This window comes from Impatiens glandulifera, chromosome 1 (genome assembly GCF_907164915.1).
Source record: "Impatiens glandulifera chromosome 1, dImpGla2.1, whole genome shotgun sequence".
Classification (NCBI taxonomy): Eukaryota; Viridiplantae; Streptophyta; class Magnoliopsida; order Ericales; family Balsaminaceae; genus Impatiens; species Impatiens glandulifera.
Genome location: NC_061862.1, coordinates 116,013,174 through 116,085,262, shown reverse-complemented (window position 1 = coordinate 116,085,262; position 72,089 = coordinate 116,013,174). Strand labels below are relative to the sequence as shown.

The 72,089-nt window shown below is 32.9% G+C and overlaps 2 protein-coding genes across 3 annotated transcripts; one reads left to right on the top strand and one right to left on the bottom strand.

Annotated features, from left to right (window-relative positions):
- Positions 1-16,721: 16,721 nt before the first annotated feature.
- LOC124927686 (NADH dehydrogenase [ubiquinone] 1 beta subcomplex subunit 10-A-like) lies at positions 16,722-18,551 on the top strand. 2 transcript variants are annotated; one of them, XM_047468250.1, is made up of 4 exons: positions 16,722-17,055; positions 17,176-17,219; positions 18,159-18,173; positions 18,303-18,551. In XM_047468250.1, exons 1-2 carry the CDS (start codon positions 16,770-16,772, stop codon positions 17,205-17,207), a joined length of 318 nt encoding a protein of 105 aa, XP_047324206.1. In that variant the 5' UTR covers positions 16,722-16,769; the 3' UTR covers positions 17,208-17,219; positions 18,159-18,173; positions 18,303-18,551. The 2 variants fall into 2 exon arrangements, with proteins under 2 accessions (XP_047324206.1, XP_047324132.1); XM_047468176.1 differs by lacking the exon at positions 18,303-18,551 and having other exon boundaries at positions 18,159-18,275.
- A 7,359-nt stretch (positions 18,552-25,910) lies between these two features.
- LOC124941151 lies at positions 25,911-70,947 on the bottom strand. Its single transcript, XM_047481428.1, has 6 exons — positions 70,742-70,947; positions 69,573-70,053; positions 58,696-59,151; positions 58,546-58,609; positions 26,714-27,690; positions 25,911-26,317 (listed from the first exon to the last, which is right to left on the bottom strand). Exons 1-6 carry the CDS (start codon positions 70,945-70,947, stop codon positions 26,045-26,047), a joined length of 2,457 nt encoding a protein of 818 aa, XP_047337384.1. The 3' UTR covers positions 25,911-26,044.
- Between the last annotated feature and the right edge of the window lie 1,142 nt (positions 70,948-72,089).

Sequence of the window (72,089 nt, the reverse complement as noted above, 5' to 3'; positions counted from 1 at the left end):
GTCTCAATGTTATTTGATATTTGGAAATATTTATCAGATTTTATCTTATATAATAAATATTATATCTCCAAATAATTTGAAAACAATGACAGTTTTTACTGTTTGAGCGGGAAATAAAAGTGACAGTGCATAGAACACTAACAGTTGTCCTCAACTCGTCTGAAGATGAGACGCCTAAGGACGCACGTAATTAGACGTATGTGCTATCTGCATGCCTTGCGGTTAAGTTGGATAGACGTATGTTCGGACGGCGTCTAAACACGCACATCTACAAATGTCTAGCATGCATTTGTCCGGACAGCGTGTAACTACGCATGTCTATAGACGCTTCAGACGTTTGTCTTACATATAGACGTCTAACCACGCTTAATTTGCAAGTTTCTTAAGAAACGCCTCGTCTAAGTACATGTTTCTTTAGATGACGGATCTAATCAGTCCGATTGAGACCACCGTCTACACACGTCTGTTCAACCTCTTAATCAACAAATTTCCCCCTCAATTTGTGCATGTTTAATTCAAAATAAATTAATTGAGGTCTACAAGACCCAAAATATTTTTAAAGTAAGAAAGCTTAGTCTCGGAGAGTGGCTTCGTGAACACGTCTACCACATGCTGATTTGTTGGAACATATTCTAGATGAATATGCTTATGACTGACATGCTCCCATTTTCTTTCATGCAGTTGACATGTTGTACCTATAAAAATACATATTTACAGCTTTTTGGTACCCACATTCACTTGGGTCCTCTATCAATCAGTCCCTTAGGAATCCATATTTGAGTTATTTTGTTGGATTTCCCATGTTGCGTTGTGATTCATGCGTATAATTTAGGCTTAACAGACATCTTCCTGCTAGCAGCTGTTCCATTAACCTTATACGATGGTTTTTATCTAAAACTCATTGGCTTCTTGTCAGGTTTTGGTTTTCCAGATTTACTGGCTACTCCCTTTTTGGGCTTCAAACAGCTTTTAGCTGGATTAACATAGACAATCTCATATTTTAAGGTTAGATCTTCATAACTTGGATCAATTCCTTTATTAGTTAAACTACCTCTGACAAATCTAATTGGCTTAAGCTTGTCTTTAACCGAATTTAACTTTTCACAAGACTTGTCTAAGCTGGCATTATCAAATCCTAAACTGGATTTGCATCCAGGCCTCAGCATAGATATTTGTTGTTTGACTGCATCTTCAGACCTAGTCTAGGAACTGACCACATAAGTCAAACGTTGGTTTTCAGAAAACAGTGTTTGAACCTTTTCTTTGAGCTTCTCATTCTCAGATGAGATCTCAGTTATTTTGTTTTCAAAATCTTTTGGTTTAGGAGTTTGAGATGAAGAGACGTTAATACTTTCATTTTTCAATCTCATCTCATTGAAAGAGTTTGACAACTTCTTGTACTAATTGACCATGTCATTAGGTGCAACAGTTAAGTCATCTCTTGTAAACTCTTCAGAGAAGAAGTCAAATACCTCTAATTCTTCCTCTACCATGAAGCATGTAACGTTTTCATCATCTCTGTCGTTGGATGATGAGTCATCTTAGTCACTTTGGGTCCACTTAACCTTGCTATCAGCCGCCATGAGAGCCTTAAGCTCTTTGTTGTTCTTCTTCTCATCTCGCTTTGGCTTCCTGCATTTCACTTTGAAGTGTCCTAGTTTATCACAGTTAAAACATTTCAAGTTATCCTTATAGTTATTCTTATCATCATTGTTATTATATTAAGAGCTTGAGTTAGGAATGCTCTTCTTCATGAATTTTCCTAATTTGTTCACGAAAAGATTCATGGCGTCGCCGCTGATTTGCTCGGCAGTAGTCTTCACACCATTTGTATCATGTGGCTCCTCAGCAGTCACCAGCGCCTTAGTAGAGATGACGGATGTGGAATGCTCCTCTTCATTCCTAGAGTTTATCTCAAACTTGTATGCCTTTAGATCGGCTAGCAGATCATAGAACTCTATCTTGTTGAGATCTTTAGATTCCCTCATCGTCATCTTCATAGTATCCCACTCTCTGGGCAGAGCACGCGTGACTTTGATCGCAACCTCTCTGATGTTGTAAGTCTTGCCCAAAGTGTAGAGAGTAGTGATAATTTTACTGAATCTCTCATCGAACATAGTCATCGTCTCCCTAAGACGCATCTTGATGTTATCAAACTGTTGTGTGGAAACCATGAGTTTGTTTTCTTTGGTTTGCTCATTTCACTCACACAGTTGAGTCAACTTCTCCCAAATTTCTTTGGTAGTGGGTCATGTGATGATCTTGTTGAACATAGTATCATCCAATGTCTTGTAGAGATTATCTTTTGCCATGTTGTCAAGGTTGTTCTTCCTCTTCTCTTTACTGGTCCATTCAGATCTTGGCTTCTCAATCTTTATCGGACCATCGATGATGATAAACCACATGTCATCATCTGTGGCAGATAAATGAGTTTGCACTCTCACTTTCCATTCGTTGTAGTTTTCCTTACAAACCATATGAACCTTGTTGGTAGTAGCCATAGACATGATTTTGGATCTGATGATACTTGATAATAGAAAGCAAGGCTCTGATACCACTTGTTAGGATCGGTGTTGACAATAGAGACGGAGGTCTGACTATTGTAAACAGCTTATACACTTCAATTTGATTTTAACTCTGTTAAAATTTAAAACGTATTTCTATTCTTCACAAATCTTCACAAACTCTTGAACAAATTCAAGTGTGGAAACATTTTGGATTTGAAGCTTTAGATTAATAAATGTCAATGACAGAAAGTAAAGAACACAGGGAGTTTTTTGGATGTTCAGATGTAAAACACCTATGTCACCCCTTCTTCCTCAACGGGAAGGATATTCACTAGAAGACTTTGGTCAGTATATAACACACTACACAATCTCAGTCAAAAACCACAGGACATACCAACTGTCTGCTTCTGAACTTCTAGCTAACTCCATGTTGAACAAAACACCCTATGTTCAACTTACAACACTAAGATTTCTCACAGAAAGAACAGTACATTAATTACAGAGTAATCACACAATGAGTAATTTTGTTCTTGAGCTTTAGAGATTGGATAATCAAAGAGAGAGAGCTTAAACAACAGTATATGTAAAGCAAAGCTTGTGTGTGTTAAGTAGTTAGTGTGAAGCTTATGTTTTATGTCCAGCATGTGAAGTTATTCGTCCGTTGTCCTTGGGCTTCTATTTATAGTTGAAGTGCACCAATGGTCGAAACTTCTTTAAAGAAGCGTGTCCACTTTTTGTTGGACGACCGCTAATAGTACGAGAGTACAACAGACTCTGAACATTGGGATCGTGGCCGTACCAGACAGGTAGTGCACTGAATATCCTCTAATGTATTGTTATACTAAATCGTGGGCAATTTGAATATTGGAGTATGTGGCAGTTGTTCATTCATTATTGGAGTTAGGTTGTTAGATTGTTGAAAACAGTAACTGCAGATGAGTTGAGTGAGTACGTAGTTAGACGCTTCTTTGGACGTCTAAAGGAGTTAGATCACGTCTAACTTCACTTCCCTTTAGACCACCTCTAAAGGAGTTAGACGATATCTAATTGTGCTTCCCTTTAGACCACGTCTAAAGGAGTTAGACCGCGACTAACTACGCTTCCCTTTAGACCATGTCTAAAGGAGTTAGACTGCGTCTAAATGCGCTTCCCTTTAGACCACGTCTAAGGGAGTTAGACTGCGTCTAACTGCACTTCACTTTATACCACGTCTAAAGGAGTTAGATCGCGTCTAACTGCGCTTCCCTTTAGACCATGTCTAAAGGAGTTAGATCGCGTCTAACTGTGCTTCCCTTTAGATCATGTCTAAAGGAGTTAGACCGCATCTAACTGCGCTTCCTTTTAGACCACGTCTAAAGGAGTTAGACCGCGTCTCAATGCGCTTCCCTTTAGACCATGTCTAAAGGAGTTAGACCACGTCTAACTACGCTTCCCTTTAGACCGCGTCTAAAGGAGTTAGACGCGGTCTAAATGAGTTAGACTACATCTAACTATGCTTCCCTTTATACCAAGTCTAAAGGAGTTAGACCGTGTCTAACTGCGCTTCCCTTTATACCACGTCTAAAGGAGTTAGACGATGTCTAATTGCGCACACTCCTTAGACCACGTCTAAAGGAGTTAGACAACGTCTAACTGTGATTTCTTTTAGACCACGTCTACATGAGTTAGATAGCGTCTAGCTGCGCCTCCCTTTAGACCACGTCTAAAGGTGTTAGACCGCGTCTAAAAGAGTTAGACCGCGTCTATCTGTGCTTCCCTTTAGACCACGTCTACAGGAGTTAGACCGCGTCTAATTGTGCTTCCCTTTAGACTACGTCTAAAAGAGTTAGACGACGTCTAACTGCGTTTTCCTTTAGACCACGTCTAAAGGACATAGACCGCGTTTTGCAACGTTTAAATCAAGGGGTCTATTATTTCTTTCAACATTTTGCAAAGATGATCTCGTTAATTTTTCTTCAAGACAAATTTCACACTTTTAATTCTTATTTATTTCGAATGTAGGTATACTATTTAGTTTTATTAACCGATGCATCGAATCATAATTAATATGACTTAGTCTACCATAGCATAAAATGGAAAACTCCAACAAGTAAATAAAATACTCATTCTTTTCATTCATACTTGGCTTAATTTCCATTACATTGGGCTTAAAGAGACCATCAGTAGCATATCATCTACCCACAAAAATTCCACATTTGAATACAAGAATATTACCGACTCAATCACAATTATCAAACCATTCTTAATTAAAAGAGAATCGAATATCAATTTTTTCCAAATCTCTAGAACATACAACACATTAGTCAAAGTTAGGTCTTTCCCTAAAGACAACCTTAACACCGCTTTTCCTTCATCTTGTGTGTTGGAAGTGGTAGAACTCCCTATGAACAGTTTTTCAATGTTCTTTACTCCTTCGAGGCTTATAAACACTTATTTAATGGAGAAAACATGTCTTGTAGCTATTGTGTCAACCCACCATTCTCGTGGATTAGACCACACCAAGTGAACCTCAGATATCACGGCACACAGATCCATGTTCAACAATACTTGTGTTAAGTTAGAATCTCGAACTCTTCTAAGCTTTTTGTAATTGGAAGATCTATGGCTCATGTCATTGCAGTTGTAACACTTTCTCGTGAACTTTTAAGAAATTTTGTCTTTAGGATTAAAGTTCCAGTTTTTCCAAAAGAATTGTGTTTCTTCTTATCTTTTCCATGTTCCAACACATTTGCTTTAGCCACATGTTAACTAAAGTACTTCTTTGAGGTTCCTTTATTTTCCTCTTCATTGCGTAGACGAATCACCAATTCTTCTACGTTCATCTCATTTCGCTTGTGCTTAAGGTAGTTCTTGAAATCGTTCCAAGATGGTGACAACTTTTCAATAATAGTTATCACTTGGATGTTTCTCCCAAATTCATGTCCTCAATATCAGTTTCGTAAAAAATAACTTGGATCTCTTGAACTTGTTTAATGACCGGTCTTGAATCTACCATTTTGTAGTCCAAAAATCGATCGATCATAAACTTTTGCACCCACATCATCGGTTTTGTATTTACGTTTAAGAGATTGTCATAGTTCTTTGGCTGTATCTTTTCATTGTACACATTGTACAATGAATCTGACAAACATTTAATACGTAATTTCTACACAAGAAATCTAAATGGTGCCAAGCATCAATGGAGGGAGACCCTTACACGTCAACTTTCGAATGCATGTTTGCATTCGATGATTAAGCCATATTTGAATCATCAATCTTAGGAATGGGAGGATTCTCCGTGAGAAATTGTGCGAGACTCAAGATCATGAGGTAGAAGAATATTTTCTACTGCCAACTCTTAAATTTTGAGCCATCAAACTTTTCTAGTTCATCCATATGGTTAGCGGGAACCAACATCCTCATGTTTAAAGTAAGCGTATCGATAGGCATTTCTAAAACAAAACCAAAAACGTGTAAAAATTCGAGATAAGTAATATTATAGTTGTTTTAAAATTGTTGGTAATTATATCTCGTAACAATTACACGTAAATATTATATGAATATAACAGAATGATAATAGAAAATATAATATATTATTTAATAAAATGAGAAAAGTCTTCTCGTTTGCTCCAAGGCCTTACAAATCACAATTCCCTTCAAATAGTTTCATCGTCTCCCGTTTGTGTTGGAGAGTTTCGTCGATGACTCATTCCCATGGTACAACGGAACCTACAATGATTTAACACAGAAAAATCACTATAATAGCAAATTAGACAAAATACCTAAATTACAGTAACTAGGTTTTACACAAAAATAGTCGAGTTAAGAAACTCGAAGAACACTCACAATGATAAGGAAATACTTTTGGATTTCTAGAGTGAAAAAATGATAAGATGATGTGTGTAAAGGAAGAATGAAGAGATATATTGATAGGATCGGCGTAATCAATACAGACGAGGGTCTGCCTATTGATGACGACTTCAGGAAAACGGTTTGATAGAAATCATGTTAAGGATTTAAATCACATTCTACTCTGCACAAACCCTTGCAAACTCTTGAACGATTCAAGTGAGTAAACGTTTGCTCAGGTTTGAAGCTAAGAACTAAGAATGAGAAGATGACAGAATGTAAATAACACAGCAGTTTTTTATAGATGTTCGGAGAAAACTCTCCTACGTCACCCCTTCTTCCGACCACCGGAAGGATTCACTATAAGTTTCTTAGAATCAAATACGGTCGCACGATTAGCTCACTGTTGAACAGAACAGACTCTATTCAACTTACAAAATGATGAAGTATATCATTCATCTAAAACAATGCTTTGATTCTAACTCTCTTGATAAATAGTAAAGCAAGAAAGCAGTTCTTTAGTATATCCGTTTGTATGCGTAGATTGATTAATCTGTAATTCCAGTAGTAGTTTTCGTTTCTAGTAGTTCTTCCATTGTCCTTGAAGATCTTTAAATAAGGAGCAGGTACCAACGGTCGAATCTTCCATAATAACACGTGGCAAGCTTCCATTGAAACGCCTCTATGGTACACAGCAGACTCTAAGCACCAGGATCGTGGACGTACCAATCTGGTAGTGTGCAAAAACAAGGATATTCCTGCAAAAACAAGTAGTGGGAAGAATATTTGCATACGCGGTATTAATCAATTAGTTGCAACTGGCTGTCGTACTAATCTTCATTAGAAAGTGAAGCAGGAGTAGCATACAGCTAGTTGATCGTGGGTAGAAGTGTGCTAGCTTCAAGCAACTGCTTAAGCATGGCATTATACATATTTCACTTAGACGACCTCGTCTAATGAAATTAGACGCCCACGTCTAATAGCAGGATCCATTAGACCACCTGGTCTAATGAGATTAGACGACACGTCTAATTACAGTTCCCTTCAGACTAATCTGAAGGAGTTAGATTGCACGTCTAACTCTCATACGTTAGACTGCACGTCTAACTCTCATGCGTTAGACTGCACGTTTAACTTCACATCCCTTTAAACTAATTTGAAGGAGTTAGATTGCACGTCTAACTCTCATACATTAGACGACACGTCTAATTACGGTTCTCTTTAGACTAATCTGAAGGAGTTAGACTGCACGTCTAACTCTCATACGTTAGACTGCACGTCTAACTATGTATCCGTTAGACTGCACATCTAACTACGTATCTGTTAGACTGCACGTCTAACTACGCCTGTTAGACTGCACGTCTAATTATGTATCTGTTAGAATGCACGCCTAACTGCGTCTGTTAGACTACACGTCTAACTACGTATCTGTTAGACTGCACGTCTAACTACGTATCCGTTAGACTACACGTCTAACTACGTATCTGTTAGACTTCACGTCTAACTACGTCTAACTACGTATCCGTTAGACTGCACGTCTAACTGCGCCTGACAGACTACACGTCTAACTACGTCTGTTAGACTGCACATATAACTATGTCTGTTAGACTGCACGTCTAACTACGTCTGATAGACAGTACGTCTAATTACGTCTTTTAGACTACACGTCTAACTATGTCTGTTAGACTGCACATCTAACTACGTATCCGTTAGACTATACGTCTAACTATGTCTGTTAGACTACACGTCTAACTATGTCTGTTAGACTACACGTCTAACTATGTCTGTTAGACTGTATGTCTAACTACGTATATGTTAGACTGCATGTCTAACTACGTCTATTAGACTGCACGTCTAAATGCGTCTGTTAGACTGCACGTCTAACTACGCCTGTTAGACTTCACGTCTAACTACGTCTGTTAGACTGCACGACTAACTACGTCTATTAGACTGCACGTCTAACTACGTATCCGTTAGACTGCACATCTAACTACGTCTGTTAGACTGCACGTCTAACTATATGCATCTAATGGCCAATCAGTCTAATGAACCTCATTTAGACTTAGTCTAATATAACCTGTTTTTGATACACCTGCACCAAAAATGATTAGACGACTTAAATTAAGTTTTATACACATTCATCATCAAAATTCCAATAGTCAAAATACTTTGACACTTAGTCAAAATAATTTGACCTAACAATTTCCTCATTTTTGATGATGATGTTAAAACTTTGAATAGGTAACAAAATAAGCATTCGTCATATAAGTAATGCAATAAATACTATAATCAGATAACAACAAAATCAAGAAAAGTCAAGAATGTTTTTCAAAAGAAAAAATACAAAAACATCTTTCAAAAATAGTAAAACGAAATAAATTTAAGACAACCAAAAAAAATAAAATTTATTTTCCTCTTTTCTCTCTTCTCCCTTTTTAACATCATCTAGGAAGAGACTATAGGGCTAAGGTTAGAGTCGAATTAAGCTTGTCCCTGTTTCTATTCTTCGATCTGAGTTTGTTCACCCTAAGAACATAAGCGAGAACCGTCTCACTATTCAAGATTTTGGAGGAGGAATGGAACCCGTGACCAGGTTCATCGAGAATACGGCAAAGGAAAGCGTAGAGAGGACCATCATACCCGAAGATCTTCTTCCGGGCGGAGATCATTCTGACAAGGTTGTTGAAGAGGAATTTTGACCAGTTGATGGCTACACCTCTTGTGATGGCCACCATTATTTCAAAGACCTTTGTACAATAGATGTAGGAGGAGTCTTTTGCGATGAGGGATTTTGAGATGATGTCGTTGAGTAGGGCAAACTCAACTTTTAAGCAGCTACTCTTCTCGTGATACTCAACAGGAAGGGTTTCTCCTTCGAAGATTTCATTTGAAAAGACATTCATCATTTCAGACAAAATCTTGTTGGAGGAAGAAGGAAACTCATGGATTCCTTCGGTTGGGAGTCTGAAGAACAAACCGAATGTTTATTCATCGAAGTAGATCATTCTTCCAAGAATAGTCGCACAGATGTATTTGTTGTTATAGAAGCTGGCGGTTTCGAAAAACTCACGAACAGCTTGTTCTTGATAAATGCAGTGAGGGCGAAGGAATCTCTTCAACCCAGTGGCTTTCAATGATTCAAACATTAGAACCATTCCAAGATTCGTCAGAGTAGATATCGATTTGAAATCTACTAGCAGGGATTTTGTGGGGAAGAAAGACATTTTGGCAAGATGAACAAACGAGCACAAGAATTTTGATGATTCGAGTTCTAAAGAGAGAGATAAGAGTTTAAGAGTACTTAGCCATTTAAGTGACGCCATTCATTAAATATTGGAAAGCTAAGGAATAGCAATAAATGATTAATAATCATTTCAACCGTCAAAAATCTCATAAACCTATTCCCAAGGGACACAACTATCAATTAATTTAATCATGAAACTACACAATTAATATTAGACGTATAGAAGAAAATATTCAGAAATTTCAGTCACTTTTGACAAATTGATAGACACATGTCTTTAATTTATTTGAGAAGTGACTGGTTTATTTTCGGCGGGAAAAGGTACATAGACAAATACATATGCAGATGACAGCTGTCCAGATAGCTAGAAGATGAAAAGTCTAACTACACAAGTAGTTAGTCGTTTATTCTACTTTTCACGTTCTTCACTTCTAATTGGGAAATTTGTCTATTAGACGTTGTCGTCTAATCAAGTTTGTCTTATAAACGTCTAACATCTATTGGACGTAGACGTCTAATTACGCATAAACATCATGTGATGCACGTGTGTTTGGTTAGACGTGAGCTTCCACTACTCTTGTCATAAAAACGTCTAACGTCTATTAGATTTATACGTCTAACCGTGCAGGTTAACTAACCAAGATATGAGTTCCCAAAAGAAGATAAAGCTTCTTGAGTAGACGTACGTCTAAGTAGTTATGTTTCTTAAACTTTTAGTCCATTAGTCGTATTAAGACCTCTGTCTTCTTGTCTGTCCAGTTAAGTTTGTATAACATGTTCCCCTCAATTTATGCACATACCAACATTAATCAAGATCAACAAGTCCTAAAATGTTTCTAAAATGAGAAAACTTAGCTTCAGGTAGAGGATTCGTGAATATGTTTGCAGTTTGTTGATCTGTTGGGATGTATTCAAGACAAATCTGCTTTTGATTGACATGCTCTCGGATAAAGTGATGCCTGATTTCGATGTGCTTTGTCCGAGAATGCAGAACTAGATTGTAGGTGATTGCGATAGCACTTGTGTTGTCGCAGAAAATTGGAGATTCTTCAGCCTCAATCTCATAGTCCCTAAGCTATTGTTGAACCCACGAGAGTAGAGAGCAAAAACTATCAGCATCAAGATACTCTGCTTCAGCTGTAGACGTGACAACCGACGTCTGATTCTTGCTAAACCATGAGATAAAACGATCTCCAAGGAACTAGCAAGTTCCACTTGTTCTCCTTCTATCGATTTTGCATCCTGCATAATCTGCATCTGAGAAACTTGTTAAATTGAAACTGGAAACCTTTAGATACCACAGTCCCACATTTTGAGTTCCCTTTAAATACTTCAGAATGTGTTTAGCAACAGTAAAGTGAGAGAGTTTAGGAGTAGCCTGAAATCTTCCATAAACACCAACAACAAATTGGATATCTAGTCTACTAGCAGTAACATACAGCAATGACCCGATTAAACCTCTATAGGCTGTGACATCTACACTTTGGTCACTTTCATCTTTGTCCAATTTACTAGAGGAGCTCATTGGAGTGGCTGCAGTAGAGCAGTTCTCCATCCCAAACTTCTTTAGTAACTCTTTGGTATACTTGGCCTGATTGATGAAGGTTCCTTTCTCCAGCTGACGAACTTGAAGACCGAGGAAGAAAATTAATTCTCCCATCATGCTCATTTCAAATCTGTCATGCATCAGCTTGGCAAATTTCTCACACAATTTAGGGTTAGTTGATCCAAATATAATATCATCAACATTTATTTGAACGAGCAAAATGTGAGTCTTTATTGAATCTAAACAATGTTTTATCCACAGTTCCAATAACAAAGTCATGATCAAATAGAAATTCAGTCAAAGTGTCATACTCTCTAGGAGCTTGTTTCAGACCATATAAAGCTTTGTCAAGTTTATAAACATGATTTGATCAACTATGATCTACAAAACCAGGGGGTTGCTCAACATAGACATCTTCATTTAATTTACCATTTAAAAATGCATTTTTCACATCCATTTGAAAGACTTTAAAATTCTTAAATGATGCATATGCCAGGAAGATTCTAATTGCCTCAAGTCTTGCTACAAGTGCAAAAGACTCATCAAAGTCGATACTTTCCTCCTGTTTGTATCCTTGAGCAACTAGACGGGCTTTGTTTCTAATAACTAAGCCATCTTCACTATGTTTGTTTCTAAAGGCCTATCTTGTTCCTATGACTAACTGATCAGTCGGTCTAAGGGTTAGATGCCACACTTTATTTCTTACAAATTGGTTTAACTCTTCCTGCATGGCATTGATCAAATTTGGATCAATCATTGTTTCACCAATTTTCTTAGGTTCAATCTAAGAAATAAAGGCAGAGTTGGCCATTTCATCCATCAATTGACGTCTTTTCCTTCGAGGAGAGAAAGGATTTCCGATGATCAATTTTGGTGGATGATTCTTGTTCCATCTGAAGTTGTATCCAAAGGGATTGGTCATCTGAACAAATGACTCCACGACGTTTGAACTCTCAACAGTTTGTTGAACATGAGTTTGTACTTCTGGTTGAATTTCAACCGGATCAGCCACAGGTCAGTCAACGAAATCCGTTTATCCAGAGCTTCTTCCTCACTTACAGACTCAAGACTCGTCGTTTCTAGTCTATTAGAAAGGTCAATGGGATCAATGGATTTGCTCTCAACAGGCTCATCAAAGACTACATGAAGGGATTCCTCAACAGTTTGTGTTCTGTTGTTATATACTCTGTAAGTCTTGCTTACTGAGGAATATCCCAGCATGAATCCAGCATCAACTTTAGCATCAAAAGCGGTCAAATAAACCTTTCCATTGTTATGAATAAAACATTTACACCCAAATACTTTGAAATATGAAATTATGGGAATTCTCCCGTACTATAGTTCATATAGAGTTTTATCAAAACGTTTGTTAATTATTGACCGATTTTGTGTGTAGCAAGTTGTGTTTATGGCTTCTTCCCAGAACCTCTGAGGTACGTCTAATTCAGCTAGCATGGATCTTGCTACTTCCTTCAGAGTCCTCACTATTCTCTCAGCAATGCCATTCTGCTGTGGAGTTCTGGCACTAGACAACTCGTGCCTAATCCCGGACTCCTCGAGATAAGATGAAAGGTATCTGTTTGTGAACTCAGTTCCCTGGTCACTTCTAATGCAAGAAATATTCAAAGATTTCTGATTCTGAATTCTTTTAAATATTATAATCAAGTTTTCAGCAGTTTTATCCTTTAATGTTAAAAATGATATCCATGTAAATCGCGAAAAATCATAAATAACAGTTAGGACAAATCTCATTCCTCCTAAGATCTTTACAGGATTTCCCTTTACTTTTGAACGATGATCTGCCCTGTTTGCCTAACGGGCAAGCAGAACACACCTTGTCCTTAGAAAACTAAAGTTTAGGTAAACCAATAACTAAATTGTTTGAACAAATGTTGTTGATGGTTTTAAAATTCAGATGGTTAAACCTTTTATGCCATAACCATTTCTGGTCATTCTTGGCAATCATGCACATAGGATCAGATGATTCTTTTTTCCAATTCATTTTATATGAGTTTCCTACTCTACTGTCGGTTAATAAAGTATTACCATGTTGATCCTTAACTAGACATGCATGAGTTTGAAAATCAACGGATAGACCATTATCACATAACTGACTAATACTAATCAGGTTATAGCACAGATTGTAAACAAGTAGCACATCATTAATGGTTAGATTACCATGGATAATCTTACCCTTACCCATGGTCTTACCCTTCTTGTTATCACCAAAAGTGATCTTAGGTCTAGAACAATATTCTATATCAGTGAGAAGTTGTAGGTTTCCTGTCATATGCCTGGAACAGTCGTTATCTAGATACCACATAGATTCCTCGAGGCCATCATTCACTTGTACCTTGGATTGGTCGTCTGCCATCAAGCATGTTACAGTTTCAGTCTCTTTTTTAGCATGAGAATCCTCTGAATCGTTGTCGGCCCATTTGGATTTATTTTCAACACACATAAAAACTTTCTGGTCCTTCTTGGCTTGAACATTTCGACCATAGATCTGAGTCAACTTCTCCCATATTTCTTTGGTAGAGGAACATGACTTGATCTCATAGAATATGTTCATGTTGATCGATTGCTACATAATATTTTTGTCCATATTGTCTAGGTTGTTGGTCATCTTATCTTCTGTAGTCCACTCACATCTTGGCTTCGAAATTTTTATGGGGCCAACGGTAATGACGCTCCACATATCACAGTCAAGAGCAGCCAAGTGAGCTTGCATTCTCATCATCCAATATTCGTAGTTGTACCTTGATAGAATGGGGATCTCGTTGATGATAAACATGATTCACGTTCTTGATGTTTGAGAATAGAAATAGGGTTCTGATACCAATTGATAGGATGAACGTAATCAATAGAGATGGGGGTCTGGCTATTGATGACGGCTTCGGGAAAATGGTTTGATAGAAATCCTGTTAAGGATTTAAATCACTTTCTACTCTGCACAAACCCTTGTAAACTCTTGAACGATTCAAGTGCGGAAACGTTTACTCAGGTTTGAAGCTAAGAACTAAGAATGAGAAGATGACAGAATGTAAATGACACAGCAGTTTGTTTATGGATGTTCGGAGCAAACTCTCATACGTCATCCCTTCTTCCAACCACCGGAAGGATTCACTATAAGTTTCTTAGAATCAAATATAGTCGCACGATTAGCTCACTGTTGAATAGAACAGATTCTGTTCAACTTACAATATGATGAAGTATATCACTCAGTTAAAACGATGCTTTGATTCTAACTATCTCTTGATAAACACACGGTAAAGCAAGAAAGCAACTCTTTAGAATATAGTTTGTATGCGTAGATTGATTAATCCGTAATTCCAGCAGTAGTTTTCGTTTCCAACAGTTCTTTTGTTGTCCTTGAAGATCTTTAAATAAGGAGCAGGTACTAACGGTCGAATCTTCCATAATGACACGTGGCGAGCTTCCATTAGAACGCCTCCATAGTACACAGCAGACTCTAAGCACCAGGATTGTGGTCGTACTAATCTGGTAGTGCGCCAAATATTCTTCTATGATATTCTTGCAAAAACAAGTAGTGGGAAGAATATTTGCTTATGTGGCATTAATCAATTGGTTGCAACTGGCTGTTGTACTGATCTTCACTGGAAAGTGGAGCAGGAGTAGCTTACAGTTAGTTGATCGTAGGTAAACGTGTGCTAGCTTCAAGCAACTGCTTAAGCATGACATTAGACGTATTTCACTTAGACGACCTCGTCTAATGAAATTAGAAGGATCCATTAGACCACCTGGTCTAATGGGATTAGACGACACGTCTAATTACGGTTCCCTTCAGACTAATCTGAAGGAGTTAGACTGCACGTCTAACTCTCATACATTAGAATGCACGTCTAACTTCGCATTTCTTCAGACTAATATGAAGGAGTTAGACTGCACGTCTAACTCTCATACATTAGACGACACGTCTAATTACGGTTCCCTTCAGACTAATCTGAAGGAGTTAGACTGCACGTCTAACTCTTATACACGTCTAACTCTTATACGTTAGACTGCACGACTAACTACGTATCTGTTAGACTACACGTCTAACTACGTATCAGTTAGACTGCACGTCTAACTACGCCTGTTAGACTACACGTCTAACTATGTATCTGTTAGACTGCACGTCTAACTGGGTCTGTTAGATTGCACGTCTAACTACGTATCTGTTAAACTGCACGTCTAACTACGTTTGTTAGACTGCACGTCTAACTACGTATCCGTTAGACTGCACGTCTAACTGCGTCTGTTAGACTGCACTTCTAACTGCGTCTGTTAGACTGCACGCCTAATTGCGTCTGTTAGACTACACGCCTAACTGCGTCTATTAGACTGTACGCCTAATTGCGTCTGTTAGACTGCACGTCTAACTGCGTCTGTTAAACTGCACGTCTAACTACGTATTCGTTAGACTACACGTCTAACTACGTCTGTTAGACTACACGTCTAACTATATGCATTTAATGGCCAATCAGTCTAATGAACCTCATTTAGACTTAGTCTAATATAACCTATTTTCGATACACCTGCACCAAAAACAATTAGACGACTTAAATTAAGTTTTATACACATTCATCATCAAAATTCCAATAGTCAAAATACTTTGACACTTAGTCAAAATAATTTGACCCAACATATATATAGTTGAAAATTAAACCCTAAAATCATTAATTAATTCTTTAATTAAATGGTCAATAATTCAACCATCAAATGGTTATCTTTGCTTGCATTTTCATTATCCTTGCAAATTACATACATTTTTGTAGTTACAATAGCAATTAATGACATCTTTGTTAATTGACTCATTCAAGGTATTAATTTTTTTTTTTAATTAAGGATAACTAGAATGAGACCCCACACTCAGTCTCCGCTTCAACTCAAAGCAGTTTTAGATAGAATTGATTGCTTAAGATCAAAACATTAATATTAATTATAACAATTAACATATTCATTTTTATTTGAATAAAATTTTATTTTAATGCAAATTTAAATTTATTGTGAATTTGATTTAAATTAAATTTCATCTTAATTCACATTTGAATTTATTGTGAATTTGATTTAAATTAAATTTCATCTTAATTCACATTTGAATTTAATGTGAATTTTATTTAAATTAAATTTCACCTTAATTCACATTTAATTTTTTGTTATGAATTTCATTTGGATTAAATTTTACCATTAATTCACATTTGTCAAAAGAAAATTATGGTACATCGAGTGGCTCGATAACAAAGTGGGAAAGTGGTTAGGAATCACACTATTGGAGGCGGTTATATTGTCTTTTAATTTGGAAATTCTCTAGGCTAATCTATTAGTTAGACTTCAAAATATTTTCAAAACAAAATATTGATAGTTTATCACCAATTAACCTTGTCTTGTTTGCAAGACTTTGACCGAAAGACTATTAGTAGACAACAACCATTAATCTATTTTAACTTCACAAAAAAAAGATGCAATAATGTTGCTAGCCTTAATAAACTCAGACATTTATGATATTTTGTTAAAGAGTATTGTTGATTCGAACTATTAATAAAATAAAATAAACCATTTTTCAAATCAGTATTCACTATTGCATTGCAATATCAACTATTGATAGCGAAGAGCAAAGAAAGAGGAAAAGGTGTTCTCTGACATGGGGAGGAAGAAGGAAGTGTATTTCGATGAGGGAGCGCCGGATGATTTCGATCCGAAGAATCCCTACAAGGATCCGGTGGCGATGCTGGAGATGAGAGAATACCTCGTTAGAGAAAAGTGGATCGATATCGAAAAGGCGAAGGTCCTTCGCGAGAAGCTAAGGTGGTGTTATCGCATTGAAGGCGTTAATCATTACCAGAAGTGCCGCCATCTCGTCCATCAATACCTTGATGCCACTCGCGGCATCGGGTGGGGCAAGGATCATCGTCCCCCGTCTCTTCACGGTGCGTTCAGTTATTCCTTCATTTTTATCACCCAAAGCATCATCTGAATTGACAACTATTAATTTCCCCCTCTTCTTCCACTCTGTCTCGCTCAGCTTTCATTATAATCTTCTACTTCAGGTCCCAAGGTTGTGGCTGAAAGAACTGGATGAGTACAATTCGAGGTATTTGTTCTCACTAACGCTTATCAATCCGGTTTATGATTGTGTATAATCTTGATATATGTGTCTTAATCTTTAATGAAGGGTGTTTGTAACTATGAAACACAATAGCTACAATTTTTCATAACATTGAGATCATATTACTTAAGGACTTATTGTTTTGGTTTCAATGTTTGAATATACATTGAGATCAAACCTGAGTATATATCCTAGATCAATGTTTGGATAGCTGCTGATATTGGAAGACTTTCTGATTTATGTCCAAAGTGTGTCATTACCAATATAAGGTTGCTTGTGTTCATGAAATTTGGAAATGATTTGATATTCTTATTTGAACTGGTGTAACCAAATAGGGTTCAAGACATGTTGAAGTTTACATTTAGATTACAATTTGTAAGATGCTTAGAAAAGACGAAAGGGTGTAACAATTGATTTAAATCAATGAATCTATTGAGATTGTTGCTTGTTTAAGCTATATTTCTAAACTCGAATTGTAAGCTCAATGACATTCCAATTCTTCTTATCAGTACTGAGCTCTTTCTTACCTGTTGATGTATTGGTATGATTGTTGCAAAATTTATTATGCCCTGCTTCTCTCTATAAACAGATAGTTGTTTCATTCTTTCCAGGTTAAACATGAAAGTTAAAGACTGGACCTACAGAAATTAGCCCGGTAGAAGTTCAAACATAGATGACCAATTAAAAATGCACAATTTTGGAATATGTTCTGAACTTTCCTAAATCTTGTGTAAACAGCCTATGATGTCTTGGAGCCTTAAAAATGGGCATTTTTCCAATTGGGATAAATTGAACATGGTAAAAAACCCAATTGTCTTCATTAAAATTATTTAGAATGTCAGTTCAATATCACTAAGATAGAAGCTGCAAATATAATGTATTAATAGAATAGAATGGCTAAGTAACGGTTTCATCTTCTTGCAGGTGATCTTCGAATCTGTAAGCTGTTTCTGTTTTCTATTTGTCCTGGCCATTCATGCCTCATGGAGCTTATACATTGCCATTCATATTTAGTAGTGTGTTGGAAACAGAAGCTGATCAATAACTTGGAATTTACATGATAAGCAGGTTACATGGGAGATATATCATCCAAATTCCTGAAATAATGCTACCTTTTCTAACTAACTTTATAATGTGAAGAATTTTATAGGTTTTCAATCTATTGGTGCCTGCAAGCACCTTGATTGGATGTTTCTAATTATATTGACATTAATATTGTGAATTTTTCCATTTGCCCTGTGGTTGATTATTTTTTAAGTTTGATTGAAAAGATGAGGAGCTCTATCAGATTGAAGGATTTAATAAACTTATTGACTACTTTATGTTCTAGTAAAAAAGATATTTTTTTAATTTTAGAATATATATGGACAACGGATTAAGTATGTAGTTTGCAAACACACTTAATCAGGCGCATAACTTGTTACCTAACGGGCTCGAATCCAGAACATTAGGGTGAGTATCCACCTCTTATTGCTTCTAGGTTAGAAAAGGAGATAAATTTGGAAATTAACACAACCCAATTTAAGGTTTTTTAGTTAGAATCAAACATGAGAACTTTAATCTTTTAAGTAATACTTTTTCACTTGAACTAAGACTTTTAGTGTAACTATATTAGCTACTTTACTTGAACTACTATTACATTTTTCACTTGAACTACTAGTACTCCAAATGTGACTAACTCAACTCACTTAGCAATTATTCCCTTAAGCTTGTATTAATTGGGGGATTATAAGCACACAATCTAAAGAGAATTAAGACAAAGAGGGAAAACCCCTCATTTGATGCATGTGTAGGCATGGATATGATGAAATAGGTCTATTCTCATAAAAAACATTGCGAGTCTAAGCTCAAAAGTCTCATATTCTTGAAGAACTGACCTTACAATCATGCAAAATTTATATGGTATATGGAGAGGAAAAAAAATCAACTAGGATGTGTGGTTGTCTCCTAAAGAAAGAAGGAACTTCCCATCATAGATATTTTTCTGAATCCAACACTCTTGACCATCTCTAATAATAGAAGATTATTTTTGGTCAAATGAATTCATTCAAATTCATAATGATATTCCTTTGTCTCTTAACAAGACTATGAAAGATTATAACGGTTGTGATCTGATTTATTAAGGGTTCATTTGAAAAAAGAAATATTTGAGTTGAATTTAGCTAAAAATATTGAATAAATTTATAAATATAAGTTTGATCAAGTTATATTTTAAAATATTATTTAGTTTAAATCAATATTAAAAAAATTATATTTTTTTTTTATTAAATGGCAGTGAAGTGATTGTGGATGTAATACTTTTGTGTATATCTTTTTAATTTTCAATGATGTTTATTTACAATTTAGTTTTATATATAACTCTTTATTTTAATTAATAATACTTTTTTTATTTAAAAAAAATATATGATTGAATAGATAAAAGAGTTATTAATCCAAAATGAATTCAACCATAATTAAACATCTTTTTATATTTTTAATCATTAATTACATTAATAAAAAAAATTAACTAAAATATTAAAAATATTACTTTTAAAAAATAATTTATTATATTATTATATATTAATATTATTTAAATCATTTTATTCAATATTATAATTTTTATAATTTTTATAATGACAACTAATAAGATTACGTAAATAAATTAATATTGATTTAAAGATGGGTGGGCATTCCAGTTGGATGAAATGGAAAAAAAAAAAAAAATTGTTTAATGTAAGGATCATATAAAGCGGATTATTATTTAACGAGTGATTTTTATTTTCATTTCACACCTTGATATGAAGTGTTTTAGTACATTGTCAATGAATTAAAAGTTGTTATAATATTTAGAATTATTATACTTTTAATGTTTGAAAATTAAAATTTATAAAATAATGTTTTATGTAAATAGCTGACATGTAAAAACGATTCACTCTTTCAAGCAATTGTCACATTCAAATTTGAAATGCTTATTATTTCATTTCATTGATTTTTTTTTTTTTTTTCTAACACATCCGAGCAGCAGAGTATCTTTCGTTAACTGTTCGTTCTCTGTACTATCACATCTCTTTATTTAAAGAAACTCTAATTCCAATACTATTATTAATCAGAATGAATTAAAAAATGTATTTAAAATATTATTTATCAATAAATATTTTAGACAAAATTAATATTTTCAAATCTAACTAATTTAAAATTGGTTCTATTTTGTAAAATTAAATTTAATTTTAAACTTAATGTTAACATATATTTTATTTTGGCACCTCACTTAACCCCTTAATTAACCATCATTTTTTAACTCAAATTTTTTCATATATTTTTTTATCCTCTCGTGGAACCACTCATCAATCTTAGTCGACCTCAATTGATGACACATTTCTTATCTCTCGTCAAACTCAACCAGCAATCTTAATTTCGACCTCACACTCAACACATCATCCACCTAACCTACATCTCGGGATCTCACACTTTCAAAAACCAACCATTAATTCCAATCTCATATTCGAAAAACCTCCTACCACCCCACCCGACCTCCATCTCGTGACCTCACAATTTCAAATAATCGTCAAACCAACAACTAATTTCGACCTCACACTCGACAAACCACCCACCACCTGACATTTATCTCGTGATCTCACACTTTCAAATGCTCGTCAAACCAACAACTAATTTCGTCATCACATTCGACAAACCACCCACCACCTGACATCCATCTCGTGACCTCACATTTTCAAATGCTCGTCAAACCAACCACTAATTCTAACCTCACACTCCACAAACCATTCACCACCTGATCTTCGTCTCGTGACATCACACTTTCAAATGCTTGTCAAACCAACAACTTATTTCGGCCTCACACTCGACAAACCACCCACCACTAGACCTCCATCTCATGACCTCACACTTTCAAATGCTCGTCAAACCTACAACTAATTTTGACCTTACAGTCGACAAACCACCCACCATCCGACCTCCATCTCGTGATCTCACACTTTCAAATACTCACCAAACCAACCACTAATGACCTCACACTCGACAAACCACCTACCACACGACTTGCATCTCGTGACTTCACACTTTCAAATGCTCGTCAAACCAACAACTAATTCCGGACTCATACTCGACAAATCACCCACCACCCGACATCCATTTCGTGACCTCACACTTTCAAATGTTCGTCAAACCAATCAATAATTTTTACATCATACTTGACAAACCACCTACCACTCGACCTTCATTTCGTGACCTCACACTTTCAAATGCTCGCCAAACCAACCAATAATTATGACATCGCACTCGATAAACCACCCATCACCCACCTTCATCTCATGACCTCACACTTTCAAATGTTCGCCAAACCAACTGTAGAATTTTGAGAGAGAGGAAATAATATTTTATTTCTTGTATTTTTTTTTTTGATTATCTAAGAAGTCTAGTGCTTAAATAGTGAAATTTACATATCAATAAAATAAAATAAAATATCGATACTATAAAAATCCAATCTATAAAAAAATAAAAAATCCAATCAATTATAATTGATTTGATAATCAACAGCAAATCTTCAATCAAGTAGTAAATCAATTATTCTTATTGATTTGCTATTGATAACATTCAATTCTTAGAATTTCCATTCTTGGAATTGTTTCCTTCCAAGATAAATTCACACTCTCTCTAATGTTGGGTAGTAGATGTTGAGACTGCCCAACTTGCCACATACTTTCTCGAATCGCCTTGATGAGTATGTCAATTTTGAGAGAGGGAAAATAATATTTTATTACTTGTATTTTCTTTTTGGATTACATAAGAAGTCTAGTGGTTAAATAGTGAAAATTACATATCAATAAAATAAAAATCAAATCTATAAATAAAATAAAAATCAAATCAATTATAATTGATAACATTCCATTCTTAGAATTGTTTCTTTCTAATATAATTCTACATCAACCACTACCCACCACCCGACCTTCATATCGTGATCTCACACTTTTAAATGATCGTCAAACCAACCACTAATTCCGACCTCACACTTTCAGATGTCTCGTATCCTTTGTTTAATAATTGCGTTATCATATATTATAATCAATACTTCAATCTTGAAAATCTAAATTTGCATATTTTGGGATTCGAACATTGGTTTTAAGCATAAAATGTGAGCACTTTAACCGCTAAACCACTTGAGATTGTTGAAATAATTTTATTTTTTTGTGTATGTATATATATTTTGTATTTAATATTTATTATCAATTAGTTAATTTTTATATTAACCAAAAAATTATTTATGCAAGTGATCTCACACTTTCAAATATTTGTCAAACCAACAACTAATTTCGACCTCACAGTCGACAAACCACCCACCACCCGACCTCCATCTTGTGACCTCACACTTTTAAATGCTTGCCAAACCAACCACTAATGATCTCATACTTGACAACCACCCACCATCTGACTTCCATCTCGTGACCTCACACTTTCAAATGTTGTCAAACCAATAACTATTCCGACCTCACACTCGATAAACCACCCACCACCCGACCTCCATTTCTTGACCTCAAACTTTTAAATGTTCACCAAACCAATCAATAATTCTAACCTCACACTCGAAAAACAACCCACCACCCGACCTCCATTTCGTGACCTCACACTTTCAAATGCTCGCCAAACCAACCAATAATTCTAACTCCACACTCGATAAATCACCCACCACACGACCTTTATTTCGTGACCTCACACTTTTAAATGCTTGCCAAACCAACCAATAATTCTGACCTCATACTCGACAAACCACCCACCACCCGACCTCCATCTCGTAACCTCACACTTTCAAATGCCCGTCAAACGAAGCACTACCCACCACCCGACATCCATCTCGTGACTTCACGCTTTAAATGATCTTAATATCAACCACTAATTCCGACTTTACACTTTCAAATGGCTCGTATCCTTTTTTAAATGTTGTGTCACTATATATTATATATTATAGTCAATAATGCATTCTTAAAAATTTAAATTTGAATGTTTGGAGATTCGAATCTTTTATGTGAGCACTTTAACTGAAAGACCACTTGAGATTTTGTGTATGTATATATATTTTGTATTTAATATTTATTACCAATTAATTAATTTTTATATTTATCAACAAAATTATTTATGCTAATAAAGAAAATATTATATATATATATATAATAAAAATTATTAATAAAAAAATATGTATTATGATTAGTGAGAATATATATGTATATAATTAATAAGAGAAAAAATAATTAGAAAAATAAATACATAAAATAAAATATATTTATTATTTGATTTATTTTAGTTTAAAATTATAAAATTGTGTAAAGATAACATTAGATGACTTTAAATAATTTCAACTTTTAATTTTATTTTCTAATATCAATTTTAGTACTTAACTAATTAATTAAAATATTAAATATTTTTATTTAATTTAAGTTTAGTTTATTATCATATATTTAAAATATTTATTAATACTTAATTAATTAATTAAAATATTTTCTATTTTATTTAAGCTTAGTTTATTATCATATATTTATATATTTAAAATATTTATTAAAAAAACTCAGTCTCAAAATCAACCTTAATCAATATTTTTTAATTATAAAAAATAAGTGAACACATAACAAGGCATTAGACATCATTATTGTACTTAAATAACTTTGTTTTGATTTTAATATATATGAAACAAATTATATTAATTAATTAACAATATAAAGATTTTATAGAAAAATAAATTAATGAATCATATAAATTATTTAATAAAATGCTTTGAATAACACAAACAAGTCCCTATGTGTTCCCTTTGAGTTGTTCAGGATTGAATTTAATTAATGCTGTGGATGATTTATTTTCCTTTGGTTTTGCTCGTAGTTTATGGTAGTAACTTTTATTGAACTATTTTTTAACAGGATTTCACTATAATTTTGTGTTCCCAGTAAAAAATATATTTAACTATTTTCTAAACATGTCATATAACTTTATTATGTGATTGATTAAAATGGTTATAGTATTAAATAAATTGGAAGTACAATGGAAATCTTAAATTATAAGTTAACATATATTGTAAGTTAAACATCTCATTAAAAAAAGTGTTTTAATTAATTTCAGTAAAGAAGGAAACTAAGCAATTATCAAATTTATAAATTGTTATATGATACAATGTGTGGCTGGACATACTATTATTACTGCAAATCTCATGATCAAATGTGAAATTTGCAACTTTAATAAATATTTACTAAACTCAATAGCTACTCTCATAAATCTGTATTAGACTAGTCAAAGTAAATTTATCATAAAAATAGGTGTTAGAACTTAGAATATATACCCTCTTCCAGTTTCTAAAAGAAATATATGATCACCACCTCATTTCTCGATGATTTGATGGACTCAAATCAAACTTAGTGCATTGTTGGTGATCCAAAAAAATTGCCGAACAACCAACTTTGAATGCCTCAAGCAAGGAAATTGTGATCCCACGATTCATTGTATTCAACTAATCTGCAAAATTATCTTTATAACCTTTTGTAATGTTCATATATGAATCTCAAAACAAAAAAAATGTCATTTTGAAATTACAAATTGATATTATAGAAATTTAAAAATAAACTATCACTTTCAAATATATATATATATATGTAAGACAATTAGTAAAGAAAATACTATCTAAAAACCCAAGCCTTAAATTATAAAATAAGTTAATCATAGGTAAACTTGGATCTAAACCTCAAAATTCAGAAAAATACTATAATACTAAATAGTTCGAAACAAGTTCTCAAATGAGTAAGACTCAAATTAAGGTAAAATTTACTTATTTAGGGAGTGCATTACAAACTTCTAACGATTATAATTAACATTAATGTCTTTAGTTTTTTTTCACAAATAACCATCCTTACTTCATATTCACGGTACATACGATCTCAAAGATACGTTTTACTTCTCTAATAATTTCTTTCTTATCGACAATTTATGAAAAAAAAAATTGAAATCAAAGTTCTTATGATATGATTCTCGATTTCCTTGTGTAAATGTGACACTCCCTAAATGTTTTCTGGTGCCAATACTCAACTATTTTCCCATAATACTCTTGTCAAAGCACTCTCTATATTTGCATTTAGAAGTCCATATTATTCCAAACACATTCACTTGACTATATATTAATCAGCATGTGCCTACTTATTATAGGTAAACTTGGATCTAAACCACAAAATTCAGAAAAATACTATAATACTAAAAAGTTCTAAACAAGTTCTCAAATGAGTAAGACTCAAAATAAAGTAAAATTTACTTAATTTTTAATGGTTATAATTAACATTAATGTCTTTAGTTTTTTTTTCACAAGTTTTTTAAGCATCCTTGCTTCATATTCATGGTACACATACGATCTCAAAGATACGTTTTACTTCTCTAATAATTTCTTTCTTATCGACGATTTATGGAAGAAAAAAAATTTGAAATCAAAGTTCTTATGATATGATTCTCGATCTCCTTGTGTACATATGACACTCCCTAAATATTTTCTGGTGTCAATACTCAACTATTTTCCCATAATACTTTTGTCAAAACACTCTATATTTGCATTTAGAAGTCATATTATTCCAATCACATTCACTTCACTATATATTAATTAATCAACTTGTGCCTACAATAGAATGTCCACGTACAGTTGATACACCACATTTATAGTTGGGCTCCAAATGTTTATATATAAAGAGATGCCTTATTAATAAGAAAAGTAGGTATATACAGTAAATACAAAACCCTATAATTAACTATTTTATTACATAAGAGGCCCAAAGGGAAGAAGAACTACAAAACTGTGGTTATTTGTTCAACATGAGATAGTTGTTGTAAGGAGACGACCCTGCAAAAGTTGGAGTCCTCTTAACAAATCGTCCTTTCATCCTCGGTCTTTTCTCAGCATTTATCTTCCTAACTTCATATCTAATCTTCTTTGAAAACAATCGTGTTCTTCGTTTCTCTCTATATCTTGAAACTCGTGCTTCCCTTCCCTCATTGTTGATTCTTACATTCCCCATATGAATACCTCCATAAGTTTGGTTTAGCGAAGAAGAACCCCCTTCAAATATTGATTCCTAATCATGAAAACAAAACTGTGTAAATTTAGAACTATTGCATGCAATGCAAGCATTCATTTAAACAACTTTTTCTTAGAAAATAATAAAAAAAAAGTAAAAATATTTTCATGAAGACCACACAATTAGATTTCTGAATGCCCACAAATCTATGTGGGGTATCGTAATTACTTTCTTTTGCGTTTGATTATTATATGATGGGAAAATTAAACTACCTTATGACTTAGAAAATAACATTATTAATTTCTATTAAGCATGCATGAAATACCTACTAATAATTGTGTAATAGTTTATCAATTTAAACTAAAGTGGCCGGTTATGAATTAAGTATATGAACATGCAATCCCATGTAAGTGACAATGATTGTGTTTGTGTGAGAAAGAAGAGAGAACTTACAACGAAATCTTCTAGGTTAAAAACAGGTCGCCTCCCGTCAGCCCATGGCGAGGTTTTAGAAGACCAGGCAGCGATAACTGCCTCATGGTCTAGTCTCAAGAACTTGTTCTTTGTCACGCAAAATGGAGGGGTGCAAACTTTATTATCACTCTCCAATTTTGGTACACTTATTTCCATTTGGGATCCAAGAACTTCCAATTGGGATTGATCATCTTCTTGTACTTCTATCTCAAGGGAAGGTTCTTTTTTGCATTGATCAAACAATCCCAATTCTTTAATCCACCCGGATCCATCGTCTTCGTCCATTCCTTTACCCAGCAAATTCTCCACATCCGCCGCAAATTCCGCAAGATCCATATCCGATTCAAGAAGCTGATCAAGATTCTTCAAGTCATCATCATCATCACCACAAGTTTCTTGATTTTCTTCTTCTTGGATATCCAGCTTCTCGTTTCCATCATGACCCATCAACATACTATTCAATTCAATATCAAAATCATTCTCGGCACCAAATGGGTCAAAAACCGGAACCCTATAGAGTAGCTCATCATCATCATCAGCTTCAACATCAACATCAACATCGACGTCAACCTCGGGCCAAGCTTGATCTTCGTTATTAATCTCAGGGACAAACGGAAGAGGACTTTTACTATCAATCAAACGGGTCCTAGCAGCAGACTTACGAGTCGAGCGGGCTTTACGTGTGAACCCACGATGCCAAGCAGGTGCGGATCCTATTGAATCCAATTCAGCCGATCCAAGCAAATTCGAAGTCTTGTTGAGACGAATCCTTTCGTGTCTTCTCGCGACTTGATTCGCCGAATGAACAGATAAATCGCATGTTTGGCAGAGGAAAGCATCGTCAGCTTTGCAATAGAAACTTGCTCGTTTGTTTAGACAACTGTCGCATGCCCTAATCATCTTTCCTCCTCCCACTGCATTCGCACTTCTTTCTCCGACGATTTGAAGAACTGAATCTGAAACAGTATATATGTATATATTTTTGTTGATTAAACAAGTGGGTTTGTAGACCCACGAAGAGAGCGCTTTTACTCTTTGTACAAAGTCTGCAGTGAGCCAGAGAGAGATATTGTCTGTCACTGCGCTTTTGGTTGTTTTCAATAGTGGGATCCATAAGTTTCCATTATCTGATCGTTGATTGGGTAATCTTGTAAAGCCAATCTTAATCTCTGTATCCTGATTGGCTATATGTCTATGTTGAGGATTTCTTATGATCCCACACGATGATAACTATTCCTTCCCTCCTCTCAACGGACGTGAGAGGGACTTCCTTTGTCCTTTTTGTTTCAATTATTCGTTCCACAAATTCTTATGACTTTTGTTTGCTTCTTCCGGTTCCGGTTCCGGTCCCCACTGTCTACCCCCTCTTGCTTGCTAGGCCTATATTGATTCAAAAGTAAATTCCACATATTTGATTCGATTTAAACATATTTAGTGTTAATTTGTTCCTAAATATATATACTTGAGAGGAATGATATAAATATATGAAAAATGATAAAGAGCGCAACTTGAGACAGTGAATGATCCAGCGATGCCCACTTAGAATATTCTTAAATAATTATTAATTATTTTTCCTCTTTTATTATTAATTATTTTCTCTCTCCTATTATTAAATAATTTATATCCTATAAAATAATTAAAAAAAGAAAAAAAAAAAGCATAAAAAATAAATAAAAAATATTTGATAAATAAATAAATTGAAAAGTCATAAAAATAAAATGAAATTAAAAGAGATAAATTCATAATTCAACTAATTAGTGATATTAATTAGGGTTTAGAATTTAGGGTTTAGAATTTATGGTTTAAAGTTTAGGATTTAGAGTTTAGAGTTTAGGATTTAGATTTTAGAGTTTAAGGTTTAAGGTTTAGAGTTTAGAATTTATTTAAACATATTATTAAAATATTTAATGTGAGAGTTTGTTGTAATTATTGAGTTATTTTAACCGTTAAATGAGAGATAATAAATATCAAATAAATGAGTAAAATAATAATCGTGAGAATATGAATAAATGAGATAAATTAATTTGTAGAGATAGAGAGAAATTATTTAATAAGAGAGAGAAATTAATTAATAAGTGGAGAGAGAAATTAATATTCTACAAACGTGTTTTAATTATTATCATATTTTTATTTATTTATTAATTCCACATGTCGGCCAACGTAGACCATCTCTCTCCCAGTCGCTGTCTCCCATTCGCGCTCTCTATAATGATTCAGCAATGCCTACGTGGTTTGACCCACTTAAAATATTCTTTCTTTTATTATTAATTATTTTCTCTCTCTTATTATTAAATAATTTATATCCTATAAAATAATTAAAAAAAGAAAAAAGAGGCCATAAAAAATAAATAAAAAATATTTGATAAATAAATAAATTGAAAAGTCATAAAAATAAAATAAAATTAAAAGAGATAAATTCATAATTCAACTAATCAGAGTGATATTAATTAGGGTTTAGAATTTAGTATTTAGAATTTAGGGTTTAAAGTTTAGGGTTTAAGATTTAGAGTTTAGGGTTTAGAGTTTAGGGTTTAAGGTTTAGAGTTTAGAATTTATTTAAACATATTATTAAAATATTTAATGTGAGAGTTTATTGTAATTATTGAGTTATTTTAACCGGTTAAATGAGAGATAATAAATATGTAAAATAATAATCGTGAGAATATGGATAAATGAGATAAATTAATTTGTAGAGATATAGAGAAATTATTTAATAAGAGGAGAGAGAAATTAATATTCTACAAGTTTTAATTATTATTATATTTTTATTTATTTATTAATTCCACATATCGGCCACTTAGACCATCGCTCTCTCAGTCGCTGTCTCCCATTCGCACTCTCTATCATTCCTCACTTAAATATGTCTCTTATCAAATTTAAAATAAATTGATTTAATCATTGTAAAGACATTATAAATTTAAAACCTTCCATTTATCATAAAAACCACTAAAAATGCCCATTAGTGGGGAAGGAGAATACATATAATTAACATAGATGAGCATAGATTAGTTGTAAACTCTGAAAAAAAATATAATTAACATAGATGAGCATAGATTAGTTGTAAACTCTGAAAAAAAAATTATACCAAAAAAACTTGTGATTCAAGAAATTTTAATTTCGATTTACTGTCAATTTTTTTTTAATAAAATATTATTTAAAAAGATTTATAAAAATATGTCCCAATATTTTGAAATTAATTATAACAAAAATTAATCTTCGATCAAATTTTAAATAATCTTTTTGATTTAAGATAATCAAATTATAATTTGATTATGGGAAATATGTATTTAAATTAATTAAAAATAATTAATTTAAGAGATCATTTATTTAATGAAAGAGTGTCCAATTGATGTTTTATTTAAAATCAATAAAAAAAATATTTTATATACGTATACAATCGTACATTTAACTATAAATTCTTTTGAATTCGATGCTTGGTGATATTCAGGAAAGACTTTCTCACTATATATATTTTGCCTCCGTTAAAAACGGTCTCTAATTTATAAAATTTTGGATTTAAAAAATTTTGTTTTATTACGTTTTATTTAAACAATTATTCCTTAGGTCCTAGACATGCATAATTTTTTATTTCATTTTAAATTATAAAATAATATTTAAATGTTGGTACCTACAATTAATGTCAATGATTGTTGAGGAAAGTATTTAAAAATTATCAGTTTAAGTTATTAGGATCTAAAAATAAATCTCAAACAAGCCCTTATCAAAATTTTATTTATGAAAATATTCTAAAAATATATTGAAATTATTTTATATTTTAACACAATTTTAAAAAATGGTTTGGGACTTCAAATTAAAAATAAAAATTGAAATTTTAAAATCTAAACCAAATAGGCCCTAGGACTAGTCCTTTCAGTCTAAGGTGTCGATACCTCGGTCTCCTAGGTCGAAGTCTCTCGGTCAAGGTGCGGGAGCTCTCAATCGAGGTTAGGGGTGGGTTGGTACTATATTGGGAAAAATTAAGAGTTAATTAACTTAGAAGAAATTGTTTGGAAAACTAAGTAAAGAGTTAATTAACATAAAAATGCTAAATATTAATCAATTGAGTTTTGATGATGTTTAGATATGAACCAAGCTAAGTCGTCTATTTGTTTCTATGTAGGTGCATCAGATCTGGCCAACTTAGACGTGGTCTAAGTAGTCTAATTAGACGTGTTACGTAGTTAGACGTGATAGTCTAACAAATACGTAGTTAGACGTGGTAGTCTAATAGATACGTAGTTAAATGTGGTAGTCTAACAGATACGTAGTTAGACGCGCTAGTCTAACAGATATGTAGTTAGATGTGTTAGTCTAATAGATACGTAGTTAGACGTGCTAGTCTAACAGATACGTAGTTAGACGTGTTAGTCTAATAGATACGTAGTTAGACGTGCCAGTCTAACAGATACGTAGTTAGACGTGCCAGTCTAACAGATACGTAGTTAGACGTGGTAGTCTAACAGATACGTAATTAGACGTGGCAGTCTATCAAACACGTAGTTAGACGTTGGTGTCTAACTCCTTCAGATTAGTCTGAAGTGATGTGACGTTAGACGTTGCAGTCTAACTCCATTAGACGTGGTAGTCTAATGGAACTCGCTTTTAGATGTTGGCGTCTAACTCCCTTAGACTTGGCCGTCTAATGGAGCATGTCTAATGCCTCGCTTCAGCAGCCGATTGAAGTTAGCATACGTCTACCCACGATCAACTAGTTGTACGCTACTCTTGCTCCACTTTCTCTTGTAGACCAATACGTCAACTATTCGCATCCAATGAATGAACGCCATGTACACAAATATCCCTCCCACTACTTGTTCAGTACTTGACAGTTGCAGAAGGATATCCGATGCACTATCGTTCAGTACAACCACGTTCCATGAGCACATAGTCTTTTGTACTTTGTCGTTTAGGTGGACATCCTATGGGCGCGTGCCACGTGTCCATGAAGAAGATTCGACCGTTGGTGTCCTTCTACTACAAATAGATGCTCAAGAACAACGGCTGAATCTCTCTTGCTTACTCTCGGTCTACCAGTTATTGAATTGAATTCTTCTTACTCATTTTGCTCTTGCACTTACTAATTGTACATCATTTTTAAGAAATCAAACATTGTTTAACTGAGAGATATTATTGATCATATTGTATGTTGAACAGAGTGTGATCTGTTCAACAGAGTGTTAACTATTTAGTGAGCTGTATTTGATTCAAAGAAGTTTAGTGAAATCCTTCCGGTTGTTGGAAGAAGGGGTGACGTAGGAGAGTTAGCTCCGAACATCCATAAACATCTTGCTGTGTTCTTTACTTTCAGTCCTTACAATCTTATTGGTTCAAAACTTCAAACCCAAACAAACAGTTCCGCACTTGAATCGTTTTCAAGATTTGTGAAGGTTTGCAAATAATAGAAAGTGATATTAATCCCTAATAGGATGTATATCAATCTGTTTTTTCGAAGTTGTTATCAATTGTCAGACCCCCGTCTCTATTGATTACACTGATCCTATGATACTGTAAACCTTAATGTTTTATACATACCTTATATCTTACCAAAAATTTCGGTATGCAAAAAATGCATACCTTTACCTTACCTTTATTTTAGTATACCTTAATTTCGGTATACAAAACATTTATATAATACCTTACATTGATTTCGGTATATCTTATTTCGGTAAGGTATCGATATTATACCTTTGATACCTAAAAACTATATTATCTTAAAAAAATCAATCTCATCGGTAAGGTAACGATTGAATAATATTTCAGTATAATTATAATTTAATATTATTCAAAAATTATATTTCTATAATGAAATTAATATCAAATTTATTTAATTATTTCCTTATGAGTATTATATATATCATATTTTAATTTATGAATACTATTTCGGTATTCCAGTATATCTCGATATACCAAAATTTTTAAAATTCCATACCTTTACCGTACCAATAATTTCAGTATCGGTACCATACCTTACATTTTTTCGGTATACCTTAAAAATTGATATTTTCGATATATTTCGTTACGGTATTTTTGATACACCTATAATATCGGTAATTTTCTCACCCTAATCGAGGTGTATGAGGTGCTAAGGATATTTTCGATACCCAAATCTATTTAATTTTCTCGCTCCCTGGGCTAAGGATCATCGGTCGGGTGTAGAAGGACCTCAGTCGAGGTGCTGGGAGCTCTTAGTCCTAGGTTAAAAATCCACAGTCGAGTGTGGAAGGTCCTCGGTCGAGGTGTTGGGAGCTCTAAGTCCTAGACTAGGAATTCTCGGTCGGGTGTGAGATTCATTAGTCAAGGTGCGAGAGTTATCGATCCTAGACTAAGAATCCTCGGTCGGGTACGAGATTCCTCAGTTAGGGTGCGAGGAGCTCTCGGTCATAGACTAAGAATTCATGGCCAGGTGCGAGATTCCTTAGTAGGGTGCCAAGAGCTCTTGGTTCTAGGCTAAATTTCCTCGGTCAGATGCGGGAGAGGGTTCGATATTCTCGGTCAGAAATCTAACCCAAGTCAAACTATCGATCGGTGGTCAAGAACATCAAACTACAGGTTTAATGATTTTGATTAGAGATATGATCTTTCGATCCAAGGGTATGGGGAGCTTCACCTAGTCCCCAAAATCATTTATAATATCATCTCGATGCATCATTTGATGAGGATGATGTTCCATTCATATCAACCATTTTTAGAGGAAAGCATGTTTTAGATTTTTAAAGCTTTATGAAGTGTAAGAAGTTGGCCAATCACTTCCTTATACTTCATATGATCGAATGAAACCAAAACATGAACATTGACTATTAATATTAACCAATTCATGAACATAATTTTTTATATTTATAAATAATTTAGTTTTTATCAAACATGATCAAGATTACTTGGAATTGGTCCGAATATCCTCATAATATCCTTATAAGCATGTTGGGAAGGTTTTTGGGTTGAAGTTCTTGAATTATAACCTAAGAATAGAAACCCGATTTTGAAAATTTTTAAAATCAAATTTGGGTACTTTTGATTTGGATTGATTAGATTTATTTCGATAGAAAGCTTACAAGTGATCTTAGCATCATTTTCCAAATAAAAAATTGAACAATCAGACAATATATAAGATCGATTGAACTAAAATGTAAAAAATTCAATTTGAACTTGTAAATCAAATTAAAGTATGATTGGAAGCTTAATTTGAGTTGGAGAACACTCTAGAACTATTTTAGAAGCTTTATGAATGCCTAGAACCGAGCTTTACAACATTATACAAAGTTTCAAAATTTTTAAGAAAAGTGTGAAAATTTTAGTGACGGATTTTGTTTGAGATTGATTGAGGGCTTTAGATTGGATTCCTTACCTTCAGTTTGCCTCAGGGGAAGCTATTTATATCCTCATAAGGTCGTTTAATAACTAATTAGATCGAATTTCAGTCAAAACCCATTAATGACATTTTATCTGTTCTTCATCTAGTTGATTGCTATAGGCGATGAAGATGCCTAGGGTTGTAGATGTAATGATCACTATGGTAGGGTGATCATTTCAGCTTTGAATCATCCGTTTTGGTTGAGTATCAACCGAGTTCCTCTTTTGAAAAATAAAAAGTTTTTGCCAATAATCATGGTTGTTCGTCGCAAGGAAGAAGACAAACTAAGGGTAAAACGGCATTGTTTTGGGCTGAAATGCGAATGCTTGGGCTTTCGTTTGTGTTCCGTCATCTTCTGGGCATTCCGTTGAATTTGGGCTAACGATGTTGAGGCGCACGTTAGTTGACATTTACTTTTAATATACAAAATATTTTTAATAAAATTTTCATTATTTTATTTTGTATATTTTTGGGGTCTAATAATAATTTATTTGGGATAAAATGAATACAACATTTATTCTAAACTAATTATTTTAATTCCTTTTTATTTTTTAAAATTTATTTGAGATAAATGAGTACAACATTTATCTTAAATTATTTAATTTATTTTTTGATCATTATCTTAATTATTTGGGGTTTAATTATGAAAATAATTAATCCAATTAATTATTTAAACATATTTTTACCTTAATTTTAATTATTATGATTTTATTTATTCAAGATAATTATTTTAAAATTTATAAATTTGGTAGGTAAAATTTTGTGTTTATAGAGTGTCCCTCTCGAACCAAGTTTGATTACAACAAATTAGTTTGTGAAAATGTGGGTTCGAGTATGACATATGACACTAGGTTTTCTTGTCCAATTTATGATTTTGTGTGAGAGTAATGGAAAGATAGAACCTTAAGTGGGTAGATGCTAGTGTGAAAATGTGGGTTCGAATTGAAGTTTCCGAGTATTTCTTCATGATTATGAATCCTTCTTTGGTAATTATCCTAACAAGGATTAATTTTGAACCAAGGGTAGTCTTGTTATTTGGATCATACTTACCGATCGTAATAAAGCATCTACAAAGTGTATAGGATGATGGTGCATGAAGAATTATAGATTTGATTGAGAAATCAACTTTTGTTAAACGTGAATATCAACATACTATTCATGTCATATGTATTTTTTATAACTATCGGCCGATATTATTTAGTTAATATTTTTTGGGATGATCATATATATAAGGGGCATGAAAGTTTGATAAGCATATTCATGTGAGTTACTCGCAAGTAATAATTCAAGTGATCATGTGCAAATGATCGTAGTACTATTAAGAGTTAGGTTTACGTGAGAGTTTGACAAACTTGCTCACGAAAGTTACTAACAAGTAATGTTCAAACCAATCACGTGTAAAAGATTATAATATTATCAAGAGATAAGTTTACGTGAATGTTGATAAACTTGCTCACAAGAGTTACTAACATGTAACTTTCAAAGTGATCATGTATAACCAAGGCTGTCAAAATCTCGAGTTGACTCTTAAAATCTTATAATTTTACGAAATCACATTAGGCTAACGAGTCTGATTTTAAGTAAACTCTTACGATTTTAAATTTACATTAATAAGATTTTACGAGTTTATAAATAATTTCGATTTTACGATTCTATACGATTTTACTTTAAAAAAACAAATATATATTTAAAAAATAAAAAATAAAGTTATTATTTATTTAAATAAATTAATTAATATAATTAATTTAGTAACTATAACTTTTTATAGTGTTATTTGTTATTATTTTTTAATTAATTTTATATTAAAATATATAATTTCTTAAAATTGGATAAGTATAAAATACTTAATTATATATATAAATAATAATAATATATAATTATTATTTTTTCAAATTAAACTCTTACGATTTCATGTAAACTCTAAATTTTACGAGTTTATAACTAGATAACGATTCTACGTAAACTCTCGATTTTGACAATCTTGTGTATAATAGACGTAGTACTGTTAAAGTTAAATTTATGTGAGAGTTGACAAACTTGCTCACGGGAATTATTAATGAGTATATTATGTTTTGATGTGATCATGTGCAAATTATTGTGAGTACCTATTAGCCAATATGATTAATTGTAAGAGTTAGTAAATTTTCCATAGAATTTATTAACAAGTAACATTTAGAGCAATCGTATATATAAGTGATACATCCCCTCTTCTAGCCTAACATTAACAAGAGGTGGATATTCTCACCCTAAGGTCCTGGTTTCGAGCCCATCATGTGGCAAGTTCTGTGCCTAGTTAAATGGTTAAGTGTGTTTGTGGGCTACACGCTTAATCCGTTGTCCCATTTTTTATATATAAGTGATGGTTGTATTAAAATAATATATACTTATCATGGAAGTTTGATTAATTTATTCACGTGAGTTATCAACAAGTAACATTCAGCGATCATGTATAAGTGATTGTGGTACTATCAATAGATAGGTTTACGTGACAATTTGACAAACTTATTCACGTGAGTTACCAACAAGTAACATGTAGAGCGATCATATACAAATGATCTTTGTACTATCAACTGATAGGTTTACGTAAGAGTTTGACAAGCTTATTCATGTGAGTTATCAACAAGTAATGTGTAGAGCGATCATTTATATATGATTATGGTACTATCAATAAATAAGTTTATGTTAGAGTTTGACAAACTTATTCAAGTGAGTTACCAACAAATAACGTGTAGAGTGATCATATATAAATGATCATAGTACTATCAACATATAGGTTTAGGTGAGAGTTCGATAAACATATTCACGCGAGTTACCAAAAAGTAATGTGTAGAGCGATCATAATGAACGTAGCACTATCAATAGATAGGTTTATGTGAGAGTTTGACAAATTTATTCACGTGAGTTATCAACAAGTAACGTTTAGAACGATCATTTATAAATGATTGTAGTACTATCAACAAATAAGTTTACGTGAGAGTTTGACAAACTTATTCATGTGAGTTACCTATAAGTAACGTGTAAAGAGATCATATATAAATGATCATGGTACTATCAACATATAGGTTTACGTGAGAGTTTGACAAACTTATTCACATGAGTTACCAACAATTAATGTGTAGAGCGATTATATATAAATAAACATGCTAGTATCAACAAATAGGTTTACGTGAAAGTTTGACAAACTTATTCACGTGAGTTACCAACAAGTAACGTGTAAAGTGATCATATATAAATGATTGTGATACTATTAACATATAGGTTTACGTGAGAATTTGAAAAACTTATTCACTTAAGTTACCAATAAGTAACATATAGAGCGATCGTATACAAATGATCGTGGTACTATCAACAAATAAGTGTACATGAGAGTTTAACAAACTTGTCACAAAAGATAATTAACAATTAACACATAGAGTGATCACATATAAATGATCATGCTACTATCAACATATAGGTTTTCAGGTGAATCATGTATTATTGATCTCTTGTACTTATCAATAGATAGGATTTTGGTCAAATTGTATAAAATCGATGTTATGTAGCTATCATAAAATAGGGTTTTAGGATTTGATCATGTACACATGATCTCGAGAATTTATCAACAAATAAGATTTTCGTTGAATCATATAAAAATGATGTCATGTACTTATCGAGAGATAGGTTTTGGTTGGGTCATGTACGAATGATCTTAGGTACATATCAATATATAAGGTTTTTGAATCGTTTAAAAACTATGTCATGTATCTATAGAGAGATAGAGTTTTTCGTAGATCATGTATGAATGATCTTGGATCTTATTGAGAGATAAGGTTTTCGATGAGTCGTATAAAAATGATGTCATGTACCTATTGAGAGTTAAGATTTTGGTTGGATCATGGACGGATGATCTCGGGTACTTATCAATAGATAAGGTTTTTGTTGAATGATATAAAAACGATGTTATATACCTATCGTGAGATATAGTTTTTGTTAAATAATGTATGAATGATCTCGGGTACTTATCAATAGATAATGTTTTTGTTGAATCATAGAAAAATTATGTCATATACCTATCGAGAGATAAGATTTTTGTCGGATCATGTACAAATGATCTTAGGTACTTATCGAAAGATAATATTTTTACTGAATCGTTTAAAAAACGATGTCATTTACCTATCAAGAGATATAGTTTTGGTCGAAACATGTATGAATGATTATGAGTACTTATCGAGAGATAATGTTTTTTGTTGAATCATATAAAAACGATGTCAAATACCTATCGAGATATAGGGTTTTTGTTGGATCATGTACAAATGATCTCGAGTACTTATTGAGAGATAATGTTTTTGTTGAATCATATAATAACGATGTATAATTCTTGACCCTCCCACTTTTAGGATATTTAATGAAATGGTATTAACCTTTTTTCCCAAAAAAATAACGATGTCGTGTACATCGTGTATGAATGATCTCAGGTACTTATCGAGTGATAAGTTTTTTTATTGAATCGTATAAAAACAATGTCATGTACCTATCGAGAGATTTTATAGTATCATGTATGAATAATGTTTGATACATATTAATATATAAGGTTTTTTTTTTGAATTTTATAAAAATTATTTCATGTACCTATCTAGAGATGGAGTTTTGGTTAGATCATGTATGAATAATCTCATGTACTTATCAAGAGATGGGATTTTGGTTCGATCATGTACAAATGATATCGGGTACTTATCGAGAGATAAGGTTTTCATTGAATCGTATAAAAATGATGTCACGTACCTACCGAGAGCTAGGGTTTTGATTGGATCATGTATAAATGATCTCGTTTACTTATCGAGAGATAAAGTTTTTGTTGAATATTATGAAAACAATGTCATGTACCTATCGAGAGATAGAGTTTTAGTTTGACCATGTACAAATAATCTCGGGTATTTATCAATAGATAATATTATTTTTGAAACGTATAAAAACGTTGTCACGTACCTATTGAGAGATAGAATTTTGGTTGGTTAACTTCTTATTTAGGTTTTGCAATAATCTCGGGTACTTATCAATAGATAATATTATTTTTGAAACGTATAAAAATGTTGTCACGTACCTATTGAGAGATTAATTTTACAAAATCCCTCTTTTTTTTCCAAAGTGACCTTCACAACTAGTTGGAATTCGTCAGTCGACGGTTTCAAGTTTTAATTATGAAAGGGTGACTCATGTGTTTTGGATAAAGGGACATTTTTCCACTTCCTAGTTTTTGTCCTTATCTTTTAATCCGAGATTTTTATAAATCTTCATTACTTTAATAAATCATGATGCTTTGGATTTGAAAAGTGTTTTGGCTCCGAACATCATTTCTTGTCCTGTGTGATTCTTGTAAGGAAATAAAATTTCTTTTCCCCCTATTTTTGAGATATCGATTTATAAATTTGATCTCGTATATAAACGATTATATGGAATCTTAACTCTCGGAGAAGGTGGAAAAAACTTTAATATTTTGATAGTCTTAAACTACTTTTGTTTGATTGCTTAACAACTTTCTTCTTTGGGTTTCCTTTTCCATATATGTTTTTTTTCTTTTGTTGACCCTAGGTATATTTAGTAGAATCGATACATCTTTTCTTTTTCCATAACAATCAAAATTAGAGTCTAAGTGGACAACGAATGGTGATTTCAATACTTCAACCTCTTTGAGTCGTGTTTTTCAGAGGTGTATCTAGTAGAATCGATACATACTTTTATTACCATAGCAAATGAGATTAGGGTCTGAGTGAGCAACGAATGAGGATTTCAATACCTCAATCAACACAGAAACATATTCCTCTCCTTTTGTTCAGATTTTCTAGGTTTATTCCGTGTTCTCTTTTTGACATTTTTGTTTTGTGGTTATTTTCTTCCAAGTATTATGTTATAAACCTATCCTTTCTCTTGTAAAAGAATGATGAGGAGTTCTTTCTCGATTTGTGTCTCTCATCCTTGATTTAAGTGTGGGTATTTCAGTTCTTGTCCTCAAAAACCTTCTTTGGAGAATTACTCTTTCGGATAATTGTTTAAGATGAAAAAGAGATTATGACCGATATCATTTCTATTGTAGTTATTATGAAATTATCGGATTCTATTTTGAGATTATCACTTTTGGTAGGAAAGTGACGCTATTAACTTTTTCCATACTTGTTTCTTAGAATCCTCTTTATTTGATCATAGCAAGAATCAAGGTTTTCCTCTTTCTGAAAATCGTTTCTCCTTCTCTTTTGGTGAAAGGACTGGGATTTTTTTTTATTTATTTAAGATCGGTCCTACATAAATATAGGTTGTCTATGTATCTTCTCTCTTCCTTTTATTTTTATATTATGAAGAATCATGTCTTTCGTATTTCAGAAAAGAGTTATTTGACTAGTGGTGCAAGATTTACAAAACTTGAGTTAGCTTTTGTTGAAATAAGTTTCTTTCAAGGTTGAGCTTAAAAATTTTATGCGCATATCTTGATATTATACAAAAATACATTTTAAGAGAATCGATATTTCTCGGAGAAACGTATCCTTCTCATTATATGGTAGATAGGCAACCTGCTTCTCTATTGAGTATTTCCTTAATAAGAAAGGGTCATTCCAATTAGGGACAAAACTTGCCCCATGGGTCTAGGAGTTCCCGAGTTTGTTTGAGAAATAGGTCACCTTATTTGAGATTCTTGAGTTTTACCTTCTTGTTGAAGGTAGTTGACATCCGTTTTTGGTAGTCTTAGGTTTTGCATATATAATTTAACCTCTTGTCTTCGATTAATGTTAGTTGATTGTATCGAGATTTAATCCAATCTTCCTCGTTAACATGGATTTCTAAGAGTATTCTCAGACTTGTAATCTCAATTGGTTGTACGACGTCCATGCCATAAACTAGTGAGTAGGGGGTTTCATTCGTTGAGGTTCGAGCGGTCGTATGATATTCTTATAAGGCGTAGGACAACTTTTCGTGCCAGTCCTTATACGTGTTGGTCATCTTGATGATCCTATTCACATTTTTATTCAACGCTTCAATTGTACCATTAATTTGGGTGATGACTTATGATGCTAGATTTTGAATTCATTGAGTAATTGTAACACTTTTCCTTCGAAGTATCGACCATTGTTTGAAATCAAGGCGTGAGGGACTCCATATCTTGCAATGATGCTAGTGCGGATGAATTTTGCAACATGAGTTTATTTGAAGACTTTATAAGAAGTTTCTTCAACCTATTTGGTAAAGTAGTCAATGGCTACATGTATAAACTCGTGTGCGTTTGAAGCACGGAAGTATATTTTCCCAATGACATCAATGCCCCATGTAGAAAATTGCCATGGGGATGTCATATTATAGAGGAGTGATGTCGGAGTATACTTTAAGTTAGTATAAATTTGGCACTGATGACAACTCCTTACATAGCTCACACAGTCTTGTTATAGGATTTTCCAATAATATCACAAACGAAGTATTTTCTTGGCTAAGTCTATTTCGTTCATGTGTGGGCCACATGTCCCTTTGTTTACTTCATCGATGATCCTTTTCGATTCTGGATTATCTATGTATAGCATGTTTTGACCATCAAAATATCATCTATAAAGTTTGTTTGTTATCTAAGCATAATTAATGGAATACTATGCACCGTTTTCATTCCTTTTCTCGAAAATGGGACATATATTCTCCATACTCTATGTATTTCTAGAGAGTATAATACCAGGACTTGACAAAACTCTCATAGGAAGTTATTGTTCCCTTTTCAAAAGCATGTCTTTACTTTTGTCGGAGCTTAAGGAGTTTGACTTTAATTACGTTGAGAATTTGAGCCATGGCTACAAGAGTAGCCAAAGCATCCGCAAAGCGGTTTGGGATCCTTGGAATATGAACAAATTATACATGATCAAATTTGTTCATGAGTTTGGTCAAATGGGCATGATAAGGTTTCAAATTTCCCCTTTTAGTTGTCATGTGCTATTGGTTTGGGATATAACCAAATTAGAGTCACTGACTACTTTCCCTTGTTTCGTATGCCAATTTGAGGCCTGAGAGGGATGCCTCATATTCGGCCTTATTATTGGTAACGAGGTATTCGAGTTTTATGGATATTGGCTTGTATGTCCCTTTCAAGTCAACTAACATAATTCCATTTTCATAACCCCTACTTTCCTAGAGCACCTTCAAACATCAATTTTCATGTGTTTTAAGTGATACTTATAATTCCATCATTAGGGAATTCAAGTTTGTCTTCTGACTCAACAATGATGGGTTGGTCAGCTAAGAAGTCCGCAACAATGTTTCCTTTTATAGATTTCGGTATCGTATAGACTTTATCACATTCTTATATCATCATCATCCATTTGGATAACCTAGGAGATAAGAGTGTTCGTTAGAATAAGAAATGAATAGGATTTAATCTAGATACCAACTTGATAGGATGATATTGCATGTAGTGTCATAACCTCTTGGTGACTCATGTTAATGCCAAACATTCCTTCTCAACCGTAGTGTAGTTAAGCTCACATCCATTCTTTCTCTTACTAATGTAGTAAATAGTTGTCTTGAGTTCATCTTCGTTTTCTTGAGCTAAAATGCTTCTCATTATTGTTTATGTTACAATAAGGTATAGTATTAGAGGGTTGTCGGGTATAGGAGACATGAATATGGGAGGCTTAATTTTGTCAAATGCTTCTTGATAATTTTCGTCCCATATGAATTTTTGGTATTTTTTCAAAAGCTTAAATAGTTGATGAGTTGACTAATGTATTTAATTTTTCTAAAGAATCATCGGACCTCTCTTTTCTTTCGAGGTACTAGCATAGCCATTATTGCTTCTATTTTAGAGGAATTCGCTTCGATTTGGGTGATTATGAAGCCCAACATTTTACTAGTTGTGACTCCGAACATGCATTTTTTTGGGTTAAGTCGTAGCTAATACTTTCTAATCATTTGCAAGATTTTTTTTGAGGTTTTGGACATGCCCTTGTTGATCCTTGGACTTGACGACAGTGTTGTCGACATAAACTTCCACTTCTTTGTGGATCATATAATGAAGGATCACAATTTGATTATTTAGAAAATCTTTAGTTTAAATTAATTAAACATGATTAATCTAAAAGATTATTTAGTTTCTAATAGAGTCGCCAAATGATATTTGAAAATCAATAAAAGTTGGCATACGTATACAAAAATATTGACTAAAGTTTCCTTTAAATTCTTAGTTTGGTGATACTTGAGAAAGGGATTTCACGCTTCATCCTCCTTACCCGTTTTAAAAACGGTCTCTAATTTATTTTTTGGGAAAACGACTTATTTTCCATTTCATTAAAAACCCCAAAAGGGAAAGAAAAAACAGCATGAGTTCATTTGTATCAATCTAGACAAACCCTAAATTTGATACTTTATAAAGCAAATGAATCATCCAAAAAAACACATGACTAAACAAAATTACAAACATAAATTTTAAACAACTAAAGCGCCTTATACAAGTTCAATTCTGTGACTTTCTCGAACTTAATACCCCATTCTTGACATAGCATCCAATTATTCGACGTTATTGGTATATGCCTCAATGTGTGGATTAGAGATTTGTTGTCCATAGCGATATCATTCCAAACTTTCTCCTTATCTCTCTGAACTCTAGAAAATAACCTCGCATTCCTTTCGACCTATACGTGATATAGAGTCAAATCAAATCCACACTTGAAAGCATTAGTAGAAAATCGACTGCCTCTTATTTTAATGATAACTTCTCCTTAATGTCTTGCCATTCTAGAAAACTTGTCAATCCCATGCACCTCGAGAATCTTTTCCATAAAGTTTTAGCAAACAGACACAATCGAACAAATGATCCATTGTTTCCTCATTTATGTCACATAACACACAACTAATATTCGGAATATCTATGAATTTGATACGATCCCTAGTTGATAGCCTTCTCCTAAACAACAACCACAACACAAATTTCTGCCTCGGAATGACCTTAGAGGACCATACGACATGAAATCAACCCACATTCTCCCCCTCTCATGAATAGATACCCAAGCTAAGTTTGAATTGAACTTCCCATTATTTTCAACCTTCCAAACATGTGAATCAATAGTATTATTAAGCTGTAACATTTGGACGTTATCAAGTATCCTTACACTCTCCGTAACACGTCTCAATAGTATGTTCTATTCCCTTCTCATATATCTCTCATCGAGATAACAACACAGTCTCTTCTTATACGCATTCTCACAAATTCTATTTTTAGTACAATGGGAAGACTTTCAAACCACAATTCATGCCAAAACAAGATTCTTCGACTATCTCCTAGCCGGATCTCGAATAAAGGTATAGCATTGTCCTTAAGCTTTAGTATCTTCTTTAGTGACCAGGGCATATCTAGTTTAATTTTACAAGTCCACATACTCGATTCCTTCTTCATAAATCTTGAGTGTAACCACTTTACCCACAAAGAATCATGCTTCTTTCCTATCGCCCACAAGTGTTTGAGTGTAAGAGCCTTATTCCCTTTAATGCAATTTTTCAGCCCTAATCCCCCCTCCTTATTTGGTTTGCAAAGATCAGTCCACTTAAATTTTTTGCCACCCTTTCTTGATTCCCCCATATGAAATTCCGCATAAGTTGATTCACCTATTTCATAACTATCTTTGGTAGCACCATTTGTTGAGACCAATACCCAATGATTCCCATGATTACCCTCTTTACTAGCTCAATTCACCTAGCGCACGTGAGCTTCTTGGCTGCCCATCCGAATATTGAATTCTTTACCCTTTGTATAAGTGGCCTACAATGTATAATATGTAATTGTTTATATTTTAGTGGAATACTAAGATATTTAACCGACAGGCTTCCCTCCTTTATGCCCATGACTCCAAAAATATCCTCCTTCACACCTCAATAAAAAGCAACACTTTTATCACCGTTTATTATAAGATTTGTAACACTCGAAAAGAAGGTTAATGCCTCCTTAATGGTTTTAATAGAGTCAACATCTACATGAGCCATAATAAACAAATCATCCACAAAACAAACATGTGTTATGTCCTCCTCTCTACTTATAAAGTTGGCTTTTGAAAATTGCCTGTATAAAGTTTGATTTTTAACCGTTTATTCTTCCGGTCCAGTCATGTTTTTAGGTTTAGTGTTATTTAAAGTATTGAAACATCAATATTTAAATATTAGTACCTATTACAAATGATAATTAGGAAGGAAATATCTGTAGAATATTAGTCATGTGTAAAGGCATTAGGGTTTAGAAATAAACTCAAAACAAGCCTTTGTAGAAACATTTTTGTTGAAATATTCCAAAAATATTTAAAATGCATTTTCTAATTTTTTGAGATTTTTAAAAAAATGATTCGGAGTCTAAAAATTATAAAAAAATTTGGATTTTGAAAAGTGCAACCAAATAGGCCTTATGACCGGAGTACTAGGCCTGAGATTCATTTTTATCGGTCGAGGTCAAAAGACTCTCGGTCCTGGTCAAGGTTTAGGATATTCGGTCAAAAGACCAAAGTACCTTGGTTAATGTGCTAAGGACTCTTAGTCCTTGGCTGATCTTACCGGTCTAGTTGTACAAACTTATCGTTCCTAGTTAGCTTGAAGCTAAGTTTCTCGGTCGAGGTTTATAAACCTCTTGGTCCTAAGCTAGCTTTGGGCTAAGTCCTTCGTTCTTAGGGTTAAAGAACTCCTGGTCATAAACTTAGGATTCTCACTCCCAAGATTGGATCTCACGGTCCTAGGGTTAGGACATTCGGTCTTAGGGTTAGGGAGTCTCGATCCCAAGATTAGAACTCTCGGTTTTAGGGTTAAGGAGTCTCGGTCCCAAGGTTAGAACTCTCGATCCCAGGGTTTGAACTCTCAGTCCTAGGTCGGACCTCTCAGTCATATATAAAAATCATCGGTCGGACCTCTTAGTCCCAGATCAAGAATATTAGTTAAACCTCTCGGTCATAGATTTCAATCTGGACCAAGAGTCCTCGGTCTTAGGTTAACAAGTCACAATCCTCAAGAACACAAAAGTGCAGGTTTTAAAATTCATTCTTTTAGCTTAGATTCTTTGATTCAAGGGTTTATGTAGCTTTACAAAGCTTCCAAGAACATGTTGGTCATCATTTCAATGTATGGATCGACCTGGATGATGATCAATTTGTTCAAAATAGTTTTTGATAAAAAAATAATGTTGTTTATTTTAAAGTTGTTTTGAAGTATAAGGAGTTATCCAATAACTTACTTATACTACATATACTTGATTGGTACCAAAACAAGAACACCGGCTGTTCATTTTGACCAAATCAAGAACTCAAAATTTTCATTTATTTTGAAAATTTTGATTTTAATCAAACATGATCGAAATGGATCAAACATGATACAAACAGTTACCCAACATGTTTACAATAATATTGGGAAACTTTCTCGGTTGTGATTCAACATAATTAACTCAAGAACAACAAACTCGTTTTATTTTTTATTTTTGAAATTCAAATTTGGGTTTTTGTTTTTTAGATGGATTGGTCAGTTCTATCATATCCAGATAATTTCTAAATGATCTTATGATTGATTTCCACCATAAAACACTATGAACAACAAGCATAAAAATTTCAAATTCAAACTATAAATATGAATTAGAGGTTGATTGGAATTATACCAAATATTGGAGACCACTCCTTACACCTTAAGAAAGCTTTTGGGATGTCGGGATTCAAACATTAAGGTCTCAAACGGATTTTTTTAAATCCAGAAGCTTTGAGCTTTAGTGGAGGATTTCTGAAATCTTCCAATTTGAAGGTGGAGATTGGATTCTCTACCTTCGGGATCACTTAGGGAAGCTATTTATAGTATTTCAAAGTCATTGGGAGACGTCTAGTTGCTTGAATCGGCTAAAAGCCATTAATGGATTTTGGTTGTTCTTGGCTGAAGTCGCCGAAATAGGGATGATTCATCCCTATTTTGATAGGTAGAAATGATCACCATCGTAGGGTGATCGTTTCAGACTTTAAATGAGCCAAAATAATAGACTAACGAGAGAGTTCTAAAAAGGAGAAATTGAAGACGGATCTTCGTTCTTATCCCTCTAGTGTCGCGTTGGAGACAAATGTGGCGCTCAAAACGACATCATTTTAAGCATCTTCAGGCATTCTGTTGGCATTCTGTCCAATGTTATTGTGTTTGGGAGGTCTGTTAGCATTCTAACTAGCAGGGTGTTAGCCATTCCATTGGGGCCAGGCGTGTGTTTCTCTAGCTGCTCATCTGATGGTCCTGTCATGCACTGTAACTAATTCCTTTAGTTTCGACCACACATGATCACAAATATATATTTTTATTCAATCATTAAGGATTTATTTAAAATTGATTTTTATTTTACTCTTTTGACTTTAAATTTTGATCTTTTAAAATACACAAAGTATTAAAATAAATATGAAAAATATTTTACCAATTTTTTTTATTTTATTTTGTATATTCTTAGGATTTAAATAAATAATTCTTTTTTGATAAAATGAAAACAATAATTTATCAAAATTATTTATTTTTGTCCTTTAATTTTTCTAAAATTATTTTGAGACACTATGGGTACAACATTTATCTCAAATAATTTTATTTTTTTATTTTGGCATAACCCTTAATTAATTTAATTAATTAGCACAATAATTAATCTTAATTAATTGTTTTAAATAGGTTTTTGGCCATGTTTATTATTTTGTTTTTATTTATTTAAAAATAATTCAAAATAATTATTTTAATATTATAAATTGGAGTGTAGATTTTTAGTTCTTACAAAGTGCTCATCTCGAATCGAGTTTGAATACAAAAAACTAGTTTTTTTGAAAATTATAATTCGAATATGACATCTTACACTAGGTGATCTAGTTCAAATTATAATGAGCGAGTTTAGAAAGATAGAACATGTAGCGTGTCGAGGTTAAAGTGACCTGCTGATACTATACATGTCATTTGTCGAGGTGCTTCTAAGCGTTGCTTTAGGAAATCCCTTCCTTGGTGTTTATCGTAACAAGAATTATTCTTGAAAATCTTGTTTTACAGAACTTGACAATGTATCTGTAAAATCCATGGGGTAATGATTATCATAGGTATTGAAACATCAATTCCTGTTTAGCATGAATATCAATAAATTATTCATGTTTAGTCATGTATAGACAACTAAGGGTTATTTTTCGGGGAGTATAAAGGGAACAAGGAAGTTTTGGAAATTTTCATGTAGGTTACTAATAAGTAACATTTCTAGGGTGATCATAAACATATGATCATTAAGACTATCAATAAATGAAGAAATTGTTGATATTACGCAAGAAGGGCTAAATCGTTTTAATTAAAGAGAAAATCCAACAGTATTAGAGAAGCTCAATCTACATTACCTGTAAGACCGAAATCTCTTAAAAAAGAGAAGTGCAATACTATTGTGAGCTGGTTTGTTGAAACTTTGAGAGAGCTCTCTAAATTCCCCAAAACTAGAGTCTACTTCATCAAGAATAATTCTAATTGGAAAGTAGACCAGGTCTGGAAACAAGTTGAAGAATAGAGCAAAAATCAAGAGAATGATCAAAAAACATAGCAAAAGTAGAGTAAAGATCAGAAAACAGGGAAAAACAGAGTAACGAGTAGAATGAACAACAGAAATAAAATGTGGGGCAGAAAACTAAAGGGGATACAAAAGCTGACAACCCAGTTCAAGAAAGGGGAAAGATTTTCCTTGGAACATTGAAGCCAAATGTTGAAATTACCGGTTCTCCGTTTGAATTCAAATTACCCCCAATAAGTTGAGGAAAACTTTGTAAAGTCATGGAAAAATGTCACAGTGGGCAACTTTATCAGAAGAAACAAGGTGCCATTTCTAGTAACCAAAAAAACCCTAATAGAATAATGGGGGGAAATGGTCTAGAAAAGGTAACATCAAACATTCCTGACTTGTACTTTCTCAAATTCAAAGAAGGATCAGATCTCAAAAGTATTATGATCAACGGGCACACATTTATTGGGAAGAACTGCATGAAAAATAGGAAGAAGGTACGAACCTCTTCATTAAGCCCAAAGAAACTACGCAAATCTGGTTCCAAATGCGTAACATATCTCCCCACATGTATAACGCTGAAGCATTAAGTCACTTTGCGAGTCTATTGGCGGGTCCACTCTACATGAACCCAACTACAGAAAAAGGTGAGCATATGACTTATTCTAGGATGTGCATTGAGATACACCCGTGATCAAATCTTCCATACCAAATAACGGTAACGGATAGAAAATGAAAACCCACAATTATGAGAATCTCATATGAGTGGAGGCCGAATAGATGCTTTGATTATAAGACATTCGAACATGTATGTTACAAGTGCCCGAAAATGATTGAAGAAAAAAGGAAGAATAAGATCGAGCAAGAGACAGAAAAGAAACAGAAAGAAGAACATGAAAGGTTGGAAAAGGAAAAGGCTGAGAAAGAAAGACAGAAAGAGGTTACTAAAGAATCAATATTGGGTAATCAGAATGATCAATATAAGGAAGGAAATTCAGCACAAGATTTTGAAGAACATGAGAAGAAAGATATAGTGCTAAGAGATTCAGAATAAAGTCTGAGAATGAAGAGGTAACAAAGAAATTTGACCCAAAAACAAGAATCAATACTGAAAAGGCAGTGGAAAGGGAAAGCGTGGGAGAAAGCAGGAAAAGGGAAGTGGGTTAAGGAAATGGGAAAAATAAAGTAGAGGTAGTTGAACAGGTGAAACTGTGCAATGTCCAATTCAGAAGAAGGTTGACCGGAGAAACACAAAAATCCCAAAAAATAAGGTAAGCAAATTAAGGAAAATACAATTTCTTATAGCTATGCTATATGGGAAAAACATAAAGGAAGAAAATGTAAAGGAAGGGGAAGTAAAGTTTGAACATCTTCTCTTCATTAATGAACTTAATAACATGGAATATTAGAGGGTTAAATGACCCTATAATGTGAAGAGAGGTTAGAAGAATATCAAAAAAGAATGAAATCACAGTATTTGGAATTATTAAAACAAAAGTCAAACAAAGTCAAATATAGAACGGCGCCCAAGGTTGCTTCAAAGAAGAATGAGAATTTATTCATAACTCTGATGGGGTAAAATAAAAATCTGGGTAGGATGGGATAAAAGAAGAGTTGAAGTCAAGAAATTTTTTGAAACCAAGAAAGTTATTTTGATAGAGGTTATCAATCTGGTGACAAGGGTAGAAATCTTCTTTGCGGTAATCTATGCAAGCAACTCTAGGACAAAGAGGAGGATACTTTGGGATGATTTGAGAAGAAGCATTATAGACAACGAACCATGAGTTATTATGGGAGATTTTAACGTCACAAGATTCAGGAATGAAAGAGAGCCTACGACAGACATAACACAAGACATACAAGATTTCAATGAATGCATTCGAGACATAAGTTGCATTGAGTTGTCTTCCTCGGGTAATTTATTTTCATGGTTAGCTTCAAAATGGGTGGACAACATGAGAAAGAGAAAAATTGATATAGGCCTAGTGAATGAAAAATTGGTGGACTTTACCCAAGAAGCCAAATTCAGGTTTTGCAACTAGGTATCTCTAACCACTGCCTTTAAAATTCTTTTGGGAGAAGGAGAAATAAATAGAAAAGACCTTTTAAGTTATTCAACTTCTGGATGAAAGATGAAGGATTTAATAAAATTCTTAATAAAATTTGGAACATCAAAATTAATAGAACAAAGATGTTCAGAGTTGGTGAGAAACTAAGATTACTAAAAGGGAAGCAGAATAAGCCAGACTGGAAAAAATATAATGGAATTTCTAAAAGAGTATAGGAAGTTAGAACGAAACTAGGGGAAATACACAACAAGGCATTGAGAGTCTCGAATCTACCTTATAACAAGGAAAAAGAAAAGGAGGCTCTTACGCAATTTAGAGACCTCTATTCTAAAGAGGAAAACTTTGTTAAGCAAAAATCTAGAGAAAATTGGATTTCATTAGAAAATAAGAATACTTATTTCTTCTATAAAAAAATGTTCATCAAGGATTTTCATAAATCAGGTCATAAGGCTCACAAACTCAAATGGAGATGTTTTACAAGGACAAAAGGCAGTTCATGAGAAAGAAAGAAATTTTTACAAAAGGCGGATTGAAATAGAAACGAGCACAATAACAAAGGATAGTCGAAGATTTCTTCAACAGATTGTGCAAAGGAAAATTAGTGAGGAAAGTGGTAACCAATAAATTATAAGAGTCGGTATGGAAGAAGTTAGCAAAGTAGTGTTTTCAATGAAAGGGGATGAAAGCCCGGGGATAGATAGTTTCAACGCCAACTTCTTCAAAGAAAACTAGGAAATAGTGGGTAAATATGTAAGCAAAGGGGTTTTGAAATTCTTTCAGAACAGGAAAATGTTGAAGCAATGGAACGTCACAGTGTTGAATTTGATTCTTAAGAATTCAATTTCGGAAAAAATTCAGGACTTTCGCCTTATTTCATGTTGCAGTGTTATTTATAAAATTATTTCTAAAATTCTTTCGCAACGTTTGAAAACAGTTATTGATAAGCGTGTAGGATTATGGCAGTCAACATTTATTCCTAGACGCTTTATTTCCCATAACATCCTACTCATGCAGAGCCTATTGAATGGATATGGCAAGAAAAACATATTGCCACATGTGGCTTTCAAAATTGACATTAGACAAGTTTTTGACTTGATCAGATGGGGATCAATTCACGAATTCCTCCTTGCTATAGGTTTTTCAATCTTTTTCACTAATTGGATTATGCAATGTGTTTCCACTCCTCATTTATTGTGAGCGTGAATGGTATTCATGGAGGCTTCTTCAAGGGTGAAAGGGGAGTAAAGCAAGAAGACCCTATATTTCCTTACCTATTCTTCTTGATAATGGAAATTCTTGACTACATTTTAAAAATATTTATGAGAAGTCATCATTTCAAATTTCACCCGTACTGCATAGAAGAAGCAATAATCCATATTATATATATATATATATGAATGAATGAGAATTAGCATGACACCCCACAACCATGACACCTCGCTTAAACTCAAAGCGCTTCTAGATGAAATCGAACCCGTGACATTTTGGTCTCTTAAGTCGACTCTTACCACTCGGCTACCTTGGTGGGTTAAGAAGAAATAACCCATATATGTTTTTCAAGATTATTTAGTTTTTATGGTTTATGCGGATGTTGAATCTGATAGTGTAATCAAAGAATCTCTAACAATCTTTTCGAGTATTACAAGTTTATACATCAACAAGGACAAAAGTTAGGCTTTCTATGGAGGGGTTAATTAAGAAAGGAAGGAAAACATATTCAATATTATGGGAATCAAGGAAGGTGAAATACCTTGGAGTATCTCTATCATCAAAACAACACCGATATAATCACTTCAGATAACTAGTAGAAAATGTTATAAATTTTGGCTTGGGTTGAGCTACGAAAAACTGTCTTATGCAAGTAGAATCGAGCTCGTTAAAAGAGTCGTCTTTAGAATTATTGGCTACTAGGCACAACAAATAGTCATCCCAAAGAAAGTAATGGCTGAACTGGATAGAATCATGAGCGATTACGTCTAAAAAAACCAAGGCAGAGGAGGCAAAAAGGTCAAATGGGAGGATGTTTGAACTCCCATTGAAGGCGGACTAGTAATAAAAAGTTGTGTTTAATGGAACAAATCCCTCACCATCAGGAATCTATGGGAGTTGGAGTAGAAAGTAAACTCCCTGTGGGTCAAATGAGTATATACGAGATTTATGAAAGAAGAGTAGAGTATCTGGACACGAACCATTAATAAAAGAATGACATAGTCATTGAAGAAGATCCTAAAAACAAGAAAATATGCATTTCAAATGGTACAAATCATAATTAAAATGGAAGAGGGGTACTATTCTGACATGATCCTTGGTTGGATAATATTCCCATTATGTTCAAAAAAAAATGCAAGAAAGTAGAGTTAGAAGAGAATGCATGAAGTACTCATTTAGAGACGTCTATTAAGGTAAATGTGATTCACTTTTGAGACGAATTCTAGAAGGTGATAGAATTCTAAACCTAATGAGGCAGAAGCAACTCAAAGAAATAAATGATGAAATATGATGGCAAACAGAAAGTAACGAGAAGTTCATTGCAAGAAAGGCATGGTAATGGTTAGAAGAAGAGAACAGTAGATAGATTGGCATAATATGGTAGGTCTCCAAAGATTATTCCTCGTCACCAATTTATTCTCTAGTTGGTATACAGGAAAAGGTTGACAATAAAAGATAGAATTTGAAAATACATAAATATTTTTATATCAATTGTGTCTATGTTCGGGAGTTTAAGAAATCATAAAGTTTTTATTTGGGGAATGCTTTTTTTTAATACAAATTTGTAGGAGGTATGCTACAAATATGAACATCATTAACTTTCCAGGAACATGGGAAGAAATCCAAGAGTGGATGAAGAATAAAGAAAAAGTAAGATCCTTCTATGTAAGTATGCTAAAATGCTACTTTGGAGCAGTAATCTAAAATATCTGGAACGAAAGAAATTCAAGAACTCATAATAGAAGAAGTAGAACTACTGAAGATATTTGGGGAGATTGATGGAAATGCAGTCATTCAATCTTGGAGAGGAATCGAAAGGAGTGAAGAGAATAAAGAGATCTGCCAGATATGGGATATTCCGTTTGAGAAAGTCACAAGTAGAATTAAAGTAAAAATACTATAGGCACTAATTGATTGGTGTTAATGTCTGTAATTTAGTTCTTGTTTCACTATCAAATCTAAAAATTGTCTAAATCTGATCTTAAACTTTTATATTTTTTCCCTCCTTTGGGTTTTTAATGAAATGGCACTAAACTGTTTTCCCAAAAACAAAATTAGAGGGGGAGGGTGGGGTAACATGGATAATATCGTGGCCATTTTTCTGTGCAGCTCCATCTCGAATCGTTGTGCATATGTTCCCTCATCTCCTACATCTTAGTTTGCATTTACTCATGATATTCTCGTAAATGATGTCTCTCAGTTTCACGCTCTTCCCTTGACTATTGTCTCTCAACTTTACGCTCCTCCTGCATCCTCTACATCTCCTCTTATATAATCCGGTTCTCAACGCGTAACTGATGTGTTTTAGTGAGATGATTGCTCGATACACCTCCTGAGCATCTGTTCTAAATGATGTATGTCGTACGCCGGATCCTATACACATTACTCTACAAAGTTGTTTAGACCCGAACGCATATTCCGTCAACTATAGCTCATTCTGACTCGGATCTTCTTCTATGGAAGTGTGCAACACAGACTACAAACACAAATTAAATTTTGATTAGTACATATGTAAATAGGTTTCAAGTTAAACCTATAAACATGACTTACCACTTTCTTAGAAACAATAGTAGGGACCTCCGGTTCATAAACAAGGAATCCAAAAATTTACAATCAATTTATAAGCATGATTTAGTAATTTCAGAAAGTTCATTCTAGGCAACAAATATATAAGCATGATTCATCTTCAACATTAAATGAAAGAACAAAATTCACTCTAATGTCTTACTAAATATATCTATCATATTTGTATCTATTGACAAATTAATAAGGTGATATTTTCAAATGATATAACTCATAACCTCCCACTAGGAGTAATCAATTTTTCTTTTTTAAGTGGGAACATCACATTCTAAATATTCATTTTAACACAATCTGTATAGAAGCAGCAATCCAACCATTAATCTAAATATTCATTATTGCTTTGTTGAGCGCTAAATATTCATTAAACAATATATGTATAGTACGATGAAGCCCTAATTTATCACTATAACCTAAATATGAAGTGTTCAAGCAATAGTATACTGTAAATATGGAATTTTTTTAGATAGATTGCTTACTATAACAATAGGAAGACAGACGTCGTCGAGTGAAAGACGGCGAATGACTAACCGTGAAGGAACGACGAGTGTCGTCGGACGGCAGCAAAGCGAAGGGAGGAAGAGAAAATAGAAGAAAGACTTAGTTAATTATGAGTATTGATATTATTGTTTTATATATATTGGTAACCGCTCTATAACAACGTCGTTACTGATATTGTTCTCGTTTCTATAACGGCTCTTTAGATATCAATAATGGCTCTAAGTAAAGTATTTACTCATATCCTATTTTTCGTTTCGATTTCCGCAACAAAGTATCTATAACGGCTTTTTATATAGTCGCAATTAAATAAATTAATAAATAATATTTTATCCTTTAAATATAATGGGCTCTAGTCGGAGCTGCTCCATATCCAGGTCAAGAATCAATCATGTAAGTTGATGGATTTCAAGAAAAAAAATTGTCCAGTTGATGGACTAATTATGAACATGAATCATTGATATTTTCAGGTCAAGCTCATAGCTGCCTCCTTTTCTTGTTTTGTTATTTTCATTCTTTTCTTTCATATTATTGTTTGTCTTTTACTTGAGTGCATTCTGAGCCTCCAATTTAATTTGAAATTATGCAGACGGCGATGCTGGGCCATGTATGCCAAGCAAAATCTATACGTGTAGGCATGTTGAAACACAACTTTTTCACTCTGATAAGTCCTTTTATCTCACATAAATATGTAACCAAATTTTACAATATTAAATATATTTTTAATGTCAATTTTTAAAATAAATATATGTACTATCTTTAGAAAGTATAAACATGCACAAATAGCTACAATTTAAAGTAAAACATATTTAGAAATTGTCATATAATTATTGATAGGATAACTTAAAAAAGGTAAAGTATGACACAATTCACATATACAAATATGAAATATTAAATAATAAATAATAGAGTTACCATTTTGTATTTAATGCATACCTGGCTAATGCCATGTGTAATAATATTTTTATTTTATTTTGTGGACTTGTTTGATGTTTGGTTATTTGGAATAAAACTCAAACATTATATCAACAATCTAATCAATATTTTTATTCATTTAAATATCAAAACTACCCTATAATTTTATCCTCTCTTTAAACCATTATTCTCTCACATAAATAATATTCTCTAGAGTCAAAGATTAAATTATTCTTTAAATTTTAAAAACCATTTTTTTTTATATATTTATAAAAAATGATTTTTAACAGAAAATTGAGTAAATTTTGATCTTGAATTATCTTATTGAATTATTTGTTATAATATTTTTAGTATAGCACTGAATTTAATGTAACTTTTTGCCCAGCATTAATTTTTGGTATTAAATTTTGTATACTTGTTTATCATAAATTAAAAACAAAATGGAAAAACAAATGAACAAAGCACAATTAGTCCCCAAAAAATGTAACGAATCAAGCCCAAGCCCAAAAGTTGATAATAAACTCACTTCCTTGCCGTGTTCATGAGTGAGTCGATTCCATTCAATTTTTTTAACAAAAATGTTTATCTATTTTTTTTTCAATTAAATTAAAATTAATATTTATAATTGGCTTTAATTCTCATATTGATATATTTTTTTATGAAAAATAAATTATTTAAAATAAAGTTTAGAAATGATTTATAAGATTTAGCTATTAAAATATAAAATAAAATAAAGTAGACTTAAATTATTTAATTTTTAGCGGGATAAACGCAATTTAAATTTGTGTATAATTTCGATTATTGTTTGTAATTCATTTGATTTTCGACCGTAACGAACTTAATTTTTCTAGGCTTGTTTAGGAAAATACATAAATTCATTGGAATTTTTTTTCCTATTTTTGGAAATTTTTAATAAAATGACATTAAGTCGTTTTTTTTTAAAAAAAAAAATACTATTTAATTTAATGTATTTAACTTAGATCTCATTTATATAAAACTAGGGATGAAAATGGGGCGGTTCGGGGCGAGGAATGCATTACCATTCCCGCCCCGTTTTTATTTCGGGGAGTTTTTTACTATTAGTCCGTCTCATTCGGTTTTGGAGATTCCCCGTAAGCACCGTTTATACCATATTCTCCAAAATAAATAATTTCTTTATATAATCAAATTTTATAAACAAATTTTTTAAATATAATATATATTGTAATATATTAAAAAATTATATTATTATAAAAAATAATCATAAAACTCTTATAAAATATAATTAAAACATATCGGTGATTTTATATATTTAATTATGTTTTTAGTATTCGTAGCATAATCGGGGTGAAATCGGGACGGGGATATAAATACCATCCCCGTTGAAACCTAGGAAAAATTTCTCCAAACGGAACAATTCAATTAGATTATTGCGGGACGGTTTCAAATTTACATCTTTAACCTTTATAAGTAAAACCCTCAAATTATATTGTTAAAGTATGAATATTATTATTATTATTTTGTTTAAAGTAGTCAATGTTCTTTTAATTTGGAGTTTGAATCCAAAGAATCAATGGTATGTCTAGATGACTAGTTTAGTCGATTTTGACCAATTATTTGATTAATTCGGATAAAGTTCATTCTATCTCTTTTAAAATTAATATTAAATATTAAATTAACTTTGTTTTAATATTAATGATTTTGTTTAAAAAACCTCAAATAAACATTAAATTAGAGGTTATTAAATATAAAAATTATACAATTCAAGTAAGTTATTTAATTAATTAAATTCTTATTTATTAAATTTGTAATCTCAAGATTTTACTTGTATAATTTTATATGATGTTTAAACAATTAAAAAATAATACTAGTTAACTAATTTATTTATTTTAATTTGAAATATAAGTTTATCATGTATTTCCGTCATGTACAGATACTAGTTAATTCATTAATTTATTTATTTTAAATTTAATAAGTCATAAATATTTCGTATTAAAATTTGTAGTCTTGCTCCTTACTTTAGGTAAGTATACATATATGGATATTATTAATAAAATAAGAATTTCACAAGTATATCATAAAATTTGTTAATATATACCTAATTAAAATATATTTTATAATATTATTTTATATATTAACACCGCATAAGATATTGTACAAAATTTTAATTTTTAAGTAAATTAAAAAAAAAAAAAATTCTTTCAAACTCAGTTTCAACTCAAGGACGTTTCCAAACAAGGTCAATTATATATTTTAATTGGATAGAGAATTATATACAAACAAATAAATTTGTAGAGAAGCTTTTGAGAATATATGAGGAATATAATTATTAACTAGGTTATATGGGACACCCTTTGAAGATGAGGCAAACATTAAAAGAATGCATTTGTAGATTGTTTGATTTTTGAGTTTTGTACTTAAATTATAAGTTATTTTTGTTATAATTTATTTTATTATTAAATTGTCATTTTATATTTTAAATTTAATAAAAATAAAATATTTTATTGTCATTGTGAGTTATTTGATTGTGATATGAGATACAATACAAAAAAAAAAAATTAAAAGTTGGGTAAATCTGAAAAATTAGAAAATTAAATCAAACCATTATCAAAACGAGTCATACAAGTAATTTGATTAATATAAGTACTATTAATTAAGAATAAAATCCTAAAAAATAAAAATCTCATCATCATTGGAACTACTTATCAGAACTTACCATGACCAGGAACTTTGTACTTGTCGGCTGTTACTTTAGCTAATCCTAAGCCTGGAAAAAGTTGCTGCATGAACGAACAATGGAACAATGATTTAGATCATGAAAATATGTTTGATTTAGATTATGCATATTAAGTTTATTTTTACTTACATTCAATTGGTTTTTCACAATCTTGGTTCGTTTCTTCTTCGGCCTTCCAAGAGTCCGTTGACCAACCATCGCCATGAAATCATCCTCAATTTCACTTTGTGATAGAGAAATTGGAAATCTCTTCTTTCCTTTCTTCTTCTCACCGTTGATAGATTTGATTTCCTTTAATCCCTTATTTTCCTCACCTGAAGACTTAGATACGTCTGGTTTCTTGGACCGCAAATTCCACGGGCGTTCTGGTTCCGGTTCCGATCCAATCCCCCGAATGACGACGCCTGAGAAATATATGGTATTGACAATGGCTTCATTGTTCAAACTCGGCGGAGGCATCCTATTGTGAAGTTCCGATCTCTCTATCGTTCCTCCTGTAGAGTATGACAACTTGTTACCGTTTTCCGGCCGATCAGAATAAACTAAAATTAATCCACAATTTGGAAGTGAAAAATACCATATTTCCTATTTAATTAGAACAAACTAAAGTTAATCCACAATTTGAAGTGAAAAATATCATATTTCTTATATAAAATATCTTAGAATTTATAACTTCCTTATTTAAAATATATGTTTCCTATTTTTAATTAATAATTTTATATTAAATAATTAAATATTTTGAATTAATTTTTTTTTTAAAATTTTAATAAGGTTAATAAATTTATTTTTTATATATATTTTTATAATTATTAAAATAAATGATAAAATAAAATAAATTAATTTTAAATAATAACATTATTTTAAAAAATAAATATTATATATATATATATATTTGAATATTTATTTAGAATAATTACTAAACACATACAAAAATAAATAAATAGATTACTAATCATATTTTAGAATAAAAGATTATAATTTTATTTAATAAATAAAATATTTATATATAATTCTATTTAAAATATATAGAATTCTTATTTTAAACATTCAATTTTTTAAACCAAGTTTATAAATATAAAATAAGAGATGTGATAGGGGAAGGAAAATTGTAAAGGAAATAATGTGTTACAACTTTATTAACTTGAAAAAAAGATAAAAAGTGAGAAAAGAGAATAAAAATAAAATTTGTTTTTCAACCAATCAATTGCGTCACGCTATTCTTTCTCAGATTCATAGTCATTTCTGATAAAAAATAATATGAGAATTAATAAATTTACTATGTATATACAAATTTATTGTACAAGATTTTAAAATTTAATTTACCGACAATGTTATATCAATGGGATTTAAAAATATTAAAATAATAATATTTTAGAATATTTTGAATAAACCAATAATGGAGAACAGTTAACTAATACAACTCTTTGCGTCTTGGGTTGTGGTCCATGCTCAAACAACATTGTTTCACCTTTGTTTTTCATTCTTCTTTAGGTGGTCGTGGCAATTTTTTTTTTTTTTAGAAAACTCCTCAATTGATGAATTTCTAGAGTTCGTTTGATGTTGAGCTTTTGTGAAAAAAAATTGGTTAAAAAAAAGATTAGATATGATTTGGGGAAAATGGTTATATATATATTACTTTAATTTTTTTTTATCTTTGATAAATAATAAATTTATAAAAATATTTAATTAAAGGGTAATTTAATGTTTTATGTAATATATATATATATATATATATATATATATATATATATATATATATATATATATATATATATAATGCTTAATTTAAATTTGTCGGGTCAAGAGCTGTTGTTAATTTGGATATATATGTGAGAATATTGATACTTGGGTCGGATCGTAAGTTAACCGACCCATAAACTTGAAACGATCAATTATAAAATTAAAAATTTATATGTATGTTTCGACTTATAACGTAACAAAACAAGTAAAACCCTTTAACTAACTAAACTAATAAGACTTTATATTTTAAATTTTACACAAAATTTGATAAGCACACGACATTCATAATATATAATAATAATAATAATGCTTAATTTGAATTGTTGTGTCGAGAGCTGTGGTTAATTTAGATATATGTGGGAGAATAAATGTATACTTTGATCGGATCGTGGGTTGACCCGTCCATAAATTTGAAACGGTTAAAAATAAAAATAAAATACTATATTTATATAATATATTGAGAAAAATTAGAATATAAAAATAATATTATATATATGATTATTATTTTTATTTAGTATTAGGATAAGAGATGTAATTATTTTTATTATATATATTTTTATGAGTATAAAAAAATTATATGATATATTTAGTTATTTAAAAGGTAACTTATAAAATATACATAAACAAAATTATTGAAATATTTCAATAATCATAAATGGTCTAACGGTTAAAGTGTTATCTTTACATACTTAAGATTATGTTTCGAATCTCTCTAAAAGTAATTATTATATGTGGGTGCGCGAACATTCGTAGATGAAGCGGACACTAGTGAAAAAGGGATATTTACCGACAGATTTAACCGAGATATTTATAATTCTTTCGGTAAAGGTCCCGACAAGAGGAAATCTTTCGTTATTATTTTTTTCCGAGAGGTGTATAAAACCTTCGGTAATGTGTTTTTTTCACCGAAGGTTGTTTACAGATATTTCGGTAATACCACAAACCCCCAAACACGAAAATAATTCTAAGTTTTGGAATGAGAAAGTAACAAAAGATTATACATCTTTCGATAAATATTCATAGTAGCGAAAGTTGTTCAAACATCTATGGGTTTTGACTCTTCCAAAAAACGAGAAAATAATTCTAAGTGTTGAGATGGGGTATTAGCGAAAGTTTTCAAACATCTCTTGGTTTTGACTCTTTCCCCAAAAAATAGAAAATAATTTTAAGTGTTGGGATGAGGTATTAGCGAAAGTTTTTCAAACATCTCTCGGTTTTGACTCTTCTCCAAAAAACAAGAAAATAATTCTAAGTGTTGGGGTGGGGTATTAACAAAAGTTTTTCAAACATTTCTCGGTTTTGACTCTCCTCTAAAAAACAGAAAATAATTCTAAGTGTTTTAGATGGGGTATTAGCGAATGTTTTTCAAACATCTCTCGATTTTGACACTTCCCCAAAAAAATAGAAAATAATTCTAAGTGTTGGGATAGGGTATTAGCAAATTTTTTTCAAATATCTCTCGATTTTGACACTTCCTCAAAAAAATAAAAAATAATTATAAGTGTTGGGATGGGATATTAGCGAAAGTTTTTTCAAACATCATTCAATTTTCAATATTCCCCCCAAAAATAGAAAATAATTATAAGTGTTGGGATGGGGTATTTGCGAAAGTTTTTCAAACATCTCTCGGTTTTGACTCTTCCCAAACAAAAATAGAAAAATAATTCTAAGTGTTGGGTTAGCGAAAGTTTTTCAAACATCTATCGGTTTTGACTCTTCTCCAAAAAATAAATAATAATTATAAGTGTTGGGATAGGGTATTAGCAAAAGTTTTTCAAACATCTCTCGGTTTTGACTATTCTCCAAAAAAACAGAAAATAATTTTTAGTGTTGGGATGGGGTATTACAGAAAGTTTTTCAAACATCTCTCGGTTTTGACTCTTCCCCCCAAAAATAGAAAATAATTCAAAGTGTTGGGATGGGGTATTAGAGAAAGTTATTCTAACATTTCTCGGTTTTGACTATTCCCAAAAAAAGCTATGTTAAAGCCAATACCGAATGATATTTAATAAATCTCTCGCTATTTCATTTTAAAACTGAAAAATTTACTAAAACTTTCAGTATTTGTTTTTCACTAATTTGGTTTTTCACTATCTTATGTTGTCTAAACTCCTAAGCTAATCAAGTGTGTGTTATTTTTTAAGTATATGGATTGTGTTTAATTTTAGAAGTGTATATGATTGTGTTTGATTATATAAAAAAGTGTATATGTATGTTTGTGTTTGATGATAATTAAGATATGTGGGGATTGTATATAATTTTAAAATGTGTGTTCATGTTTTAAGGATATGAAATGTGCTAAATTATTGTTGTTCAAGCTAAGAAAGTAAAAAAACAAGCAAATAAGTGAAATACTGAAAGATTTCTAAATATCTTTTGGTATTTAAGTGTAAATACCAAAAGATATGGGTATATCTTTCATTATTACCCTTAAATACCGAAAGATATTTAATATATCTCTCGGTATTTGACTTCTTTGTTTATTAATCTAAATCTTGTTTCACTTTCTAATTAGCTTGTCTAAACTCTTAAACTAGTCAAGTGTGTGTTATTTTTGAAGTATAGGGATTGTGATTAATTTTATAAATATATATGATTGTGTTTGATTATATAAGGAAGTGTATATATTTGTGTTTGATGATAATAAGGATGTGTGTAAAGTTTGATTATAAGGAAGTGTTGAGATTGTGTAATGTTTTAAGGATATGAAATGTGTTAAATTAATGTTGTTCAAGCTAATTAGAAAGTGAAACACCAATTAAATGAACAATTAAGAAGTCAAATACCGAAAGATTTCTAAACATCTTTCGATATTGAATTGTAATACCGAAAGATATACAAATATCTCTCGATATTTGACTTCAGGCTAAATTAACAAATTAAGAGGTCAAATACCAAGAGATATGAGTATATCTTTCGGTATTACCATTCAATACCGAAAGATATTTAGAAGTATTTCAGTATTTGACTTATTAATTTGTTAATTTAATTGGTGTTTCACTTCTAATTAACTTGTCTAAACTCCTAACTAAGTTAATCAAATGTGTGTTATTTTTAAGTATCGGAATTGTGTTTAATTTACAAGTGTATATGATTGTGTAATTGATTATATAAAGAAGTGTATATATATATATTTGTGTTTGATTATAATAAAGATGTGTTTTATGTAAAAAATATCTAAGGTTAAAACTGAGAGATTTAAGTATATTTTTCGGTAATAGAAGTCATAACCGAGAGATATACACAATTTTCTCGTTTTTCCTTTTTTTAAAAAAAATTTGTGTGTAATATGTCAAAACCGAGAGATTTACACATATCTATGGTAATAGTAATCAACCAAGACCGAGAGATATACCCAAATCTCTCAGTAATAAGAAAATGGTCAAAACCGAGAGATATTTAGAAATCTCGCGGTAACAATTTAAGGATATTACCGAGAGATATGTGTAGAACTCTCGATAAAAACTTTTTGATTAACATAACCCTTTCTTTTCCCGATCACTTTTGCGCCTGCCCCCTTCCCTCTCCCGATCGAGCCCTCTACAGACAGAATCCCCTCGACCACCGCTCAAGCCGGACACCGCCCACGCCCACACCACCGATCGATCTACTTGTTGTCGCGCGACCCTCTTCGTCTTCCTTAACACCCTACAACTTGATCAAGGTTAGTAATTAGATTCAATGTTATATTTAGGTTATATTTAAGTTATGTTAGATTTTATTTATTTATTTTTCGGAAAAACGACTTAGCGTCATTTCATTAAAAATTCCCAAAAACGGGAAAAAACTACGAGTTTAAGAGATCATTCTAGACAGACCTAGAATGATTTTGAAGTCGTAACATTTTGAATAAAAGCTAAAAAGCTAAAAACGTAAATGAATTATATGTTAGATTTAGGTTATGTTAGATTTAAGTTATATATATATGTTAGATTTATGTTAGATTGTTGAAATATGTTAGAATATTTGTTAGATTCATATATGTTATATTTAGTTTAGAATTATATATGTTAGATTTAGATTTGATTTTATTAGAATTTTGGTTAGATTCATATATGTTATATTTAGGTTAGAATTATAATTGTTAGATTGATGTTTGAAATTATCTATTCTAAAGACTTCAAACTTGAAATATGCTAACATTGTCTTAGGTTGTTGTATTAAACTTGAAATATGCTAAACTTGAAATATGCTAATATGGTAAATTTGATGATACATGCTTGTGAAATATGCTAACCTTTGTCTTATGTCGTTGTATTAATTAGGATTTCATTTTGATTTTGGATAGATTCATATATGTTATATAAATGAAGAATTGGGAAATTGAAGTCTATTTTATATTTAGATAATGCTAAGTAAATATTAATGCGGGATGTTTTCCATTTTATTAGAAAGATGGAAGTACCCGATAAAACTTGGATGACTTACGTAGAGATCATCTAGAATATGAGGAAGGGGTTGACAAATTTCTCGAGTTTACAATTACTAGTACAAGAAGACAAATAGTGAAATATCATTGTGTGAAATGCTTGGACACGACTTTTATGGAAATAGTCGATGTGAAGACTCACCTCATCATTTATAGAATAAATCTTAATTATGAATTCTGGTATTTTCATGGAGAAAAAAGACTTACCGCTAACGTGGTTAATGATGATGATGATGATGATTATGTCGGTGACTTGGATGATGATGATGATGGTCAATCGGATGATGGCATGCCAGAATTCAACGATGCTAGAACGAAGTTTAATAATACAATCAATGAAGAGGTCAATGAAGAACATTATATGCAAGATTTTATGCACGATATATTCTCCAACGTTAATGGCTCGAACAACCATGAACTAGTCGAAGATGCGTAGAGATTCTATAAATTGCTTGATGATTTTAAACTGCCATTTTTAAAGGTGCTCGAATAACGAAATCATCAGCACTAGTGAAACTTATTCATATAAAGAATGTCGGTCAATGGGCAAATGCTTCGTTCGATATGTTGTTGCGTCTACTTAAAGAAGACATATTACCGATGGACGCTAAATTACCAAACTCATACTACGAATGTAAAAAATTCATTACAGATATTGGGCTTAAGTATGAGAAGATAAATGCGTGTAAGAATAATTCTATTCTATTTTGGAAGGACAATAAAAATTTGGAATCTTGTAGAGTTTGTGACCTTTCTAGATGGAAAGTCGACCACACAAGTGGGGAAGTTCGAAAGAAGCAAAATGGGAAATTCATGCCCACTAAGGTGTTAAGATATTTCCCTCTAATACCAAGAGTGCAGAGACTATACATGTCCTCTAAAATTGCTCCAATGATGAGATGACATAAGGAAGGAAGAGTTGATAGTGATACGTTGAGACATCCGGCTGATTCATTAACTTGGAAAATGTTTGATGACAAGTATAAAGATTTCACGTTGGACTCCCAAAGCGTGAGACTGAGTTTATCAAGCGATGGGTTTCAACCCTTTACAAATGGGAAGAAGTCATCTAGTGTATGGACGGTTATTCTCGTTCTTATAATATGTCACCCACTACATGCATGTATTCTAGCAATTTCATTTTATCTATGTTAATTTCAGGCCCAAAAAGTCCGAGAGATACAATTGACATATTTCTCCAGCCATTGATCGACGATTTGAATGAACTGTAGCATAGTGGCGTGAGAACGTTTGATGCACACACCTCGCAATACTTTAACATGCGAACAGTGTTGCTATGGACCATTAACGACTTTCTAGCGTACGTGAATTTGTTAGGGTAGAGTACAAAAGGGAATTTTTCTTGTCCTTAATTGTAACAGCGACACTATATCTCTTCGATTATTAATGGTCAGAAACAATGTTACATGGGTCATAGACGCTTCCTTCCACCAAACCACAAATACATAAGGGATAAAGAGTCGTTTGATGGTTGAACAAATTATAGAGAGCCCTCGAAATTATTAACGGGGAAAGAAATTTACAAGCAAGAACGAGACCTAGAAGGCATAGTTCTTCTTACAGATCAAAGTACGAAAACCAAGATATATCATGAAACACGGGGAGACAATTGGAACAAACTTAGCATTTTCTTCTGTTTACCTTATTGAAGATCACTATTATTGAGACATAATTTGGATGTGATGCATATTGAGAAAAATATTTGTGATAGCGTGTTGGGAACAATGATGAATGTGAAAGAAACGACTAAGGATGGTTCTAAAACCCGTAAATATTTACAACTCTTAATCATAAAATACTAGTTACATCCTATAAATGATAGAGAAGTGGTTCATTATGTAGAAGCGTCTTTCACTTTGTCCTCTGATCATATAAAACCCGTTTGTAATTTCTTGAAAGATCTTAAGATGCCTGCTAGTTTTTGTTCAAATATTGGAGGTTGTGTAAATTTGAAAGAGAAAAAGATTATGGGATTAAAGATTCATGATTGTCATATTTTATTGGAATATTTTATTTCTTTAGCAACCCGTGAATTACTTCCAGATCATGTGTATGATGCTATAGTAAATTTATCCCGGTTCTTTCGTTTGTTATGCTCCAAAGAGTTGATTGCAGCGGACCTTGAACAATTATACTTGAATATTATAATGACACTTTGCAAATTTGAAATGATTTTTCCGACATCAATCTTTGACATCATTATGCATCTCCTGGTTCACTTGTCATTTGAGACTTTGCTTGGGGGCCTGTCCAGTATCAATGGATGTATCCGATAAAATATTACATGAGTAGAATGAAAAGATATTTGCGGAATAAAAATTACCCTGAAGTCTCAATAAGCGAGAGCTATCTTGTAAATGAGAGTATTAGCTTATGTGTTAGTTATCTGGAGGAGGAAGACCAAGAACATGCACAAACTTCAATGTCGGGCCTTTAAATATTTTCATCGTTAGAAAACCTATCCAACATAAAAATGTACAACTTGGATTATAGCGATCGAGTGACGACTCATTCATACAATTTGAAAAATTGTCCCAAAGTAGGACCTTTTTATATGTAAGATTCAATATTTGTTTGTTATAGTACGTCTTATTAATTAATATTAAAGAGTATGTTATTTAATATTTGACCTATTTACAACGAGTATATGCAGGATTGCAATAATAAGGAGTCTAATGGAGAAACGTATACCACCTATTTTTAGCATAAAGTGAGTAGATTTAGAACCATATCTTATAACTTTATTTTGATTTTACAATTTACAAATGAATTTCTGGAATGTATATATAGGTCGCTCAATTAGTAGAAGATAACGATATATCAAGAGACCTTAAGATCTTAAGCGAAGGTCAAACTATGTACTCATGTATGTATGTTTGGTGTAAAATAAACGAATACAAATTCTGTACAGAAAAACACGACGAATATTTGACCACTCAAAGTAGTGGAGTGGTTGTTGAAGTGTACAACGGTCAGATACTATGTCATACTATATAGTTTTAATGAATATAATCCAAGTACAATATTGTTGGGATCTGTGTCGACTATAGAGAGGGGGGTCAGAATATAGTTGACAACTTAACACTTTTAATTCGATTTTAATCCTGTTAGAGATTAAGAATCTGTTTCTATTTTTCACAAATCTTCGCAAGCTCTTGAACGGAATCAAGTGCAGAAGTACTTATTCGATTTGAAGCGGTAGATAAATGATTGAACGATGCGGAAAGTAAATAACATAAGGAGTTTTATGGATGTTTGGAGATAAAACTCATACGTCATTCCTTCTTCTGTTTCCAGAAGGATATTCACTAGAAGGCTTTAATTTGTATAGACACTACACAAACCCACTCAAACACACAAGACTTAACAACTGTCTGTTTATGAACTTCTAGTTAACACTCTCTTGAACAGACAAACCCTGTTCAACTTACAATACTAAAATTTCACACAGAAAAAAAGTAGATGAATTACAAAATGATCTTAGAGCGAGAGTAAGCACAACGCTTCAATTCTTAATTCGTAGTTCGTAAGTTTGAGAGTTTTTTGATCAAGTGCCTAAAATTCCAGGTGAGCGAGAGAGCATAAGAGGGATTCGTCATTGTCCTTGGATCACCTTTTATAATGAAGTGCACCAACGGTCGAATCTTCTTTTGGACTCGTGTCAGCTATTTGTTGGACGCACGCTAGGAGTATGAGATCGTACATCAGAGAATATGTGTTTCATCATGGCATGTCATATCGTACTACATAAAATTCAGAAGAACGTGGTGTACAGGACATTACAGAACGTGGGTTAGAAGAACATTTAAATACATGGCAGACAAGCAGTTATAGCGTGTTAAGCTGTCTTGGCAGACGGCTGATCATGAATATTGTTGGTTGCCAAGCTGATGATCTGAGTAGATAATTAGATACTTCTTCAGACGGCAACTGAAGCAAAGCATTAGATGCTTCTTCAGATAGCTGTTGAAGCAAGATGTCTTCTTGCGCACTTCTTCAGACTACCCGTCTGTAGAAGTTAGACGACTTCTGCTCGCGCACTTCTTTAGACTACCCGTCTACAAAAGTTAGACGATGCCTACACGCGCCCTTTTTTAGACTACCCATCTGCAGAAGTTAGACGAAATCTACTCGCACACTTCTTCAGACTAGCCTTCTGTAGAAGTTAGATGACGTCTGCTCGCGCACTTCTTCAGACTACCCAACTACAAAAGTTAGATGATGTCTGCTCGCGCACTTCTTCAGACAACCCGTCTATAGAAGTTAGACGACATCTGCTCGTGCACTTCTTCAGACAATCCATTTGTAGAAGCTAGACGACGTCTGCTCGCGCGCTTCTTCAGACTACTCGTCTGCAGAAGTTAGACGACGTCTGCTTGCACACTTCTTTAGACAACCCGTCTGTAGAAGTTTAGACTTCATCTGCTCACGCTTACTTCAGACTGCATCTGAAGACATACTTCTTTTGAGTTGTACCTACGCAACGACAATTTACACAACTTAATTTTATTCAGACCACATCATTAAAATTATGTCAACTAGTTCGTATTGATTTAAACTTATTCACATAAGTTTATTAAAACTTTTTTTTAATTAATTATTTCTCTTTTAATTAATTTTCCTTTTCATTTATTTAACTTAATCTAACAATTTCTCCCTTTTTGATGATTTTAAAACTAAGTTAAAAATTGAGTTAAAATCACAAAACTTAAAAATTACTCAATATATTTATAAATATAAAATACGTAAGATATGCAAAGTTTAAGATCAAGATCCCCTCCTTTTTCGTTTTTTGATCTTCTTCAAAGTCATTTACTTCGTTGAGGAGAATTTCTTGCCATTTCTTCTTCTTTCCTCGACCTGCTCCACGGCCTCCTTGATCTCCTCCTTGATTTGGATTTCTCCTAGAGTGAGTACCCCGATTGCTTGTTCCCCCTAGATTGCTACCTTCCCCCTTTTTAATATTATCAGGGTCAACAATAACAAGGGCTCTAGCAGCTTCAGCAGCCGCATCTTCTTCAGGCTGGAAACGACGAGTGACCGCATCAGCATCTTTGATTCGCTCCACTTCCGCAGACATAGAGATTTGGACATTTCGACAATCTAGAGAGTGAGAAATTTCTATGAAAGACTTTGTCTCTGTGTAGAGGTGGAGATTACTATTTTGAAAAGTAGACTTCATCATGTTCATTTGATCCATGAGCTTCGATACGTCACACGAAGTCTTCTCAATTTCTTTGTTTGCATCAGATTTAGCTAGTGATGCCTCAGCAGACCGCTCTTCCAGAATCACCAATCTATTAACAATAGAGTGGATTCTCTACTACATCTACGTAAAAACGTCCAAAAAGAACTTGCGAAAATTCTTCGTTCCCAGAGAAGCCTCCTTGTGAGCAAAAGAGACAATGTGGGAACCGACTAGAACAGAGCGAATAGGTTCAGGATGAAAACTTACTTGAATGGACCGCTCTAGTTCCTTGTATGGAGAAGAGTCTTGAGGAACATTGACTATTGCTCAAGACTCACTGTCTGCTCCTTCGATTTCATCGCGCGAGTCTTTGACAAAACCCGATAATTCTTCAGAACGTAGTGACTTACCGGAGTGGGACTTATTAGTTCTTGAAGGAGAGGTCAATTGGATTTTGGGGAGGCAGACTACTTCTCTTTAGATGCATGCCCGTCTGATACGATGGTTTGAACTGCGACCTTAGGCATCTACTCAGCAGCTCTAAAGGGTTCCCCCTCTACAAATGGGGTATGCATCTGTGTCTATGTTTAGACACAGGGGGAGCAACTTTAGATGGTTCCCTCTAAGTAGACGGAGGCAACTACTTAGACGCAGTTGGAGAAAGCTCCTTCTCAGAAGAAGGGATTAGCTGATGCACTTCAGACGCAAGGATCTGCTGCACAACAGATTGAAGAACTAAAAATGGTCTTTCCTTAATAAACGTTTGTTGCTGCTCGATGATGTGAAGAGTCTCTTACTCTTCAACCAATGAGAGCATCTGCTCAGAAGTAGATATGGGATGCGACTCACTTTGAGTGAACGGTATCTCATCAATGAAGGACATTTGCTCATCCTCATTTGAGTAGTTCAACTCTACTCGAGATGTCGTGTTCCGAAGAGCATCAGAATGAGACGACTCAGTTCCATGGACAAACTGGAGAGCCGTGAAACAATAGGATTCCATTATTCGTTGAAGACAGTTGAGAACCTTCGCATCTGTTCCTGCTGTTCTGTCCGAAGGGTTAAAGTTTTCTTCCCTTTGGCAGAAAATGGGGTAGAAAGCGCCCTCTAGCAGATGCTGCAACGAGCTCTCTTGACAGCTTCATTGATGTCTTGGGTTTTGGTCTAGAAGAGGATCAATTTCTCTTTCTTCAACAGATCCTTCCACTGTTTCACCACATTAGCACCTGTAATAACATCACTAAACTTTGTGTGGAGCCTTTTGCTTAGCCATTTATCAAACATCTCAATTCACACAGACGTCGTAGACTCCACATCCTCTAGGATGAGGTCGATGGTCTGATTCACTTCAGTTGAAAGTTCAGAATGTAGTCGGCTTTGTCTTTTCCCTTCCCTACAACTTTGGCAGGCTTGAGGTCAGGAGTAGGCTCTCTGATGGTGATGCCCTGAGCCGCTCGGACTGCTCTTAGCATAGCAAAAGGAGAAACATTCTTAGGAAAAGCATTCGCTAGAGTAGCTGTAGTAAGGCCAATAACCGTCTGATTAGCACTTCCTTCTATTACAGCAGCTTCAGACGCAGGCACAACTACCTGCGCTGCTGCAGGAGTAGCAGACGACTCCTTGGCAGGATATGAAGTCGTCTGAATAAATATAGGAACATTATCTTGACCAGCAGCTTCAGACGCCACTAGTGCGATAGGGGAGACAATAGTTTCTCCCCTGTCTCTTCTCAACAGGAACACCAACTAACTCAGCAGTTGGATCAGCAATGGGTTCCACCACGGGAACAACAATGGGGTCTTTGGCCAAAGAAAGAATGGGATTTACCTCGGAGGTCGTCTGACCAGCAATAATAGCATCCGTCTGACCAGCAAGAACAACCTATGTCTGATTAGTAGCTTCTGCAGACGCTGGTTCATATTATATAGGGGCAGATGCATCAACCAGCACTTCAACCATATGAGAAAACGAGGCTCATAAAAGAGAAACAACAACAACAGGTGTTTCCTCCGTTATGACCTTCTTTGGAATGGAGTCAACCTCCACAGTTTCTTCAATAAATGCCCACTTCTAACTGGTGGAACTTGCGGCAGATTCCGTCGCCGACTGCTTTCTTTTCATTGTAGGGGTCTTACGACTAGAAGT

Excerpts from the sequence above, each read along its gene's own strand:
- LOC124927686 (XM_047468250.1), top strand. The coding sequence starts at position 16,770 with ATGGGGAGGAAGAAGGAAGTGTATTTCGATGAGGGAGCGCCGGATGAT. Across the intron at positions 17,056-17,175 it reads TCGTCCCCCGTCTCTTCACG|GTCCCAAGGTTGTGGCTGAA; the intron begins GTGCGTTCAGTT and ends CTTCTACTTCAG.
- LOC124941151 (XM_047481428.1), bottom strand. The coding sequence starts at position 70,947 with ATGGAATCCTATTGTTTCACGGCTCTCCAGTTTGTCCATGGAACTGAG. Across the intron at positions 58,610-58,695 it reads TTGTGAAAAACCAATTGAAT|CAACTTTTTCCAGGCTTAGG; the intron begins GTAAGTAAAAAT and ends TCGTTCATGCAG. Across the intron at positions 27,691-58,545 it reads GTACAAAGTTCCTGGTCATG|ATTCAGTTCTTCAAATCGTC; the intron begins GTAAGTTCTGAT and ends ATACTGTTTCAG.